Here is a 72,089-nt window from a genome sequence, read left to right as displayed (position 1 = left end):
AGTTCTTATATGTTAGATTAAAAGGTAAACTTGTCCTTTTATTAAACTTCCATCCATCTCTACTGTTAAAAATTGCTTTCTATACATCGATGTGAGGTTCATGTGGCACACAACGTGTAATTGCTTGATTATTTCATCTGCTATACCCACTTTTAACATTAGAAATAAATGAAAATTTTAACAAAAATGGCTAATTTACTTATTGATCTAACATATATGGACTAATTTATTCAATTTTTAAATAAAAAAAATCAAAATGTAATCAAACTCTTAATTTAAAACTCTCTATAGTTTTACCTCCAATAATATTCTTATTAAAGAGAATATCCTTAAAGCACAAATTTCGATGCCCAAAAATACCTTCAAGTTCTTTTCAATAATCATACAATAATTCATCTCCTTGGAGAGGAAAAAGTACCCAAATTGATATGAAAGGTGAACTACTACAACAACAACAATAATACTCCCAAGGTGGAGGAGTTAATAATTGCTGTAAATGACACATTTCATGAGACCATAAAGTCTTACAACCTTAAGGAGGATTTCATACAAAAGTAGAGGGGAAGGAGATGGCTAGTCAATTACAACTTCTCAAACTAGTTTTAAAGCAGAACCTACACAGCTACTTCATCCACAATTTTCAGACCATTACTTAGAATGTTTGTTTTTAACACAATATTCTTTTCACCTTTCTGCCAGAAAAAAATCATCTTTCTCCTTATCTGCCAAAAATAATGCTTTAAATTTTTTTTTAAAATCTTTGAGACCTATAAATTAAGTAAAAATATCAAGGAGGTCTTTGTATTAAGTAAGAGTTAGATTGCATTTTGCCCTTTTTACTAGAAAAAGGGGGGGCAAATTAGCCCTTATATGTTAGATCAAAAAGCAAATTGGTCATTTTGTTAAAAATTTCACCCATTGTTACTATTAAAAAATGGTCTTGTACGTCAGCATGAGGTACACGTGACATGTCATGTGTCACCGTTTAGTTATTCTGTCAGTCATATCAGTTTTTAACAATAAAATAGTAAAATTTTAACATAAATAATCAATTTACTCTTTGATTTAATATACATGGACTAATTTACTCATTTTTTAAATAGAAACTCTACTTTTATCTTGAATTATGCAGAGATAACCCAATTTGTAGTGATTTATGAATGTAGAGTGCGAAATTATGGTTCTTAGGAACCTAGGAATAATGGTAGTTTTTGTAGATGAAGTATAGTTGGACATTGTTACAAAATTTGTCTCTTGTCTTCATCTGGCAACCTGTGCTGTTCAGAAGCCATTGTCTTGTAAGAAAAACATTCAGAACTGCCAAAACCATTTGTGTACAACATTTCATTTATTTTAGGGTAAGGTATGAAAGAATCTGAAAGTTATCACAAACTTCAAGTAACCATCCATATTTGTTTAATGATAGTGATATTGGACCATTTTGTTCAAAGCTTATCTTATGAAATTCCATCTCAATAAAATGATGGGGTCATCCCCCCTACCAACCAAGCCAGACACTATTTATCCTTCTAAGAAAGTTAAATCGGAATATGGATTACATTGGTTGGGTTAAAAAATTTCGAAAATTAATTTAAATGGTCTTGCAAAAATAAAAGTTGATAATTGAATCCATTTTTTAAAAACTAAAATAACCAAACCGGCTTAAGTTCATTAATTCCATTAATCGATTGACTTAACTGAAAACGAAAACTTGAAATTTTGGTTAAAATATTGGTGATAAGTAATTGAATTTGTGTTTGGGATGTTATAATTTGGAATAGAGATTTTGGTTGGAGTTATAAGAGGGTAACAAATATATGTCCGAGTAAGTATAAAGTAGAATCAAATTAACAAAATATTAATAGATGAATTGAGATGTAGTTAGACAAATTTTACCTACATGGAAAATCGCACATGAGAAGATTAAAATCCCACATATGGAAATTTGGGAATTAGGCCTAAGTACTCCAAGACTTAAGGTTTTAGCCTTTGTCAACAATGTCAATGTCTTGTTAGCTAATTGGATTTGAGATTTGAGTAATGAGTGTATTTATTTGGGTTTGGAGAATATTATAATGGATTTGAGTTTAGGAATTATATTTTAAAAATATATAAATTGTTGAATCATTTTTAACTGAAAAGTAGCTTTGACGACATTTGAAAAGACATGCAAAAATTCATTACAATGATGGATGCTATTAAGGGAATAAGAGTTGCCACTAATCTTTTTGATGAGAAATGATCGGTCACCTAATAATTACATTTTAAAAAAGAAAAAAAAATGAAATTCTTTAAAAAAATAATTTTTGGATCTATGTTAAAAAACTAGAGTAAAATGAGTTTGAGTTTAGGAGTCGATTACATGTAAGGAATGTATTAACACCCTCACAACACCAAAAAATTGGTACCTTGACTAATACGTGTTGTTTTCAGATTGGAAAAAAGTTCAATATTTAAACATGATCTTGTAAAATTTTGATATGGACATAAAATTATATAATTGAGTGGATTTGATTTTAGAACTTGATAATTTGTGACGCGTGACATTTTTATTATAAAACAATTTTTATTATTATTTGTGATTGAAAAGAGTATTTTAATATTTAGAAAAGTAAACATCTCATTAATTTTTCTAATGAAAAAAAAAACAATGAAATCATGGTTAAATACATACATGCTTCACTACGTTTAAATATAGCTATGTAGGCATGAATTATACAAACATAAAGTACCCACAAAATCTATAAAAAAAAAGATGATGAAATGAAAAGGTGTAGGAACCAAGTATTTTCTCACATATTACATAAATAACTAATTATTACATGACAGCACTATGAGCAAATTATGAGACATGGAGCAACCAAGCATCGAAATTTCTCAAAGATATCGAACAACTAAGCTATGACCATGCTAGAAGTATAAAGGTAAATGATTAACTCGAGGCATTTGTTTTCCAACAAACTCATCACTTTGAGTTGCTCCCGCTTCTCTACACAGTCATCAACGCTCGAAAGTCTAAGGCCATCTTGCTTTGCCATTCAAAGTCCACATAGCCAGCGAATGAGTATATCTTCTTGTTCTTCTGTATCTTAATGGTTCGGTTAAAGGGAATGACTTGAGTCGAGTGCGGCAGCAAGTCTTCGATTGGGAGGATGAGTCTCAAAAATTGGGCTGCTGAATATCCCTATTGGACAAAGGTTTATTATCAGACCTAGGGCTCATAGTTCAATCCAGTCCAAAATGTGACCCAAGTCTTTGTCTGAAATTAATTTTCTAAATAAATATAGTTAATTGCACCACATCTACAAACTACAAACTATGACCCTCATTTTAAATTGATCTCTGAACTTCAAAATATTTTAATTATATCATAAGCTATCTATGTTATATCAATCATATTCTTTCATTAAAATTATTATTTAATTATTAAATGACATATCAAATCTTATATGTAATTCTTTAAACTGAAAATTTTAAAGAAAATTAAAATGTTGCATAACTTTAAAAAGTCAATTATAAAAATAAGGTAAAATAGAAAAAAAGAAAGATTCAGTATTCGATAAAGCTGTAAATGCTTCAAAAACCTCAAAACCAAAACTTTTACATCTATTTTTATTATATTCAAATTTTAAAAATTTTCATTTTAAATTATAGCACATAAGATTTGACGTCCCATTTAACAGTTAAATTAACGATTTTAGTAATGTAAAAGTCTTATTGATATAACCTCGATAGTTTGAGGATGAAATTAGAATGTTTTAAAGTTTGGAGACCAAATTAAAATGAGTGTAATTATTTAGGGATGTATGGTGCAATTAACTCATAAATATATGCAAATGTTGTGAATCTCAAAAGACTAGACATGTACAAACATAAAAAAGATATCTAGTATGTTACACTCCACACCCGACTCGATTGTTGAATCCAAATGTGTGACATTGCATTACGTTATTGAAGCAACTCATATCAAATCAGTTCATAATATTCATACATTCTTATAATACTCATAAATTAATTAGAGGTTGTACTAGGTCATTATGAGATTAGGATTTCCATCCACTCTTTTTTGTCAAACTTCAGCATTGTGTCTCGAAACAGGGTTTTTCATGTCTTGAGACAGGCCTCATTTTATTGTTTGTATTTTTGTTTCAATAATATCATGTCTCGAGACATTAAAGTTCATGTCTCGACACAATACTTTTCAGGTCTCGAAACTGGAGATAAACTTTTTTCTATTTTTTTATTTTAGCTTCGATGTTTAGATATCTCGAAATTTGAAGTTGTTATTTCAAAACCTCTAACAGAGCAAAACTATTTTAGCCAATTGATTATGAAATTTCATAACTGATATGTCAAATGCTGATCATCAACAAGAAAAGACAACACTCACGTTTGGGTTTTCCTTAGAGCCTGTTATGCCCATATTCATTGTTCCTACTTTTATCCATTTCATATAAAGAATCCCCTAACTAAATTCAATAAAGTGGGGTTCCAAGTTGACGTTTGCAAGCTATTCATGATATTGGCCTCATCAATATCTACACCTATGAATTGGGTAATTCGAATTAATTTAGAGGGATAAGTAAACAATCATATCAGTTTGAATAAATTTTAAATTCGAGTTTAAAGTTTTAATTTTTCAAGTTTATTTATTATAAGTTAGGATAATTTCAGATTTTGATAGCTAATCTGAATTGTATTGGGTTTACTTTTTTAGATTTGAGTTATTTATTTTTATGGTCAAATTAGGTTGGAATGGATTTAAAATCAGACGGATCAAATAAAAAGATTTTGAGAGTTTTACAAGTATACATACAATGAACAATCACAAGTACATATTTGAATAATTATAATTTAAAATCAAAGTAAACAAAGAACAAATAAACGAAAAATGAAAATGTGATCGGACAAAGCTCGCGATAAATTTTGAATTTGAATAGTAAAAAACTTGCATTCTCTACCTTTATTAACAATTACAAACAGTAAGTTTCACATTATAATTATCATAAAAGAAATTGTTGGTGACGTGAAAGGAGAAGCTACTTTTAGCCATTTTGAATTTGGTTTCTATGGCTGCATACGCCAAGTAGGCTTCTGTTTGAATATTGAAACAAATCAGATCCCTGTTATAACGTTGATAGTTTAGGCATGAAATTAACCCTAATTGTATTGTCGGTGAATAAAAAAAAAATCTTTAAATAGTTGAAAACATGAATATACGTCAAAGATTGTATCTTTCAAATGTCAAACACCTTGTCTTGACGATTCCCTAATCAAGTCTTGATTGGTAACTTTCTAAATAATTGGTCTCTTTCCTTTCCCATCCCACCGCCATTCTCATATTTGCAATATTTATGGACCAATATAAATATAATAACTATACCAACGATTGTCTGTTGAAATGGGGGATTACTTGCTTAGCAAATTGAAATTGTAGTTAAAATGGTGTTTGAAATTGTGGCAGCAATTTCAATCATGAAATAAAAAGTGCTGAAAAAGTAAAAATGTAAAAATAAAAATCGAAATTGGTTATGCAGTTCATCCTCGGTCTACATTTGCGAGCATTGCCTAGAATAATGATTCACTATTTTTCTCACAATACAACCAATGATTTAAGTCTTAAGACTGGTCTAACACTCACCAATTTAGCAACCTCATCGTTGTACATAGACTAGATCACTCTCCTTCTAAGCTCCCCTCAAAAGCTTAGTTCTGAAACTCAAGAGACCCCTTGATTGCTTACAAAAATAATGCACACATACCTGTTCCTAACTTGAACAAATTTGTGCTCTCTCAAAGTCTTTTTTCACTCTTAGTTACTCTTTTAACTTAGACAAAACTTAAGTTTATATACTACTTAAGTTTTGTTTACATAAGAGTTGTAATCTAATAACTTTTTTATAAAGTAAAGCTAAAACTCAGCATAAGATAATACTTCCACAAGAGTCTCAGTGCAATCCAAAGTTTTTAACTATAAAAAGTGATTTTACTTATTCTGCAAACAACCTGATTTAATCTGCAAGAAACCAATCTTCAAGTCTTCAATTTCCACTCAATTGATCATCGTGTGTTGGGTTTTATTCGTCTAAATATGTCCAAAATAATTAGTCCAATACTTTTATTCTAAAATTTGTTATCTCTGAAAATAGATAAATAAGACAATAAAATAGTGCTAGTCACCATTTCATCAGAGTATTTTTTATCATAAAATATGTCAACGATATAAAAAAGGATTAATTTAGCAATCAATAAATATGCTTCAAGCAGTCCGAACACTTAATATAAACACTCATCTATGACCCTTTCTCTCATTGTCTTATGTGCCTAAACTATTTTCTTTACTTCAACAACACTTTCTACTGACTTAATTAAGTACGAGAGATTGTCACGTTTTGTTTTTGCCAATACATTGAATTTCCACCACCGTCTACGACCACCACCATGAAATTGGGTTAGGCCTATAAAAACTTTTGCTTTCTTGCTAGACCCACAAGGACAATAATAGTGTAGCAATATTTTTTAGGTAGGGATGGGACCAAATTTCTTAGAAACCCTCCAAATTTAACTGTAACATGAAATTGATATACCATTGGCTTACCTATTGTGCCTGATAGAAGTCAACACAAATGATGTTTTAGCATCTATGGTTTTCAAATTTTCAACCCTAACCCTTTTGATTGCCTTTTTGGGTAATAAGCTATTCACCTCTTCTTTAATTTTAAATGAAAAAACATACAACTTTTTTGGCTAAACCTTGCCTTGTGTTGTCTATTGAATGACTCTAAAGTGCCTTTGTCTGTAGTTTGCTCTACAAGTATCAAAATTACTCGTCATGTCTCAATCTTTGAAACATTTACCTTCATTTTTTTTCTTAACCTCTTTTTAATTTACTTTATTATATGAGTATTATTAATTTTATCCATTATTATCTCAATTAAGTCAATTAGTTATTGAAATTTATAACTGAATCAATCAACTTAATTGATTAAGTATATATGTATGTTATATATAATTGAAATAAATTTTTTATAATATATAAAAAGTAAGTGAATTAATCGATTTAATTGACCGAACTAACCACACTAAATAATAAAAGAATTGATTAAACGAATCGGAAAAAAAGTAAATGCTAACCTCTATTCATATAGGAAGTGTTGTATTTTCTTTTAAATAATTAAAATTTCAATAGTAATGTTTTCTCTTGAGGATGATTAAAACAAAATAACCTCAATATGTAACAACGAACTTATTATTTTTCTTTAAAATAACTTATAACGTTTAAGTTATTTGAGTTTGATTTAATTATTTTTGAAGCGAGTATAATTTGAATAATTTGAGCTATTGAATGAATAAATATATTTTTAGTATTTTGATATTAATTTATTAATTTATCGAAATATATATATATATATGAAATGAGCTCAAGTTCGAGTTTGGATATATAAATCATGTAAACAAACTTATAATCGAGCTCAACTTGAATAGTTCGATTTTGTTTTGAATCAAACTCAACCTTAGATAATAATAACATATTGAGTTCAACCCGAAGTTCAAATAGCAAATTTTGAAACATGCTTAATTTGGATCATGAACTTTTTACTATTAGAGTTGGATTTGACTCGATTATTATTAGTTTTTTTATAAGAATGGGTCCGAAGGCCACTACCTCAATTAGAGAGAATAAAAAATTATACAACTATGGATATCGCTTAGATACTCAATGTCAAAAGATGATTCGACTCGATTATTATTGTAATCACAAAGGGAAGAAATTTAGAAGGGAACAAAAAATCTATTTTATTTTTGACAATTAAGACATCACAAAAAAATAACAAAATAATTCACAAAAATAGAAAAAAAAAAGTAGAAAATACTAAAATAAATAAATAAAGGGAGTTTTATATAATCCTCTAATAATTTGTTTTACTACTAAACTTGGTTAATTAAGCAGCCTAAAATCACAATGATACGAATCCAACGGCTCTTGTTCATCACCCTTACTCTCATCACAATCATCTAACAGCTTTGTATCTACACACGTCAGCATCTGGGCCCTCTTCGCTTGTAGGTCCCAATCAGTAGACCCCACAACATACAACATAAGCCCGGCACAACAAACTTGGGCCGAAAGTAAGCCCAACCAAAGCCCCGAGAACCCGAATCCGAGATAAAATCCGAGTCCAACCGCAACGGGCATGCCCACTAGATAAAATGCACCAAGGTTCACGTTTGCTGCGGTGGAAGGACGTGCGCTTCCTCTAAGGACCCCACATCCAACGGTCTGCGGGCAGTTCCCGAGCTCGCAGAGCCCTAGGATGGGAAGGGCGATGGATGTCAAACGTATGATCTCAGAATCTGATGTGAACATCATGGCCCACTTATCTTTCATGGATGATGCGAAGGTGGATGCTGATAGGCCCGTCATGGTAGATACAAACACCGCCACCACAGCGGATAACCGCGCTTTGTAAGGACGGTTAGCCCCTAACTCGTTACCAACGCGCGTTGAGACCGCGAAACTGAGTGAAGAAGGGAAAACGTAAATAAGCGACGTGGTTTGAATCAAAATCCCCATTGAAGCAACCGTCGCTTTTGGATTTACCAAAAGCCCACACAGAACAATCATAATCTCATACCACCACCATTCTAAACAAACCGAAACACAGCTCGGCGCAGCTAGCTTAAGCAGCGGCCTCCAGCCGGTCAAACATTCGAAACTCGGTTTTTCCCACGTGGGTTCATGTAAACCGGCGGTCCAAACGTAAACAACAAGTGAAACAAGGACGAAGAAGTTTGATATAGAAGCGGAAGCCGCTACGCCGGCGACACCGAACCCGAACTGGGAAACGAGTAATAAATTGATGGGCAAATGAAGGACGGTGGAGATGAGTGTTGATAAAGTTACCGGATGGGTAATACCTTGTGCACGAAGGTAAATGCGGATGGGATGAAACAATGATTGTGTAAATAAATCCGGTAAGGCAAAAAACAAATATTTTTGACCAATACGAGTAATATTAGGATCTTGATGAAGATAAACAAAGATATTAAACATGTTCACCCAAAGAAATGATATTAAAATCGATATAAATAATAAAAAAACAATGTAACGATGAAGGGTTAATGATAAAAGTTTGGGTTTTTGAGCACCGAAAGCTTGTGAACAAAGTGGTTCCATCCCTAACGCGAGACCTGATAGAACTGAATAACCAGTAATGTTGGCAAATGCTATGGCTAATGAACCGGCGGCGAGTTCTATGTCGCCCAGATGACCGAGGAAAAGCATGGAAATGATTGAACGTGAATAGAGAATGAGACCTGTTAAGATTATAGGAAAAGCTAACCGCAACACTGATTTAGTTTCATTAATGATCTCTGATACTGAAAGATAGTGTTTTTCTGGGTCTAGAAGATGGAAATAAAGATGGGTTTGTTGAGTTTGGTTACACATGGTGATGATCAAAGGGTTTTTTTTGAGGGTTTGTTTTTGAGCTGAGATTATACATACATATATATATATAAACGTATGGAGTTGAATTTTAATGGGGGGTAATCAAATAGGTAAAGGACCGATTTTGTGTAAAAATATAAAATTGTTTACTTTTTTATTAGTGGTTTTGTCGGATTGGTTCAATTTCCGATAAGTGAAATGCTGTAATTTTACGAGATATTGCTCTGTTTTTTTTTTTTTGGGGGGGGGGGTGATTTTATGTTTACTTCTTTGTTTTTACTACGTAACATTATTACTACAACAACCAGTATTTTACTCTCTTTTTTAACTACTGGATGGTAATTTTGATTAACTGGAGCTCTATTGTAGTGAAAATGACATGTTAAAAGCTTAAGAGGGGCGTGGACTAGGGTTACGAGAGAGGATGAAGAACTGAAAACAGAGTAGGGATGGAAATGGATAATGTGAATTAAGATAGTTTTGGATATTTATATATATGTTTTTATAAATTTGGATGATATTTTAATTTGGTTAAAATATGCTATAGGTTTCTATACCTTTCACAAATTTAGAATTTTATTTTTGTATTTTTATTTTTAAGAATTTAGTCATTTTATTTTTTAAGTTTCAAAATAAAAATTCAATTGTTAAATTTGGTTAGTTGGTTTCTCTATGCATTTAGGGTTAGCCTCAATGTTTCGTATTGAAGCATGAGCTTTGTATGAGGAGTTCAAGATTGCTTGGGATAGGGATTTTGAGAGGTAGAGATTGAGATTGATAATTGTTTGCTTGTTGAATCAGTTCATATCAATGGTGCGACTCGGTTGAGATTGGTTCGAGAAGATGTTAATAAAGCAGTTGACCACATGGCAAGGGTCCAAGGGTTTACTCTGGACCGGTTAGTTCCTTTTGAAACGCCACCGGTCGATCAACGGTATTTTAGAGGAGGATCGAGCTTTAGTGTCAGGATGTATCAATTGATGGTTGTTCAATAAAATATGATGGTAGTAAATTAACTTAAAAAGTCACATAATTTCAACAGTGTTAATAGTTAGACTTAAATTTTAAAATATAAAAAGTAGAGGAACTAAATTCTAAATTTATAAACAATATAACAACTATAACATATTTTACTCAAGTGGAAAAATTATTGTTTAGTCCCCTTGTAAATGATGTAATTATAAATTAATAACATTTTGACTCTCAAAAATGAAAAAAATTGTTTAACCCCTTAAAACACAATAAAATAATAAATAAATATATGATAAAATAATACTTTAATCTCCTAAAAAAATAGTATTCAATTGGGTCCAAAAGTTTTTAACTTTCATTTTTTGGGGGGTTATTAACGCTGTCTAGTATTAATTACCCACAAATTAAGGAGAAAGGTATCCCAAAAATTACATACTTTATATTAACTGTTGAAATGAAATGTTGGTATTTAGGTTATCAATTGATTCATTTAATTCTTTTTGAACTAAATGTCCATTAAATTAAGGTTTGAACTTTAACCTACGTTTTAAATTAGGAATCGCCATGAATGATGGTTAACGACAAGCTTTGGGATAATTCTCTGTTCAGTCCCTATACTTTTTATATACATTTGAAATTTAATCTATCTATTTTCAATTTCACTAATATAATCTCCCAACTATTTAATTTGATAATTGAATTTCAGTTGACAATATCATCAAAAGCTTACATTACGTGTCATTTTTAAAATAAAAAAAGTACCAACTTTCACTTCGCTTCTCTGAAATGGCATTGAAGAACCTTGCAACTTTATATTCAAAATAGAGAACCTTACAACTCGATTCAATATTTTTATTTGCTTATTTGACCTTTCACACTTGAATTATTGACCACTTGAGCAAATTATTTTATTTAAAAAATACCACATAATTGAATTCAATTGAAATCCTTTGACGGTATTCTTAGTTGGACTTCAAATTATTAAATCCCTGAGAACTAGAAGTAGAGGGACTAAATTTCAAAAGTATGAAGAGTATGGTATTGAAAGCATAATTAGACCACTAGATTTTTACATGCACTCAAAGAGAGCTGAATATGTGTAATAACTACGTGATCAACGGAGGACAAAGAGGCAGCGTAAAGATTAAAAAATAAGTTGACATTCATCCCCCTTTTACTTTTACAAATTTTTACTTCACCCCCATAATATGCACAAATTCTTATATATATATATATATGATAGAGATACCGGATCGATTCAAAAAGTTATATGCATGACAAATACAAATATTTTGATAAAGTCAACGGTTAAATTGTTAGAAGTATATGGAAGGGTGTGAAACTACTTTAGTTTCATACTGATATAAATGGGTCCATATATATATATATTGTACTTGTCATGCATGTAATATTCAGAACCTATCCAATATCCTTATCATATCAATTTAAAATATTGTTTATATTAATATATATTTAATGGTTGAAAACTTTTTACATAAAACAGATAGTTAAAAATTTTTAATTTATTTCAACTTTGACAGACATTATCTACATGAATGGAGTATAAAATATAACGGTTCAATTATTTAAATATTAATCGTATAAAAAATTACAAAAAAATTACATTTGTGTAAGCGAATCTCTCCTATCTATATATATATATGGTGCAATATATATGCAGCAAATCATTGATGTTTGAAGGAGAGACTAGTGATAAAATTGGAAGATGGGGTATAGAAGGCCAATATTCTCATGTTATTTTCCTTTTGGAGTTTACAATTATAGTACAAATTTAATATATGTCCAATCAATTAAAATTTAATTTAATTCAAGATAAATAATAACAGAGTAAAAATTAAAATATATACAAATCATAATAGAATAAATTTAAATAAGGCTCGTACATGATGAGATTTAGATTATAAATAATCATAATGTTGTTATACTATTGATATGGTCATTTGATGCACGATGACAAGTGATCGATGATCATTTCATGAGTTTTACAAAGTCAAACAACCTAAATTCATTCAACCTAAATTTGAAAATGACTTGAACCCAATTTTGAAATGACTGGATCATAAAATAATTTGAACAAGTAGCATGAAATGATATGAACCAACTGTCAAACTTGAATAATAAAACTTGAAATGACCTAAGCTAAAAATGATCGGACCCTACCAACAAGTGATTGGAAGAAGTGGAAGTAGACTTTTTTCCAAGGTATTTGAATCAACTCAAACTCGATATTGCTAGGAGGACATTGCTTGAATATTATCCCCGGTCCGAGCATGACTAGGCTCAAATCGTACGACATGTGATGACAATTGTGGTTATACCAAAAAAATGATCCAGCCTTAGAAACCCGATTGACAAACTTGGCCGAACCCAAAACGACCTAAATCCAAGTTATCTCAATCTCGAAACAATCTAAATTTAAAAATAATTCAAACCTAAAATAATTTTAAAATTTTAAAATCGAAATTGACATAATATAAATGAATTTGACTCCGAATCAATCCAACTCCTTCAACTCACATCTCCAATTTTGAGCAATGTGCAAGAAAATTGGAGTTCAGAAAATAGGTTTTAATGCCTATCAAGCATGAATTCTTCTTGTAGTGGTATGAATTTGGTCCCACTATATATGATTGTTTTTATTCCAAAATTTTGTGTCATTGAGCATGTATGGTTATGAGGGTTTCTCTCATTACCAAACTTAGAGAAAATCATGAGTTTATTTCTCTTCTTTTTGCTGTCCTAAAAGTGCAAAACACTGTTTTCAATTGCTTCTTGAATGGTTGGAACATTGAAATTTAAGTGGGGGGATGCCCCATTTGATAGTAATAGCTTTCTAACTGATCCAACTTACTAAAACTACTACATTTTCCAAACCTTGTGCTTGAAAACAGTTTCCAAATAATGCTCCAATTTTATAGTTAATTTAGATATGTTTTTTTTATATATATATAAGTGAAGGAACAAATTTGCTTAAGGTTTAAATATGAAATTATAAGGTTTTCAAAACTAGATTTGTAGTTGAATTGGTTTCATCGATTCAATTGGTTTGTCCGATTCAATTAAATAAATCATTATAAATTTGTAAAAAAAAATGTATTAATTCGGTTCAACCACATTGATCCATATCAGTTCTTGAGTCAACCAATTTAAAATCCCTCTCCAAATTAGTGTTCCGGCCAATTTCTGGTCCAATCGATCAGTTCAGTTCAGTCCAAACAACCTTGACCGAAAATGATGATATAATCGTTATCTAAAGGGGAAAAAAACATTTTATATATCCTAAATTATGTCATATCACGTGGGTAAAAAATATGTAAAAACAATATTTATTATAAGATTGAAAATTTAAATTAAGCTTTAATTCAAATTATATTTTAATTTATAATGTTTTAGGTTCTAGATTTTTATTTTATTCATATAAAAGATAAAAACACACTCATAATAATATAAATTAATAAAAATATTAAATTTTGATAATTTTTCAATTGAATTAGTACTTGATTAACTCGTAGCACCAAAATAAGGAATTGAATAATAATATTGACGTTAAAAAGAAAAGTTTAAAATATACTAAAATATTTTTCTATTTGTCTTGACTTGCATGGAGTGATGATTAAAATTCTTATTAGACATCCATTCGATGCGAGTTCGAACTATGTTACCTTTTACCATCCGTATTGTATATAAAAAAGAAAAGGCTTTTCTATAATATATACCCATATAATTTTTTATGTAATTGAATTAAAACGTTAAAAAAATAAAATAATAATTGAAGACCACCAAATTGTTTCCCTTTCCCCATCTGCTATGTGCATGGGTCCCTTGTGCATTATTTCCAACATAATTTAGCAGATAACTTAAAAAACATCTTCAAAATTAAATATCTTAAATTGACTTTCTTTAGGATCACTATGTGATGCCAATAATCACTTCAAACTTCACTTTGAATATGAAAGAAAAATTAAAATATATACTTTGTCTCCAACATTCCCTCTCCCCCCATCACCAATCACCATTATTTTCTTGGAAATAAATTTCTACAACCTTATTATTTTACTACTTTAATTATGAAAAACTATAAATTAATCATTAATTTTATCGAAATCGATCAAATTGTTTTTTTTTTACTACTCATTCGTTAATTTTTTAACAGAAGGTAGGCATAGGTCATTTATTTTAAGTCAAATTGTACAACAGGTTCCTATGCTAAGCATTTGATTTCCAATCAACCATTTTTTCCAAATGTTTTATTTTCTTTCATTTTATTTTTCGACTGTACTAAGCAAACTTTTTCTTCAAAATTATCATATTTCTTACCAAGCACATTTATAGAAAGAAATTTTTTTATTTTTCTACCCTTTTAGTTTTCCATCTTTTCAATTTTCTTCCACTTTATCAAGCAAAGGCTAAATCCCAAAAATGCAAGTATTGGGACCTTTTGTACAATTTGTCCTTAAGGGTTTGCTTGGTTGGGTGGAAAAGTGGAAAGACCGATAGAATGAGAGAACGAAAAAGTAGAAAAGAAATAATTTTTGAGTATTTTTGGTAGGAAAGAAAAGCGAAAGGAAAAAAGAGAGGAGACAGAACAATTTTCTATCCTAATGCATAAATTGGAATGATAAGAGGAGAGAAAATGAGCGAGAAGCGTTTATTAGATCAAAATTATGCATTTTTCAAATGTTTTATTTTCTTTCCTTTCGTTTTTATACTTTACTAAACAATAAATAGAAAAGAAATTACTTTTTCTTTTAACTTTTTCATCTTTCCTTCCAAACACACTGATGGAAAAAAATATGCTTTTCACATTTTTATTTTTCTATCCCTTTAATTGTTCATATTTTCAATTTTTTTCACTCTATATAAAAAAAAAGTCTAAATCCCAAAAGTGCATAGTACAAGACCTTGTGTACAATTTGACTTTAAATGAACAATCCAAGTCAGTTTTTATGAGTGACTAAAGAATCAACATCGATAACATTAATGATCAATTTATAACTTTTTATAATTAATTAACTAAAATAAAAATTTACCAATAATTTTACATACCCTTCGATTATTGTTTTATAATTACAATGGTAAAAAGATAGATATCACTACAACTTACGAAGATTTGCTTCTAGATTTCCATTTCTTCATACATACATACATGCTTGCATGCATGCATGCTAATGAGAGAAAAATATATATAAGGTAAAGTACATCTAAAGTGATTAAACTATTAGTAAGTTATAAAATGATCATTAAATTAATTGAAAATTTTCATTTAAATAATTGAGTTGTTAAAATCATTAATGTATGGTCTTCTCTATTTGCACTGCCTGTACCAATCAATAGCTCTCCTTCCCTTTCTCTTCTATTGTTTAGTTTTTTTTTCAATGAAACAATTTTGAACATTACGAATCTACAAATTGAAATCCAAACAACTTTCTTCTCCAATCTCTGACACTAATTATTAGATCAATTTGGACCTAAGGTATGTTCTTCCATTAATTCATTAATAGGGTACTGATCCATTATACTAATCGTGAAATTGTCGCTTGCAGACTTTTTTTTAAATAAAAACCCTTAACAACCTAATGACTTGATTAAAAAAATTTTCAAATAGCTAAAGACTTTCGAGTAGTTCAGTAACAATTTTATAACTTTTTAAAATTGAGTGACCAAAACACAAATTTACTAATAGTTTAGTGACCTTAGATGTATTTTACCCAAAAATTTATATACATATAGGATAGAAGGGCAGTCACGAGCATAAAGGCAACGGCAGCATATCAGTTGAACATAAATAAACCCAACCTTAATCTCTGATCTGATTTTTCCTTTTACTTTTCTTTAAGTAATGATAACAACTCAACAACTTGATCAACACAATGCAGCCTTTGGTTAATCTTCTGCAGTACCACTACTTACACCCTATACATACATTGCACGTTGTAACTTGCTGGATTAACATTACCTTTTAGGGTTGCCTAGGGTTACTTCTGCACATACATATATATTTTTAAGATTGTCTAAAGCTGACCTTGATAATTAAAATTTAAATTAATCTAACACTTTAAGTTAATTTATATAAACTTTAACTATGAATCTCAACCTGATTCAATACAATTTGAATTTATTTAATTTAAATTTGAAAGTATCAAAATTTAAAATGAGTTAATCTTATAATGAATTGAATATAAGTGTTACTCGTCAAATCCTAATGATGAAATCTGAAATGATCGATAAAAGTATCATTGAGGCTCTTATACTATAATTAAATTATATTTTGTCATCTCTACTCAAAAAATAAGTATATTAGTCTCTGTACATTAGACCAAAGAGTAAACTAGTCATTCTATTAAAAATTAGCCCATGTACGAAAATATGAGTCACGCGTGACACATCACATGTAACATTTCTGGTTATTTCATCATCTACAACAGTTTTTAACAATAGAAATAGATGAAATTTTTAATAGAAATGACCAACTTGTTCTTTGATCTAATGTACAGGAACTAATTTATTTTATTTTTCAGTAAAAAGGGTAAAATATAATTTAACTCCTAGTACAAAAACATCCATAATACTTTTACCGAAATAACCCGAACTTAAAATAACTCACACTCGAATTAATTCAATCTAGACTGATAAAAAAAACCCAACCCGACTTTGTGTTTAAAAGTGTAAGTAATGGTCTACAAATAAGAATCTGATTAAGATACTGGCATCACAAATGGAAAAGCTAAATGTCGTAGATGGTGGGGGTAGGTCCCATGGACGAAGTTGCGGCTGCAGATGGAATGCTTGAAGGAGAGAGTTTAAGGAAATTAAGCAAAATACTTTAAATGGAAAAATATACTTTTATATATATAGGAGAGGGATCTATTTACACATATATAAAATTAAATATATATTTATACGATTAAAATTTTAACGATCAATTATTAAATTTATTAATATAATTGTACTTGTCATATATATAAATTTTTATAACGATCTGATATATCTAATAAAGTTAAAAAAATTAATTTACATTAAATTTAATATGCATGATATATATATAAATGAAATATAAGATATAATAATTAAATCGTTGAAATATTAATTATATAAAAATCACTTCAATTTTAGGTCAATTGTAACTATATATCTCCTTTTACATATATATGCGCTTGCTTTAACAGCGCAATTTGCATTAACGAAAAGTGCAGTTTAATATTGGATGTTGACGCCAAACCAAATACAATTGTTTCCTGGCTCTTCTAACTTGTCTTGACTCGAGAAAGCTGACCCAAAATACATGATAAATTAAATTATTTCCTTTTAAGAAAAAATGGGTTAAGTTACGGATTTGAACTCTTTACTATGCTTAAATTTGATATTTAGATTTTATGTTTTTTTTATTGTTATCATCTACTTTTATTATATCATTAGTTAATTCAAATAGTTATCATGTTAACTATATTAGTCAAAACGTTAACATAAATTTAAAAATATACACAAAAAGAATTCATGTCAATGTGATGTGTTGGACTTGGAAGGGTGTTTTTATTAAAACTAAAAATAATTAACAATATTGACTATTTGCAATGATGTCAAAACTAAATCAGAACAATTGTTCGAATCAGAAATTGATAGTTCAACAGATTCAATTGGATATAAATCAAATCACTGTGAACAAGTAAAAAACTAGAAATTTGTATAAAAAAACCAATGGTGCTATTAGTTGAACCGGTTTATGAATTTTTTTTTATTCAATCATTGTTGAATCGGTCGAACCGAAAATTGTAATTTGATCGCTTTAGCTACCGGTCCAGTTTCGACAGGGCTAGAATGGTTGTTAAAATCTCTAGTGCTTCTACAATCCCCCTTTTGTCTTTGTTTTTTACGATTTTGACTGTTAGGACTAGCTAATAATGGCATCATAAAAAGTAGTTAAATCAATTTGTGACAATTATAGAGACTAGACTCACTTTTGAGCAGAATAAAAGGACTAAAATCATAATTTGACAAAAAAAAGTATTATAATACATATGAAGATTGAATCATGCTCAAAAGCCAAACTATTTTGAAACAGCTATATCAGGCGTTATCCTTTTGAGGGGAGAGGATTCCTGGTTCATAATATATATCAAAAACTCAAAAGTTAAAATTTGCAGCCCTTGCTGGTTCAACTATCAAAAGCTATATACATACATATATAAACACAATAGGCACGTGGATATGTATGAAAGGTTTTATATAGGTGCTTGCCTAATACGCACTGGCAAAGCTCATATATATATATATATATATTCCACCATTTTGCAAATTATTTTAATGATGCAGTGAACCTGTAATATTCGTATTGTTATTTGCATGCAGACATTGATACGAAACGCAACATGGAAAAGAAAAAAAAACCAAAGGCCCCTATGAATATGAACAATAAGCTTTGCTTTGCTTTATAAGGCAATATGTATTTATATTAGATATATGATTTTCCTAGTATTTTGTATTCAAATATCCTTTGTGTATGAGACTTGAAATCCTATCCTTATTGGTGTTTTCTTCATTGAACTGGAACCTTCTAAAAACAGGTCCCCCTATAAAGAATATTAAAACCAAACAGGACCAATTTGTAAGAGACCCACACGCATGCCCATAGCCCACGTGGGGCGCATTTTCTGCACATGGTTTGTGAAACATTCTTGTCTTTCTTAAATCCCCCACCTTTATATTTTTCTCTCTTATTCTAATATAATTGGTAAAAATATTATGGAAGCCTATATGAGGAGTAGTATTACATTTTATTTTTTTATTTAAAAAATAAGTGAATTAGTCTTTGTATGTTAAATCAAATATTAACTGGTCATCTTGTTAAAAATTGATCCTTAATTGTATGTCAACATGATATACTCATGGCATGCTAAGTATCAATTATTTGTTATGTGGTGTTTTATCGGTAGCTTTTGTATGGTATTCTCTTTTTGTGTTAGAGGGTCTTTAATCAATAAAATTGATTGGCTTAGTAAAAAAAAACAATTTGATAAAATTTTTAATAAAAGGATCGGTTTGCTGATCTTTAATCTAACAGACAAAAATTAATTAACTCATTTTTTGAGTAGAGGGGGTAAAATACAATTTGACTCCTAGTACAAGGGCCTCTATGGTACTTTTATCACATACTATTATTTCCATCCCACACCGACAAAATTACCATGAAGGTCTTTGTACTAGAAGTCAGATTGCATTTTGCCCCACCTACCAAAAAAATTGGTAATTTAGTCCCTGTACATTAAATCAAAGAGTAAATTGATCATTTTATTAAAAATTTTATCCATTTTTACTGTTAAAAATGGGTCATTGTATGTCAATATGATATGCACATGGCATGCCACGTATTATATCTAATTATTCTGTTAGCCATGCTAGTTTTTAACACTACAAGTGGATAAAATTTTTAACAGAAATGATCAATATACTCTTTGAACTAACGTACATAAACTAATTTTTCTATTTTTAAAATAAAAAAGATAAAAAATAAACTAATTTCTAATATAAAAATTTATATAATATTTTTATCATCGGATGGCATCCACATTATAATAATTAATAAAAAAAAACAGCTTTGATTTGATTTTTAGTAAGTTGTTTTAATAACTAGTTGATCATCACACCACCTTGGACTAGGAGCCTAGGACCTTCACTTCACAATCACCCACAATGTTTGACCCACTTCGTCTTGTTTCTTCAATGACTTTCTCTCAATAAGACGAGAAAGCAAACAAGAGAGCAAATTGGCAAATGGGGTTTGCTTTATAATATTGAATTTAGAATTTTAGACCCTCTTTGGAGAGAGGAATTACAGTCATACATTGTTTTTGGTGTTCCACAAAGTGAGCACATTCTCCTCTACTGTGCTTTGAATTTCCTTTTAACTTGTAATTATGTTTTGAGATTGTATTTAGTAATTTTGAAATTCATACGCTTAAATCTCAAATTGTAATTTATTAATCAAGTGTTTATTTTTTAAAAATAATTTAAGTTTAAATCATAGTTCTACCCTAACATTTATGTTTCAAGTGTATAATTGATTTATGCCTAGTTATTGAACAAACCGAATTTTCATATTTAATAACGGGTGAACCCAAGAGGAAGGTATTGGCCTTGGTCCTTAGAATGGTATAATTATTTTCTAAGTCCCTTAAAATTAATAAAATTATCTAAATTTTCATCTCCTAAAAGTAATTTTTTGCCTACACCCCTATATTTAACCCATATTAAATTTCGATTGATTATTTCGGTCAAAACAAAATAATGAATACTACCATGTGATTATAGAGAATTGCAAATCCCTCTCATCATGTCATTAGTGGCCCTAGCTCACACTACAATTAATTACCAGCTGAAATACTCCATTAAAGAAAGAATATATATATATAAACATATCTTCATCGTACAATTGAGATTCTTGCCTTTATGTTCATGTCAAACATAGAGGAAAAAGGAAAAAGTATACAAGTCAACAAAAATATATTAGTTTACGACTATTTTGAATGAAACAAAAGAGAGATTAGATCCCCCTCCCATTTGACAAAGATGATAGAAGGCATGTTTGCCATTAATATACCAAAAAGAAAGAAAAAACCTATGGGAATGATGAGAATTAGATCTGATAGGATTTGGGGGGTCTCACCAAATATGTTGGAAAAATGCCATAGATAACGTTTTGTTCTTTGGGAGTTACAAGCATCATTTTTTTTAGTTAAACCTATAGATCCCTTCCCACCATTTGGTCACTAACTTTCCCCACCAAAATCAAACGACACACAATCTATATATCTATCTATTTGTCTATATATATAATATTTGTCAAGTCAAGGTCATGGTGCGTCACCTTTGTGATTTGGTTCCGTTCTTTCCGTCAAAAAGTTGTTTTTTACAATTTGGGAGATTATATTTGCCCTTGGTTTGGGAAGAGATGATAACAACAGGGTTTAAACCTATAATCTTTAGGGTGTCAACAAAGGGCTCACTTGCTGCTCCTTCTATTAGCCAAAATACGATTAAAACTTAATGCAATGCTTTATTTCTTTCTTTCGAATAAGTAGGGTTGAAGCTAGAAATGTTGTGGTCTAGAGGTTGAGGTAATGTTATAAAATTTTGGCAGAGGTTAAAGCTAAGGCTTTTGTGTAAAAAGGTCTTAGGTTGAATTATGAATTTTTTTAGGACCAAAAATGGAATTTCTCATTTAATGAAAAAGATAAAATGGACTTAAAATTGAATTATTTTTGTTAGAGTGGTTAAAATTGTAATTTTCCATTTGCCAAGGAGGCCAAGGCTACATCTCTCCTAGTTACAAGTGCAAATGCAATCACAATTATACTTACAAATAACAAGTATCCAAATAACTATATCCATAATCAACCATTATAAAGCATAATCGAATTGAAACTAGAATAATATTATGATCTAGAATAGAATAAATCTAGATAAAACCTACACATAGTAAGATTTAAACTAAACTAAAATATGGATAAAACTTCCAAATTATTTACATGGGTGGAACTCAAACTTGAATTTTTAAAGTTCCGAAAGCCTAAATCTTGCCATTAAACTAAATTCTCGTAGGCCTATATTTTTAAACAATGATGTTTTTCATTTGAATTTTAAGTGGATAATTTGTCAAAGTTTTCGGTCTTGAAATTTAATTCATGTGATTAAAAACTTACTATAGTTGATATTTCTTGTCAAAATTTACTTACTATAAGATATACTTATTGAGTTCATAATGGTTTATTGAAGTTCGTACAATTGCAGTATAGGTGTAAACTTATACTAATATTTTTAAATCAGAATAAAAGAAATTTAAAACATTTTTAATTACTTTTTAAATATAAGAATTAAATCTCAAACTTCATTTTAGTATAAGGAGTGAGGATATATTTTGACCAATATTTAAAAAAAAATTATGAAAGCCCGTTTGATAACATTGTTAATGATCTTTCATTAAATTTGAATATTTGGTATTCTGATATTTAAATTTCCGGTTTAAAAATTAAAATTCAATCGATAACAAATTTAAATTTAATAGAAATCAATTAACAGTGTTATCAGTTGGACTTAATTTTCAAATGGATAAATCCCCAACCTACACATAAACTTTAGTTTAATGTGCAATGTTACGCATAAACTTTGATTTTCTACAATTATATATATGACATTTTAATTTGATTCAGTTTTCATAAACTACTAACACCATTATCAATAAAACATCATTTTATGTTTACATATTACATACACAGATATTTATATTTATCCAATATAAAAATAAATTGATGTATTTATTTCATTCATTGTGTACGCATTGAATCAAAGTCTATATATAATTTTGATATTTAAATCAGACTTGATTATTAAAATTAAAAGTAGATGTATGAATTATACTAGAAAATCTAGGGAAATCTAAATATCAAGTATATATAAGCTTAAAGTTATAGTGTTGATAGTTTAGATTATCTTTGAAGGGTAGGTTGATTTAAGAGTAATTAAAATTATAAATAGTGAGAAAATCTAAGGTGGGGTTGAAATGAAAGATCTAAAGGTTAATTGATTAGGAATCTAATGATGGTTTAAATCCATAAGAGAAACGCAATTATTTCTTGAAGGACATGCTTAATTTAAGGGAACCAACCCTGTTGGGTTGCCACATGGACCGACCAATCCCCTTGAGTAAAGATTTCTTTTTTAACATTTAGGGGTGACATTCAACCATTACAACCAACAAATAGATACATCTTTTGAAATTTTTGACACAATATTTACAAGTAACTTTTTTTTTACCAACCAAAATATTTAAAATGTTGATTGAGTTTTAACTCGATTTGTGTGAGTATTGTTGTCAATATAAGAAGACATGAGTTTCAGTGTACTAAAGCGCATTATTCTCCTATTTATTGGTTGGGGAGGCGTTATAAGTAGTTCTAGGTATTGTGTCAAAAAGAGCAGCTATGATTGGAATTTATAATGAGATTTTTCAAAAACAAAAATTTAAAGGGATAAATCTCAAAATTATTCATGAACTTAGATTTAATGTGCAATTATATACATGAAACTTTTATTGAGATTCAACTATTCACATTTAAAGAAAGACATATATCAATTTATTTTTATATGTGTATGTAATATATAAACATAGAATTATGCTATATCAATAATTGTTTTAATAATTTGTGAGAATTTGGTCAAATCATAATTTCATTTATAAAATTACACAAAATCAAAATTCATATATAATTTTGAGATTTATCCCTATTAGAAAATAGCTTCTATAGGATCAATTCTTACAAGCATTGAATTGAGTGATTCAATGACTAACTCGTCCAAAGTAACTAACCATAATAAGTTTGGGAGAGAATCTATACATTTAAATTAGGTGAGACTCGAACCTGAGATCTTAAAATTAATAAGAATTATTATTTGATAAACTGGTCAATGACGACATCAATGGAGTAGGTAGCCCCAAAATGGTAAAAAAAAAGCCCTTCTTAAAAATTTTGAATTTTAGAGTTAATATAATGGTTAAATTGCACTTTAACTCCTCAAAATGGTAAAATTCTAGTTTAACTCCTTTAAAATTATGAAATAATATGTTAATACAATGATAAAATTATACTTTAACTTCTTAAAAATATAATTTCATCTAGGCCCCTTAAAATAAATTTATGATTTTGTCCCTGAAATTGGTGGTGAATTTTCTAATTCCATTATTTTTTTTAATTTTTAAAATATTAATTAAAGGCATGTAGTGATTTCTTAATCTTGTTTATAAAATTCAAAAATTCATCCTCATTCTATCAAATAATTATCATAAACAAATATAAAAGGTTGGAAAAAAATTAAGTACTAAAAAATAAATTAAATGTATTGTAACTTTTAAGTTTTCTTAATAAGATTACAAGGACACAATAGAAGAGACATGGGCTTTAAGTTTAAACACCAAATTAAAGCCTAAGTATGACAAACTTTGTAGCTTTGGGCCTCTCTATAGCTTTCCTTGGGTTGTCAGCTTGCAAAGTAAACTATGGTTTTTAATGGAGGATGGAATTGCAATTTAATTTAGAATTAAGTTCTCTCAACAATTGTTTTTATAGGATCCTTTGCAAAAATAAAATCTTAAATCGAGCCAAGTTGAATTTATGTATGGTATTTATATTATATATAATTATTTAAATTTAGTTTGACCAAAAATATAAATATTAACTTTATTCACATTTGTCTATATTTATAAATAGTTAATTTAAACGTGTTTAAGTTTGTTCATATTACTTTAAACTTTTTTATAAGAAAAATGTTACATTTTCATTTAACATAAAAATTATATATATTTGTTTTTATTAAACTTTAAACATAAACAAATTAAAAATATTGTTAAAACTATATTACATCAATTCACTAATTGAATTAAGAATCGATCGGCTTATAGATTCAATTATGACATAAAACTATCATGTTTTTGTTGTTGTTGGCACCAAATTTATTGGAACCCAGTCCAATTTTGAGCCCAAATTATTATTATTTGGTTTGATTGACTTTTTCTCCTGGGTTTATTGACTTTGCATTTTATATTGGATAATTTATAAACTTAATTCGTTTTTATAAAAAAATGTTTATGTTTTTTTTTCTAATTTTAATGATATTTTAATTCTCTCGCTATTGAAATCAATGATTGAAAAAAAAAATTGATAACTTGATTAATTCAATAACGTATTTTATTGTTGTATTTAAATGAAATGTATTTTTTTCATTTTGTCCTTTAATTTTATGATTAGGAGTTCGATCATCGCTCATAAGCATGTAGCACGTTTCATGACAATCATTTATCTTTTTGAAGAAAATTTGCAACAAGGGAATTAATCACTACTATCGATAGTGAATAATTAAAATTCTTACGTTTACGTATAAATAAATCAAACGTAATAATTAATAAATATATTATAAATAAATAAAATAAAATAAAAACACAAACAATAATAATGTTATTATTAAATGATTTATTAAACAAAATTTTCATTAACATAAATGAATACAAAAAGTCTTAGTTGTGTTCGCTGAATTTCAAAATTTTGTTTCCAAACGTACTTATTTATTTTTTAATTTGATAAAAAAATATAAATGATTTTTTTTCATTTGTAGTTAAGAGCACGCAAAACTTGATTTAAATTGTAAAAAAAAAAAAAATTTCTTCTTCAAATTTTGAGTTGATCTAGTCGTGTTATTCAGTTTTTCAAATCAACTTGAAGAATTAGTTTGATTTTTTAAGTTCGAGTCGAGTTGAAATCGAACAATCTAAATAATAAATCGGTAAATATCCATTGAATCCTTATTAATTTTGAAAATGAGCACATTTGTCTCTCTTAAAAAATTACAAAATAATATTTAAAAATTCAATATATTTATAAAAATTCCAATACTTTTACAAAAATTTATTAAAATTTTATTTCAAATGTATAAGGTCTCAAATTTATATGCTCTAACTTAAAATTTAATCATATTGTCAATCAAATTTCAATTTGATTTAACTTGTACAAATTTATTCGACTAACTTAAATTTTATTTCATTTGACTCGACTAAAAAATATTTAAATCAAATTAAGATGATAAAATAAAATCCATCAACTTCGATTAACTCAAGAAAATTTTACTCATCCTTATCATTTATACTTAAATTACACTAAAATAGTTGCAGTTTAACAAGTAAATACCTCTAAAATATTAATAAAATTAAACAAAAGTTATACAATATCTAAAAAAATAACAACAAAATAGTAACAAAGCAACATCAAAATAGCTGCAAACATTAAAAAAATAACAATAAAACAACAAATTTGAGTCAAACCAAACACCAGTCAAAAATTCTTGCTTGAGACCGACCTGATTATGACCTATCCTACATAATTCGTTGCTTTCAGACAACTGTAGTCACCAGAAATTTGGAGTGTCAAATACTCCACTTTAAGAATCAAAAGACTGGGCCAGATGGTTTTTTATGGTCTTACTTGGTAACGATTATTATTTTTTTTTTGAACGGAAATTTTTTTCTTATCAAATATAAAAGAAAAATCATATTTATAAATAAAATTTATCATGCTCATAATAAGAATTTTTATTCTATTAGAAGACTATTATTAAATAAAAATTTACATTATATTTAAATGATTATATTTACATTAATAAAAGAAGAATAAAGAAAAAAACATATTACAAATTTTAATTATTTATATACTAAGCAACTTTATATTTCATATATAAAATTTTACATAAAAATATATTTATATAATATAATATAATATAATACATTACATCGTATTAATTATATATTATCGATGAACCATTATGATCAATTTATTAATTATTAAAAAAGGGAAAAATTAAAAATTTAATAGTGAATAGTTTAATTTACATTTTTTTATATTTTGTAAAAAATTTTAATGATGGCTAGAAATATTTATTACTATTATATTTGAATTATCAAAATAATTGATAGATTAAAATTATGTTTGTTAAATATTATTTTTGATAATGTTACTTTGCATTAATTATATGGAGCAAAATTATATTATATATTAAATATAATATAAATGCACTAATTATGATTTGAATTGTTTGTATTATTAAAAAAATTATTGATCTACAATATATTATTTTTTTAACATCGTACATGTACTTTAATTATGATTTGAAAATATAATATTATAATATTTAAATTATTAAATAAGTTAATATATTTCAATTATATTCAATAATTCAAATAAAGAATATTATTTTATAGTTTGCACTAATTACAATAATTAAAAATACATTATTTAAATAATTAATTAAAAATTAAATGCATAAAATTATGTCCGATGCACGTGACTAATCAATAAAATTTTGAAAAGCAAACTAAAACGTATAAAATTATGAACACAAATCAAAGTGAACAACCAATGAATAAATCTATTGAATTCAAGTTAATTTTGAAATCTAATTTTTAAATATCAAAATAATATACATTAACTATATATAAAAATGGGTTAATATATATTTGGTACCTATGTTTGGTTTTAATGTCAATTTGGTATTTGAGTTTTTTTTTTTAATTTGGTACCCAAACTAATCATCATGTGGTCAAATAAATATGTGACCCGTGTATTTTAGTAAAAAAACATAAGTACTTAATCGTGACAAAGGAAAAACTCAAGTCCGAAATTGTAAATTGAAATCAAACTTAGGAGAAATCTTAAAAATCAAGTATCAATTTGAAACTAACTCGTATATCAAATTTAACATTGAAATCAAATACAGGTATAAATTTAAAAAAAAACTTAAATATCAAATTAAAAATTTAAACTAAATATAAATACCAAACAATATATTAATCCAATAAAATAAAAACAAATCGTTTTATGATCATTTCTTCTAATATCAGGAATAAAATCATATTAGAAAAAGTGAATCATAATGAATGAAAGAAAGGTAGGTCATTAAAGTTAAGGAAACACATGTAATGTGGACAGTGGGACTATGAAATTAAGAAAGTTGACACTGTCAACAAAATTACGTGGTGCAGGACGAAATAGAAATTAAATTATATATTTTTATTATTTTAATAATCTATATTTTTAAATAAATTTTTTATTATTTTTAAGAAAGATCAAAATGTAAAATTTTTATTACTAATTTTAAAATTTTATAAAATTTAAATAATTTTTTTTTGTATTTTAGGCGAATAACGTGGTAGAGACTTTGCGACGACTTAGAAGGTCTTGGCCCGCGGGGGACACTCACAACTTGTTATGGTTTACAAACAAAATCTCACCATTGAATCGTTGAATTGACTGATTGGATATTTAGACTAACCTTTTTGAATGTTTGATTAAATGCACCATTTTTGATTCCACACCTGTGTCTTTTTAAGATAAGGCTAGAAAATTAAAAATAAAACATAGAAACGAGTACCCAGGTCAATATTCATGGAATTATATACGTGAATTTTCTAGTTTTATCACATGTATTTTATTAGTCAGTGTTAAAGAATTAGTAGTTTGGACTATAGTTTATTAGTCAGTGTTAAAGAATTAGTAGTTTGGACTATAGACTATCTTGTAAGAAAAGTCCAATTGGGTAGCAAAATACCGATTGAGAAAAATCAATTGGAAAAATTCTCTCAATTTTTCATCAGATCAAAATTCAAAGGTATCAAGCAATTGAATCCCTTGGTTTGTATGACATTGAAGACGTATCTCCAATAGTCCACTATACATTGGTCTTTGTTTTATAGGGATTCGAAAGTAATTTATCTTTATTTTTACAAGTCTTAAATTTCTATATATTAAAGGCTTTTGTAAGTTAGAAGGAGGTACTTTTTATAGCACTTATCTGGTTTTTGAGGAATTTATATTTGAGAGTGCATCGAAAGTGTAAAATAAGTTTATTATCATATCGAAATGTGATGGACTTAAGTCACTTGTTGTTTTGAGAATAAAGATGGTAAAATTTACTCAACAAACTAATATTCACAAATGTGGGGAGATCGAATTATATAAACAATTTTACATGCCCTATTTTTGTTGTGTTTATCACAATGCCATATTCAATGGTCATTGCAGCCATGATTTATGCACTCTATTTTTCTTAACCAATTGTGAATGTTCCAACAAAACTTTATATTCATTTTTACAAAATCTTGAAAACATTTTTATAATAAAGAAAATTTTTAAAAAATATAAAAAGAAAATTTTACAATATTGATGACATGATAAGTATGCGTATTATTTTAGTATAACTTTTCCTTAATTTTTTTATATCTTTTTAATATTTTTATTTTTTAAATTTATTAATTTTCATATTTTTAAAAAATTTAAATAGTTATATGAAATCTTATTCGACCTCTAATTCAATTTTTACAACATCGATGTCCACTGAATCACAAGTGATAAAGGTTAGTGTTCAAGTCTTGTGTTTATCTCATTCTTTGGTTCGGTCTTTGGACCACTCCTATTGATTATCCTTTATAAAAAGAATTCAATTATTCATTTATTTATATGGCGCTCATGTAGTTTTAACATATTCAAGAGGTTAAATTTTGCTATTAGTTTTTGTATTTGGGAAAGTTATATGGATTTAGTTTTTGTATTATAATTTGATAAATTTTAGTCCTTATACTTTTAAAATTAGTCAATTTTAATTCCTGTACTTTTCAAATTTTGAAATTTTAGTCTAGACCTAAATAGTAGTTGTTAAATTCATTTAGTTAAATTCAATTACTAGTTTTGCACTATGCGTACAATTGTATAATTGGTCCATATTCTCCAATTGGATCATTCCTAGTCCATATACTTTTCACAATTTGAAATTTTAGTCTTGATATAAATGACAATCGTTAATCTAATAATTAAATTAATTTTAGTGAGTAACATGTGAAAATGTCAAGCTAAAGTGACATATACATTTGTTAATATGCTTGCCACATAAGATTTTGGAAATAGTATAGCTTAACTTAATGAATTTAACAGTTATCGTTTCACAAAGGCTGAAATTTTAAAATTTAAAAAGTACAAATACTAAAAATGATCAAATTAAAATATGAGAATTAAATCCATAATTTTCATAAAATAAAGTGACTAATAGTAGAATTTAACCTACTCAAAATATCAATTATAGCTAACGTAATGGTCATGATGGATTATACTGCAACTTTTCCCTGTTAAGGTAAAGCAACGTGTGAACAAAACAATTTTTTTAATGAAAAGGAATTGCCTTTATTGATATCAATTTTAAATATTCACACGTATAAAATATATACCCACATCACATTTGCACTATATTTAAAAAAATCACTTGCTGTTGTGGATAGATTCGGAGTGAACCACTAAACTAATAATCTAAAATATATGTTCAAATTAATTAACATAAATCTAGAAATAACCCGAAACATAAACATCTCTATACCTCAGCCTTCGCCAACACTATGAACAGCCAATTTCATGGCAGTATAAATAGTTCTGCATTCCCTGCCTTGTTTGATCATCAATATTTCTCTATCCCCCCCCCCTCTCTCTCTCTTTTTGTTTTCACTTTTGCAGAAATGGAAACAACTGCAACAGCTCCATATCATAGCAATCAAAAACTTGTTATTCATCTGGTTCCTGCCTGTTTTTTACTTCAATATTTATCAAACAAGAACATGCATGTTGTAGTAATTTCTTCGTTTTATTTATCAAGCAAGCATGCATGTTTGTAGTAAAAACAATGTACATTAATTATATTAACAAATGTTGTTTTTACCAGATAAGGCATGCACATGGGCTTCACAATTTAGAATCAGAGAGGCATCGTGATCCATTAAAAAGAATTCAATATGCTGATCCTGAACTCTCTCCTCTTGGCTGGCAACAGGTCTTGAACTAAGCTTTGCCAACGGAATATTAATTTTCCATTAACTTTTTTGACATTTTAGCTGGTTTTAACAGGTTCGTGAGCAACGGAAAGATCTTTCTGCAAGTGGACTGCTGGAAAGAATTGAACTAGTCGTAACTTCCCCTCTGACAAGGTATCAATCTCTCAAAACAACAATGTTCTGGGTTTTGGTTGATTGTTATTAAAATGATTCAAATTTTACGTGTCTAGCGTCACAAAGTTTCTAATGATTTGAAATATTACAGGACATTACAAACATCAGTTGGAATTTTCGGTAGTCCACTAAAGGACGAAAATACAGTAGGGAATGGCTATCAGAATGGGATTAAGACACCCATTTTCAATCACCCACCGATCATAGCATCCGAACTTTGTCGTGAACGTTTGGTATGTCGGGTCAAGCTTGGCTTTGTTACTTTTCAATACATTTATAATTCAATTCAAAATCGTATGGTTGAATTCAACGTAGAGCAAGGGTCGCAGTAGAGGAACCATCAGCCAGTGCCGGTCTCGATTCCCTCAAGTTGATTTTTCATTGGCAAGTACAACTTGCTTTTCCCCTGCACTCTACTCATACTTTAATGTTACTTATATTTTAAATTTATATATAATTATTTGATGTGATTTGAATAAAAATAAGATATAAGGTAATTGTTTTATATAATCAATTTTCTGAATTTCATTAACAGTAAACATGGAAGCTTAAACCTGTTCAAAAATAATTTTGTTTCAGATTGAACGTGAAGATGACATTTTATGGGAAGCTGATGAACGTGAAAGCAATGAATCAGTTGCTGCTAAGGGAATCAAGTTTATCAAATGGTGTGCACTAAAAACACAAAACATATGTATCTTTAAAGGGTTGGATTATTCGTCCAAACTGAATATTTTACCTGATATCTGAAATGGTTTGGACAAAACTATTATGCTCGAAAATAGATTTGTGAAGAAATTTAAGTTTACTTAAAATATGGATTAGGCTTGAACTCAAATATTTTTTACTATATTATTTTTTTAAAATTTTTTGTATGGATAATTATTTAGTAATCTGGTAATGAAAATTTTTAACATTATAAGCACATTGAGATTTTGTCATGTGTCTTTAAAATTTATTTAAAAATTAAAAGATAAATAAATAAACATGTGATAAAATCTCAACCCACATGTTAAATATACCACATAATTAATCTTTTTTCACTCTAATGGTGAAATATTTTAATTTTACAAGCCATGACTTATTTATATAATAAAAAATAATGTATTTTAAAATATAAAAAAATAATATGGGTAAGTTGAAAAAAGGCTTAGTAACTATTTACAAATAAGTGCTAAATTTAGCAAAATTTGATACATACTTTCTAGCCGAATTAAGTTTTAGCAATATGGGAAAGTAGGGACCTTGGCCCACTTTGGTTGAATAATACAATTGCAGCTTTAGTTTCTCCCAAAAGGTAATTTAATCCCTTCTATCTTCTTTGTTAAATGAAAAAATTCCATTTTTCACCCCAAATTTTTAGCTTTGGCCTCCAAATTTGGTTAATTCACCTAGACCCGCATCACACAATTACTAACTTTTCCCTGTTAACACCCATGTAAAATATTAATGTCATACATGATCAGGTTTAAATTAGCTGGACTTAGCCTATAAACAATTTGGTTTAGCTTAGATGATTTGTAAACACTATAATCTAATCTTTCAGGTTATTGGCACGTAAAGAAAAGGAGATAGCAGTGGTCAGCCATGGAGTTTTTTTGCAGCAAACATTGATCGCACTTAAAAATGAGTTTGACTCCTCGATAGAAAAGGAGTTTCTTACCCCGTTAGTGTATTTCTATCTCCGACACATATTTAGAAATGAAAAATAAAACGATAAACACAGAGGTATCTAAAAATAATGTTTCTGCAGGTTCGGAAATTGTGAAATTCGTTCCCTGAAGTTTTTTAGAGAAAGGTGAGAGGTTTCAACAAATATAAATTGGCGAAATTTTATTGTGTTTATGCTTGATCTATTTATAACCATAAGTTGTCATTTTTTTGTAGTGTTGTGAGATTGGGACAAGATTACAAGAAAAATTAATCCCTTACTGTAGACTTAAAATCCATAAAAATTCTGCCAAGGACAATGTCTCAATGGATGAAGTGACCAATTAATAGTTAAATCTCTGCCGTTGGTTTATTCCTGATCCAACACTGTTCCTTAGATCTTAGGGATGAGCTAGCTGCTTTGTAATAAAATTAATGTTTGATGATATATGTATATTAGTGAATACACTAATAAGTTTTTATATTTAGTTTGAAGTAGATTGAGTCTTAATTCAGTTGGTTTTGGTATTATTGTCAGTATAAAAAAATGTAGGTTTGAGCACACTATAGTGCATTTATATTTGTCCTCCTATTTAAAAATTTAAGGAAGAATTATAAATAGTTATAGATATTATATAAAAGAAAAGTAGTTTCACCCATTAAGAAATACACCAATAAATTTATCTTTACGTTTTGGTTGTTGTAATTCAATCTATAAATGCACACAATGTACTCTAACTTGACAAATTGTTATTAGAATTTCTTCGAGAGCTTGAAAAATCCAATTTTTTTTTGCCAATTAGGTATTGTCCAAAACCCTCCCTAAACCCTGCATTGATGAATAGCATCCAATTTTTTTTGGATTCATCAAATGGTTACAAATATTTGAATCTTTATTATCCATTATCATCTCTATGTATAGACCTTAAACACCGTTTTTGCTTCTTTTGCTTTACTACCTTGTTGATATGAGTAACCAACAAGGATGAGAGGACAGTAGATAAGAGTACTAGTTTACATGTGACAGGTGGAGAGCCGAATTAAGGAGAAGGAGAAGAAGATTGCCAAGGTTGTTGTGTAAGGTTTTTCAAAGTAAGAGGAAGTCTATCCTTGGTTCCTCGTACACTCAAGCTTATATAAGAGTACCCCTTTCCTGTAGTGCCACGTAGCCAACAATGTAGTATCCTGCAAAGTTGTGCGTGTTGGCCAGATGTCAGGGCCGTTACAAGTCAATTGTCGTCATAGAGTGTATTGTTGGTTTTGCTCTAACATTCTTGTTCGCAGGGTTGTACGAGATGGTTACACTTTGGTGGTCCTTATAAGGGTGCATAGCAGGCCGTTACAGGTTAGTTGTCGCCATAGAATGTAATGTTGGTTCTATTCTGACATTCTTGTCCTCAGGGTCATATAAGGTGGTTTAACTTTAGTACTCTCCAAGTTGGTTTAGATAGAACATACGAGGGGTCATTTGAAAACTGTCCTACACGAAAGGTTGCTACAGACAGTTTCTTGCTAAGGGTTGTACGCGGATCTCTCCCAACTAAGAGTCGTATGCTGATTACCGCATATCTTTCCATGTGCTATGTTGAGGTGGAGTATAACATATCTCTTGCATGATTAAGTTAATTTGCTTTCGAGTTTCAGGAAATCTAAAAGCTTCTATTAGCAATTGAAATTTTGTTCATAAAAAATATATATAAAAAAAGCATCTCGGATAATGAAGTTATGGAGGCAGCTAGTTGATGTTCAATCTAAACAAGTTGTTCAAGAAGCATTGGATCGAATCATGGTCGGAAGGATGACGATGATGATATCATTCTTTAGTCTAAAGTGTCGCATGGTTAATTCTTTTTAAGAATATTATATTTTGAGTTAAAAAAAACCTGACTGATCAAATAAATAAGGGTGAACCCAAAAAATTTCTAGGCTCGAAATTGAGTTGTAAATGAATTTAGTTTTTTTATCATGTATTAATTTATGATTTCATCATTTTTAAAGGGATTAAACATAATTTTTTTCTCTTTTAGGAGGGCCAAATTGTAATTTTACTATATATTAACATAAATTTATCATTTTTGAAGGGGCTAGCTAGTTTATAATTTTCCAACTGCTTTAGGGACTACTTAAGACAAAAAAATCGTTAAGGGCCAATTTAAAATCGAAATATAGTTCCATACTATTTTACCATTAAAACCTTTTTTTAAAAATATATTGGCATTAATTTCCTTTTAGGATAAACTATCCAATTGGTCACCTAACTTTTAGGGTTTTCATTTTGATCACCCAAAAAAAATCCTTGCAATTTTGTCATTGTTGTTAAAGAACACTTTCATTTTAATTGCCCAAGCGCTAAATCTCTAACAACAGTTGATTGTAAATGTAACAGCCTAAATTTTTCAGTGGTGTCAGAAATAGTGATTCGAGGCCACTAAATCCGGCAAGTAAGCTCGTAAATTTTTTTATTTAATATTAACGACTCAAATATAGTTTTAAAAAGGTTATTGAATTAGTAATTTATGTTTTATAATGATTTATTAGGCCAAGTGGTTTTAGAAAGTGAGGTATCGGGACCTCGTTTCTATAAACCGAGCCATAAATATTTTTATAAATATTTACAGAGTGTTATTAAGGTGGTATTAAAGTTTCGTTGAAAAATTTAACGTTTCGATAGTTAATTAATTAAAAAGGACTAAATTGAAAAAGTGCAAAACTTGTTAATTATAATATTTAAGTGATTAAATGGTTTGATTAATAAATAAGGGAGGACTTAAGAAAAAATTATACCAAAATTAAAAAGATGAGGCGGAGGAAAAATAATAAAATAAAATGATTCAACGGCAAAATTGTAATTTATTTGAAATAAAAAAACAAACAAATTGAATTTAAAGGTTTTCTAGACATTTCTTCTTCAAATTCCGCCTAAGCAGCCATAAGAGAGAGTTTAAGCTGGTTCTTCATATTTTTTGCTTCATGTGAGTTTAATTCTTATCCGTTTCTTATAATTTTTATATTTTTGAGGTTGTTACAATTACGTCCAACTAAACCATACCTTTGTTTTTTATTCTATTATAAATTTTGGAAGTTTCTATTGATAAATATTAGATTTTTTTTATGAATAACATGGATTTAGAGCTTTGATTATGTTGTATGATGATTTTATAAAGTAATTTTGTTAAATATTTATTTTAGGATTAAATTGTGAAAAGGATAAAATATTAGGGTTTGATAGTAAATTTTGGGTTTATTAAGGGCTATATGAAGGCCTAGAATATTTGGATAGATCATTTATTGAGAAAATTAGTTAATTTGATAGATTAACTAATTAAGGGATTAAATTACAAAAATTGTAAAAGTTTGGGGTAATTATGTAAATTTAAAAAATAAAAAGGGTATTAATTGTAAAATGAATTGGAAATGGAATATATATGCTAATAAGTGAATAATTTTATATTTTAGATCAAGATCCTGTAGATACTCGTGAAAAGGGAAAAATAGCGGAATAGTCCCTAAATTTCTACAATTATTACAATTTAGTCCGGGTAAGTTCGTACAGTTAAAATTTAATATTTTTATTAATTTGATGAATGGTATTATGCATTTATTCTATTGTTGGAAATGAATTATTGTTGGAATTATACTATTGAATTGGATATTCAATTTGAATGAAACGCGAGATTTGAGTATATTCGTGATTTGGTGTATGATGGTATTGGAGGAAGATATCAGCATTTTACCCAAGTAAACCGGGGTTCAACATTTGTTGCAAACTCTCGTGTTTTACTTTTTGTTTGGCGTAATTGGGTGAAGTAACTTTTACAAGCTTCTGTTCAGCTCTTACGAGCTTTTGTTGGTGTATTCGGGAGGCCCAGCTCTTATGAGCTTCCATTGACGATGTACTCTTATCCGTAATTCGTTCTTCGAATGGAAAGATTTTGGTAAAGTGATTTATTTAATGAATTTGAAAGACATGTTGTTTATTTTTGTATCGATTTGAATACGAATGTATTTATCAATTGAAGTTGTGAATGACAGGGAATTGACATGAATGATTTTATTTATTTGACTTGTTATAATAGGTTCGGTAAGATTTTTGTTTAACCCGTCGAACTTACTAAGCTTCATTAAGCTTATTTGTATTGTTTAATGTCTTTGTAGATTTTCAGAAGGTTGGACGAACGGATTAGCACTCAAGTCACACTATCCAGTTTATCTCGGTAGTTTTTGAAACATTAAATACGATTTATATGGCATGTATAGGCTTTCGTACGGTCTTAGTCAAAGTTTAGCTTATGTAAATATTAAGAATAATATTTTGTTTATATAACCAACATATACATATCAGTATGAAATTAAGGTATGATTGTGATGTTAGTATAAGTGATATATATATGTATATAATTGAGTTAAAGTGAACTTTGGTAACTTGTTTAGGTAGATTAATTAGGTAAGTTTGGATATTTGGCGGATAGATTTTTAAGTTATCATTTGAGGTACCTAAGGGTATATTGGTTGTATGTAGTCAAAATATATGTTTAAGACTTGATTTTAGCTTGTGTTGAATGCCTTGTTATGGCTTGTTGATGTGAAAATTGTTGAGGCTAGGTTGGTGTCGATTTGGGTGAGAAACGTGGCTTAGAAAATGGTTTATTTTCGTCCACAAGGGTAGAGACACGGGCGTGTGTCTCAGCCGTGTGTCCCCTGTATCTTCTTAAGAAATGCAAGTCAGTATTCTCACATGGCCTAGCACACAGCCGTATGACTTGGCCGTGTGACCCAAGTCAGAGAGTTACACGGGTATGGACATGGGCTAGACACGGGCATGTGTACCTATTTCGAATACCCACATGGCTTGAGACACAGGCGTGTCTTCTGACCGTGTGAGTCACACGATCGTGTGACCTCTGCAGTTTTGAAATTTTTATACTTTTTCAGAAAAATTCTTTGAGTACTCGATTTAGTCCCGACTTGTTCCTAACGCGTATTTTAGGCCCTAAGGGCTCGTATAAGGGACAAAATGTTTGATTTCGATTGGTTTCTGACATGAAAGTTATATTATATGAAATATCTATTTATTTGATATGTAAACTTTGGTAATGTTTCGTAACCCTATTCAAACGAAGGATACGGGTTAGAGGTGTTACAGTAAATTCCACATCATATTTACACTTTTATTTTGGTCAGACAAAAAATTATTTTTTATCCACTTGATGTTTGTAAACATGATCTGATTTGTACAATCAACTATTGTTAGAGATTTAACCCTTAGGTAACTACAATGAAAGTCTAACAACAATGACAAAAATATAAAGATTTTTTTTAGGTTAAAGATTTCTTTTGCTTAAAATGCTGAAGAAATTTAGTTTCTATACATTAAATTAGCAAACAAGTCAAGACGTGTAAAGTGAAACTTGAAGTTTTAATTTAGGGATAATATACATTTTTTACTCCTATTCTTAGTAGTTAGGTTGATTTTGTTACCTATATTTTTTTTATCAACTTTAGTACCTAAATTTAGTAACAAAAAGATCAATATCATCAAGAGTTACATGCATGAGGTTCAAATGTAATGGAAAAAACAAGAACTTATTTCTGGTTTTGAAACCAAGAACAAAAAAGCTGTTAACGAAAAAACACCCTGTAATGTTTATAAATTCAATTCCAATCCTTTTGCCAATCCCATTATCAAAATATCTTTGTAGCTTTGTACCAATTTGCAGGACTATCCACCATGACTTATAATGCAAGCTCCTACACTACTGGCATGGATAGAACAGCAAGATCAGAAGAGGTTTGCCTTAAATTCCCACCCAAAGTCATCTCACCAGGCTTGGCTGCATTGCTTGTTCAAAAGGACAAACTTGGTAAACTCATGGACTATTCTGGGCCAAGACTTCATTTCCAAATGGTGGTCATTTTTGTTCTCACTCAAATCATCCATAGTTTACTCAAGCTCTTGGGTTTGCCATTGTTCATCTCCCAGCTCCTTGTAAGTGCATGTTCACATGTTTTGTGTATGTGTATTGGCAATATAATATAAACTAAGATAATTATATATAATTTTTTTAAAAACATAATATGGGCGAGTCTAAAATGAGTTTGAGTTAGCTACTTATAAATACAGACGGGATTAAGCAAAACTTTAATCTCATATTTCAGTCGAGCCAAGCTTGAGCAAGCACAAAGTATGTTAATATCATACCTAAACTCAACTCATCCCATAAACACCTCTAACGTACATACATATACTAATTTGCTCTTTTTTTTTCAGTAAAAAGGATAAAATGTAATCTGATTCTTAAGACAATAGCCTGATACTTTTACCCTTTTATGCTGTTTAACAACCCACGTATATATGTTTTGCAGGCAGGGATACTAATGAGTCCTCTGATATTCAGTGATGAGCATTCATTGGTTACCATATCAGAGGATAGTGTAGCAGTTTTAGGGTCAGTGGGAGCATTAGGGTTTATGTTCTTCATGTTCTTAAGTGGGGTAAAAATGGATCTTAGGTTAACATGGAAATCTGGAAAATTGGCCATAGCTATTGGTTTGTTCCCCGTGTTGGTATCATTGATATTTTGGTTGATGACAGTCAAGACACTTCACCCAGGAGGCAATGTGTTTTCCAACAAAATCTTTCACCTTGCGGTAACGTATTCTGGGACGTCATTCCCGGTCATACATAGCCTCCTCAGCGAGCTGAAGATACTTAATTCGGAACTCGGCAGGCTCGGATTATCCGCGGCACTCATAGGCGACATGTTGACATTAGTGCTTACCATGTTTAGCATATGGGTCAATACCGGGATCCAAAAAGGCAGCAAAGATGTTCTATTTGATGTTGGAATGGCTATGCTCTATGTTTGTATCCACGTATTCGTTTTACGGCCTGGGATGAAATGGATGGTGAAACGTACACCTGAAGCTGGCCAAATCAAAGACACTTGCTTTTATATCATCATTTTGGCCTTCATGATATCACCTAGGTTTACTGCACTATTTCGTGTATATTTTTTATATGGTCCATTTATTTTCGGATTGGCTGTACCGGAAGGTCCACCATTAGGGTCAGCATTGGTTGAAAAGCTAGACCCTGTTGTTTCAGGCTTGTTTATGCCTATATTTGCTACAACATGTGGTATGAGGTTTGATTTATCTTACTTTAAATACTCTACCAAATATGCATATCATCAAGCCGTTGGAGCTGTGGTAACATTGATTATCAAATTTGGGGTCTCTTTATTGTTGCCTTTGTTATGCAAGATGCCCACTAGGGACTCTTTTGCACTTGCTTTTATAATGATATCGAAAGGGATTGTCGAGATCGGTTCTTACAGCATCATGAATGATTCTAGAGTACGTGTTTCTCGTAATGTTTTTACGGTTTGGAATGGATTTCGTAATGTCTAATGCTTTGTTAATTGTTTTGATTTGGTTAAACGAATGCAGATTATATCGGAGGATATATTCGCTCACTTGACTATTGTAATCATTATTGTGGCAAGCGTTGTGCCAATAGCCGTGAAAAAGCTTTACGACCCGTCTAAGAAGTATTTATGTTTTCAGAAACGGACCATAATGAATTCCAGGTTCAACCAAGAGCTGCGAATGATCGGTTGCGTTCACGTGCCGGGTAACGTTAATTCCATTATCAACCTATTGAACGCCTCTTGTCCGACTAGGGAATGTCCGATTGCTTTGGATGTACTTCACCTTGTGAAGCTCAGCGGACAAGCCACGCCGCTTTTCATCGCTCATCACAACCAACAGAAAGCGTCATCTAACAACTCGTACTCCGACAATGTCGTGGTCGCGTTCAAACAGTTCGAGCGGGACAACTTGGGAGCTGTATCTGTAAACTTTTTCACTGCGGTCTCTCCATCGAATTTGATGTACGAAGATACATGCAACCTCGCCATGGACCGCCTCACATCCTTTATAATACTTCCGTTTCACCGTAGGTGGTACAGTGATGGGAGCATCGAATCAGAAGATCAAACCCTAAGAAGCCTCAACTTCGACATCCTCGAACGAGCACCTTGCTCAGTAGGGATCCTCGTCGAAGGACGTCGCAATATAAAAGGCTCCAATTCCAAAGACACACTATCACCATCCAACTCCTCATCCTACGCCATTGCCGTAATCTTCTTAGGAGGCGAAGACGATAGGGAGGCTCTAGCATTAGCGAAACGCTTTTCGCAAGACGAAAGCGTTAGCCTCACCGTAATCCACCTCAAAGCTGTGGGCAGCTTAGAGTTCTTCCTAGCCGAAGATGAACGAATGCTCGACAAAGAGATGTTGAAAGACATCAAAGAAAGTGTACCCTTAACGTACATCAAGGAACATGTAAAAGACGGACCCGAAACATCGACTTTTCTTCGATCCATCGTCAAAGACTACCAACTTATCATTGTTGGGAGAAGATACAGGAGTGAAGATGCAATAACCTTAGGTCTAGAAGAATGGTGTGAATTTCGAGAGATTGGGATTATCGGAGATTTGCTTTCATCTTCAGATTTCTTTGGCAATTTTTCTTTGTTGATTGTGCAACAACAACGAAAAAGGAACCGTTAAGCAATAAGCACCAATGTAGAGGATCCATCCTCAATAATAATAAAAAATCTCAGTCGCTAATTAAATTTGGATGGGATTTGTGTATACCGGAAATAATCTTTTTACTCCGTAATGTACGATTTTAATTTTAGAATTAATATCATAAATAAACTTAAATAATTTATATTTTTTTATATATTTTATAATTTAGTATTTTATTTAAAATAACTAAAAATAACAGGAAAAAGAGACTTTAATATAGGAAAATTAAACTATGCCCCTTATTTTACTGTGTTACCATATAAGCTATCATGTTAAAATTTTAATATCAATAATTCGACTCTTTTAAAAAATTAATTGTCAAATTTAATTCTTTTTAAAAGATCGAGAGTCAAATGCAACTAAAAGAAATATCAAATTGATAAACAATATAAACTTTATAAAGCTAAATTTGACATTATACGAAACTTATATCTACATATTTCCTAATTTAATCACATATAATGTGACATCATCAAATTATAACATGGCATAAAATTTTACATGTAAAAAATTAAAATAATATTAATTATATTAAATTAAATTAATATAATTTAAATTTAAATTTTAAATATATGTATAACGAAAAAACTTAAAGCGGAATAGTAGTAGAAAATAAATAGATAAATTTAATTTTCTTATTATATTGGTTAAAATATATCATAAATCTTAGTATTCTTTGTAATTTTAAAATTTAATCCCTATACTTTCAAGGATTGAATCCCTCTACTTTTTATATTTTAAAATTCAAGTCCACTTGTGAACACTACTAAAATTATTTTATTAAATTCAAATTCATTACGTCATTTTTTATGATTTTTATTTCAAAATATTATACAAAACAATTTAAAAGTGTTAACAATTGCACCTGAATTTTGAAATCTTAAAAATAAAATAATTAAATTCCTAAAAATAAAAGTAAATTTGTGTAGATAGAAGTATTATTAATTAATTATAAAACATGAACATAGAAACACTCTCATAGTCTGCTTCAAAAACATAATAATACAACATTTTCAAACACTCGTGACAGTAAACATTCCACAACCGGAGTCATACTTTTTTGTCTATTAGAGACAACATATACAGCATCCCATGAGCTTCAAGATGAAGCTATTATATACGAAAATGGTGCACGAAAATCTACCTGTAACTACGGTAGACAGGCGAGTACATGCAACTCTCGGCATACTTCACAAGATTGGCAGGACGGGGGAGACGAGTTGCCACACCTAGAAAGCAAATTACAAACAGTTTCAGTCTTAAACGAACTGAAAACACCTATATATACAGGTCTGTAATTCGACTAGTAAGTGTCAACTGACCGAGTTCATAAGCTTTGGCAGCAACGTTAGCAGCTATATTAGCTGAAATTTTCCTAATGTTAGAGAACGGTGGATAAATAAGGCCCTTATTGTAGTTTTCGTCAGATACTTGTTTAGCCAAGGCTTCCGCTGTTAATACGAAGACAGGCAAGAACAGCATACAGTTAATCTAAATCCCAGTGAATTTCGGTATGTATATGTTGTTGTGTTGTTCGTAAGCTAATTATTGTTTACTTACAGGCAGCCAAAAGCATGTCGTCATGCACACGAATTGCTCCGGAGATGACCAAACCCAGACCAAATCCGGGGAAAATGTAAGCATTGTTGGCCTGAAATGACAGAAGAAAACATGGTGATCAGTTCCCGGTATTCATGAGATATTGCATATGGGGAGAATTTGCTATACTATACTAAACAATCAAATAATAGCCGGACCTGTCCAGGAACAAAAACTTTGCCATTGTATTCGAAAGGATCAAATGGACTTCCACTAGCAAAAATTGCACGGCCCTGTAAGATGCGGACAACGTTAATAAGAATGAGATTTTGAAGCAAATACACCACGCGAACTTTCTGGCAGCTTTTACACCTTAGTTCTGAGGTTTACAGAGTACGAACTAAGAAATGAAGAATGTTACCTGACTCCAAGTATAAGCTTCTTCAGCAGTGCACTCAGATTGTGAGGTCGGGTTGGAGAGAGCCATAATAAGAGGTTTCTGCATTGTTATCAATATACAAAAATGTAAATATTTTCCGGTTCCGGTTGGCAGAAAGTTATATTATACCAGAAAGCATATAGATACGAGAACTTTGTAAAGTACCTCATTGAAGGAGGTTACAGTCTCGATAATTTCCTTCGTAAAAGTTCTTCCGACTCCAGATGACCCAATCAAAACAGTTGGCTTGATAGCCTGAAGAAGTATGAGAAAAGTAAGCACCGGAAATTAGTTTAAAAAACACGAAAGTAAGTAATATTTTTCTTACCTTGACAGCACCTAATAGATCCTTAACAGGTTCATGGTCATGAGCCCATGGTTTCTTGAAGTGTTGAAGTGATTCTTTGCGAGAGTTAACAATCAGTCCCTGAAGTTTTTCTCATGCCAATTTAGGTGAAAATGGATGTTCATACGATATATTTATTTCTACAACAATCGAGGCCAAGCTTATAGATTCCTTTGAGTCCACAAGCCAGATTTTCTTACGGGTCTCTTCCACAGGAATTTTTGTCTGAAAGTTAACAAAAAAATAATCACTCCGAGCACTGCAATGGAATTTACGATCACTAAAAAGATCTGTAAAACTCTTATTAGTATGCTTTTACCTGCTTTGACATCTCGAGAGCTATAAGCTCTGCTATACCAGTCCCAGCCTGCAACAGTACGACAAAAGCAACCATCAGTGACTCGATCGAGAGGTATTTCCAATTGGTCCATTAAAAGTAAATTATTTCAGCATATTGCTCCCTTCCCTTCCCAGGAAAAAAAAATGACGAGGCAGAGATTGGTGTCTTACTTCCCCGGCACCAAGGAACAAGAATTTGTGGTCAGCTAGAGTACCACCAATCAACTTCAATGCAGCGACAACCCCAGCAAGAACAACGGATGCCGTCCCCTGCACCAAAAGTGATCATAAATTAAAGAAAAACCCGAACAATCGTAATGAGGGAGCTCCCTACAATGTTGCTAGAATCACCAACCTGTATATCATCATTGAAGACAAGGTGGGTTGTGCCGTATTTCGCAAGCAATGTAAAAGCATTATGATTTGCAAAATCTTCAAACTGCATAACATTTCAAGAACATGGTTAGGAAAATGCAAGAAGAAAATACATTCTAAAAGACAAAAGGAAGTGTCCTACCTGTATAAGAACTTTTTCCCCATAGTTCTGCTTGACAGCACTCATGAACTCGTGTAGCAAGTCAGCGTATTCCTAAAATGTAACCAAAACAACCTCAGAATAACATAAGTTATGTTCATGATAATTAAGATATTAAAATCTGCAAACCTGTGCGGTTGCCCTCCTTTGTCTAAGTCCAATGTAGAACTCATCTTTCAACAACTGCTCATTATTTGTGCCCACATCGATGGTCACTGGTAAACACTATAAGGCGGAATCAATCATTATGATAGCATCATTACAAGTGCCGTTTATATCCAAAGTTCACTTCTCCTTTAACTATGTAAAATTTCATCCTAAGAACATAACAATGCTTACCGCTGAAGGACGAACCCCTCCGAGTGCTGTGTACAAAGACAATTTCCCAACAGGAATTCCCATCCCCTGAATTTCCAACACACTCATATCCAAACTAGTTACTCATTTACAATACAGAATACAAAAACCGCATTAAAACGTTTCTAATTTAATCAATTTACCTGACAGCCAAGATCCCCAAGTCCCAAAATACGCTCACCATCAGTTACAACAATAACTTGAATATTCCTTTCAGGCCAATTCTTCAAAACATCAAGAACTTTTCCCCTGCACGTTATTGTCGAATTAAATTGAGCCAATCCACTAGGATATTCAAATTATACAAAAGCAGAGAAACATTCATACTTCTCTTTCAAACTTATATAAAGACCCTGCGGTCGCCTAAAGATGCTTCCATACTTCTGGCAAGCTTCACCTACAGTTGGGGTATAAACAATTGGGAGCAACTCCTCAACATTATCAATCAAAAGCTTGTAAAACAGTCTTTCATTCCTTTCCTGTTAAAGGTGAAAAACCAATGAGCAAAAATGAAAAAAAAAAAAACCTGTAGAGGGGAGGTCAGACTCTCTCTTTGGAGAAGTCTTAGAAGTGTCATCCATCAAGAGCCGACAGACCCCTCAACAGTGTAAGTATTGTGCCTGGGGTGTCTATGCTCGGTTTTATCCCTTGTTTAGTCTCCCTACTCAGCGAAGAGTCTCAACAGGTTCACAGTGTGAAAGCACCTCGTCGACCAAAGAAATGTGAGCATGGAGGCCAAATGCTCACATTTCTTTGGTGGGCGAGACGCTCCTTCCCGTGAATCTGTGGAGTATGAAGACAAAACCCGGGATAAAACCAAATTACACACACCGGGCACAATTCCTCCAATGTTGAGGGGTCCATCGACTCTCGATGGACTCCAAAGAGAGAGTCCGACCTCCCATGACCCTCAACAAACCCTTTTTCCCAACAATTCCAAAGCTTAAAGTGAGACCTGAAGTTCCATCATGGCCATATATTTTTGCAGTAGAACTTCATATTTCCGGAGGTTATCCATCAATTTTTTCTCCTAGGAATTAAAACAAACAAAAAACATGCATTAATACCACTCCTCAAAATCTGATCATAAAAAGGGGTTTCAATATAAACCTGAAGCTGTTGAGTGACAACAGCAGGCGGCAGTAACCCAAGCAAGTAATGAGAATCCCTTTCTTTCTCGGTGAATGCAAGCCCTTTGTTATGATGGGGATCCCTCAACAATGAATATCCACTGTAACCATGGAAGAAATAGTTTAAAAAACCTTTTAAAAAAAACCCATAACCAAAAACAAAAGCTTTTACATAAAAAAGGTGACCTTGCAACAGAGTGAGTCCAAGGGGTGACAAGTTGTTCTTCGGTGGCACAATCCTCACCGTAAACATCCTCAACACCGCCACCGACGGTGGCTTTGGGGGACAAGTCAAGTACTGATTCACCACCTCTCATCTCCTTCAAGGTGCTCTCCATTTCTCTCTGCTTCAGCTGATACTATGATTACTGGGTTTTCTTTAATTTAGTTCAAGTGGATATTATACAAATAAATAATCAATCCCCAGAACATCAAAAAGAAAAACAAAGAACACTTTGATCAGCTGCTTTCAGTGTAGTTAAAAAGTCAAATTGATGACTTAATTAGACTAATAAATATGAATAAATCAAAAAATTAATAATTGGATGAACAAAATAAAATTAAAATCATAGTTGAGTGATTAGATATATATTAAACAAAATTAGCATAAAAAATTAACAAAATTACATGTTTCGGAAATTGAAAAAATGAATAAGAATAATATAATAATAATAATAATAAATTAAATTTATGAAAAATTACGTGAGGTGTTTTTATTTATTTATTATTTTGATAATTAAAAGTAAAAAATAAAATTAATTGAGATCCATTCCAAATTCTCGTGCCACAATTTCATACTTTTATCATTGTGCCGACTGCCTTTTATAAACTTTCACTGTCATGCACTAGTGGAACAGACCTCAAAAGTCTTTCTAATAATAAAAAGGAAGTTATTTTGTTTAATCAAATCATTAGGGTTTGAGTTTTTTTCTCAAGTTAGGACTAAAAATAATTGTTTTGATTTAAATTTTAAGATTTTTAAGGATTAATTTAGAAAAAAAAACTTTAGAACTTAAATTAGATAAAACAAAATTCAGACTTCAACGTGAGAAAAATTATCAAATTTAAGTTCAAAATGTGATTTAACCCTTTTTCTTTGATCTTTTATATTGATATTACATATATTTTTAAATTTTGTGGTTACCTCTTATAATAATGTTATTTTTAATATTGGAACATGCAATTTTTTTATTGAAATTACAATCTTTATTAGTTTTTAAAAATCGGTGCTTTAAAATTTAATACAACAATGCTTTTAAAAAAAATTAAAAGAACAAACCAGATTTATTGATTTATTTGTTTTAAGAAAAATTATACGAATAACAATAAATTGTTACAAAATAAAGAGAGATTGAGAGAATAAAGAACAAAGAAAATATGAAAGTAATAGAGAATGTACTTTATTAATCAAAGGGATGATTATAGTATTTCATCAGAGTCTCTATTTATAGGCATGAGAAGTATAAAAGAAGTAGAGATCGAATTTTAATAACTATTAGAATTTAAAGTATATTAAAACTTTATCTTGATCATGATGGACTTCCACTTAATAAGATATTCATAACATAGATTTTTTTTTAACTTTATATTTTTAAAAGAAATGGGTATTAAGAAAAAATAATAATATTTAGTCCCTAAATTTGGTGTTTTTCAACTCCATCCTTGGATGGGTATTAAGGAAAAAAAATTCAAGTGATCATATGACATAATATCACAGTATCATATCATGATACTTTAAAGAACTTAAGTTCAAGGATCAATTTTCAAGATTAATGTAAATAAAAAATATTTAAAAACCAAAGTGAAAGAAACTACTAAGTTTAGGGGTTAAATGTATATTTCTAAAAAAAGTCGTCTGAGCTGCGAACTCTATTAATACTTTTAACAAATAACCTTTGTGTTGTCCTATTTTGGAAGGTTTCGATTATTAAAAATTATATAAAATATATGAAAACAATGGGGAGGGGTGGCTAGGTGGCAGATTTAGGCCAAACGTGGTGACCAAGTGGTGGTGGTGGGTGGCGGAGTTTTGTCATTTGTCAATAAAAGAAAGGCTTAGCTTTCTTATGTTTCTCTATCATTAACAGCACTTTGGTCATTGAGGTCCCATGAATGTTAATGGCATCATTCATTAGAATATACTCCTTTATTCAATAATAATACAATTTCGACATTTTTCAGTATCTCATTGATATATTAAGTTTTAAATAAATTCAGAGTTGAGATATTTTTCAGTATCTCATAGATATGAATGTTTTTGTAAGTATATATCTTGTCTTTTATCATCGGTTTTTTTTTTCATTTTAAAAATATAATATAAATATAAAATAAATTATTAAATATTTAATATTTTACACAATATGAATAAATGCATATTGATAATTTTATTTTATTTTAATATAGACATATTCATAGGTCAAGTTAAATTTAAAGGTTTGGACAAAAAATATAAAACTTAAAAAATAGATTTTGACAAAAAAAAATTAGATCTATTTAAAATATGGGTCAAGATTAGGCTCGAGCTTAGACATTAAAGATGCAGACCCTTTTTTAAGTTTATTTATATTATGTTATTTTTATATATTATGTAAATTATAAAACATAAAAATTAAATCTATAATAATATCTAATACTACAATAACGTAAATATTTAAAATTTATTGACTATATTTAAAATTTTAAAAGATTGAATATTAAATAATATAAATATCATTTTTTAAGCGAATTTAAATAGACTTGAGTTAATTATTTACAAAGATGAGTGAGTTTAAACAAAATTTTAAGCTCAAATTTCAGACCGAATTAAGTTTAGACAAACATAAAATATGTTAATAGCATGCTTAAGATCGACGCAAACTCAACCTGATCCGGGCCCATGAACACCTCTATTTTAATATATATCCTATTTTATTTGTTATATTTACTAAACGTATTAAGCTTGTCCTTTTATATGATATTTAAAATTGTTACACTACGCTTGCAACCTTCGCAATACTTCTATTTGTCACTCATGAATATCATGTTTTGGGGCACACCTTCACCACAAGCTACCTCCGTTAGAGATACCTCGAGCGTTTTAAAATTACCATCCTACCATGTCACGCCCCTAATCTACAGAGTCACATCACCACCCTTATAAGGGGATAAAATGTGACTTTGCAGCTACCACAATGCTTACACGTGATGTATCTAGTATTCCATATACTTGTCTTCACACCTGAACAGTAGGGCAAGAAACAATCTTTACTCTCTCACTAAACTGAGCAACTCCCTCTTCTCTCATCTCCCGAAGTCTTCTTCTCTTCCACCATTTTGTCCCAACGGCTCCTCTCCCTCTAAGAGTGAACTGCCACCTTTCTCTGCCTATCTTCTTCCGTATTGATTCTTACAATTAAAAAAGAAAAAAAAGAAAAAGACATTCCGTATTTTAGGGAAAAAACACCACGATATATTGATTTTTTAAGGATTGAAAACCCATAAGGGAGACTTCAAACTACATAGTAGATATAAATACATAGTATATATAAATACACACAAACAACTAAATTTCAAATTAAGCACATAATTGCAAAACACTTAAAGCTATTATTATTACATACAACATTATTAGTTCACGAGAAAAGTTCTTTCAACACTGATGGAGCACATGAGAGTGTCTTTTCATCCAGCCCCAAGACATGCAGATTCAAAAGGGCTGAGCCAGCAACTTTCCAAGCGAACCCACATTTGCCAACATCGTTTATTTTGATGGCATAGTCATAGCAAATGTTGTAAATGGCAAAAGCTTCCTCACTGATTTGGTTCATTGGTCTTTGTCTCACTACCAACTCTGCACCTCCATACAATTCCTAATCCCGCAAAAATATATGTATTCAATTAGATTTGTGAAGCTAAGAATCGACTAGAGCTATTAATCATGACCTGAACTTGAAAACTTAATCTGAATAACTCAAATATAAGCTCAGATTTATCTTGATTTGATCAAAAAAGGTTAACATCAAGAAAAGTCAGTACCCCAAACCTGAAATGACCTTGAATCAAGTGGCAAATCAAATGATAAAACCAATGTTCGTTTGAACCAGACCGGACAGACCGATCAAACCAAGAACCAAGCCAAGGTATCAATTCAGTGAGAAGTAAAAAATCAGTTGACTTGTAAACCGGCACAAACCAATTAAATTGAACTAAAAACCGGTAGCTGAACTGGTTTTTATAATTTTTATATTCTTTTCTTTGAACTGACCAGACCAATCAGACTGAGAACCGGTGGTATGATCAGTTCGACCACTGGTCCAACTCCATAAACTTTGGATAAAACCCGAAATGACCTAATCAACCAATCCAAAAACTACCAATATAACTGAATGACCCGAACTGAAATGAGCTGGACCAAAATTGACTCAAACCTAAAATTACTTGATTTTGAAATGATTTGGAAAAGAATCGACTTTATAAAAAAACCCAAATTGATCTACCAAGATCGACTTGAACCGGAAAACCTAGTTTGATTAACCCCAAATCTAAGCTACACTCAACTCAATTTGACTGTAAAAGGTCAACAACCTGAACCGTGAAATCGAATCCAAAATGACTTGAGAACTAATTGTCGAGCCAAAGGATAATCAGCCCAACCCAGAAACCAACTAGCAAAACCAAATGTTCCGAACTTGAATTGACCCAAACATGAAACAACACAAATCAGAAACTGACCCAAACTTGAAATGATTAGAAAAGAAAATGACCCAAAAATTTAAAAACTCAAATTGATCTACTAAGATTAATCCAACTCAAAATTAATCCAACTCTTCTAACTAATTGAGAGGTCTACTAATCACCTTTTTGTACTTGTCATAAAGTGCATCAGCAGCTGCATCATTTTTTTCTTTGTTACCGCTGCTCAGGACATTAGTCATGTCTTTCCTGTATTGCTCGTAAAGTGCTGTCCATTTAGAACGGCATTCTTCAGAGACCTCAACGTTGAAAAAAGGGAGCTTTCGAACTTCTGAATAGGATTAAGGTTTAAAAATGTTACCCCACTTTCACTTATTCCATAATAAGCACATAACATAAAAACTCTAAGAACATGCTTTACCTTTCCTTGACATTTCTTCTTGATATGCTTTGACATGATCATAAATCTTCCCCAGTATGGAAGTCGACTTAAATGAATTTTCCCGTTCCATATAATGAGGAAATAGAGCTACTCTCAACTCTTCGGGAACTTTGACCTATTCGGTAGCAGGGAAAGGTTATACAGATTTCTAAGATAAGCATCAATCTCTCAAAAAGGCTCACTTTTTATTTCGAGTCATTTCAGAGCCATTTAGGGTTTGAACTATTCAGATTTGAGGCTCCGGCTTTCAGTCCGATCATTATGGTTTCAAACATTTCATGTTCAAGTTATTTCAAGTTCGAGTCTGTCAAGGGTTAGAGATCATTGCTCAAATCAATTGCTCACTATTGATTGGCTTCACTTAAAGAATCACATTTAAATGTACTACAAATATCAGTTATATCGATTTCTTTGTCAAAAGTAACTTACTAACCTTCTTTCCCGTCTTTGATGCATCCAAAGCTTCATAGTATAAATCAATCAGTTTTTTCAGGTTTTCTTTCATAAGAGTTTTCTCAGATGAGTTACTATCTTCAACAGTAAGAAAGCGGTCCATTATAGCAGACCAATTTTCTGCTGCCACACTCATAGCATAACTGAAAAAAAGCCAAAAAGCACCATAATATCAGAAATTAATCTGAAACTAAATTATATTAAGGTATAAAGTCAAGTGATTACCTTGGCTGGAACCTAGTTTTCAAGAATGATTCAAAGAGCTCACTCTCCAACTCCTCATCTGAAAATTCACTGGGCCGCCGACTGGGACCTTCAGGAGTAGTACAATTTTCTGTCCAGGGCTCACTGACTTTGAAGTAATCCAATAACTGAAGAAAGTATAAAAACCGGTATCCCTCGTCTCAGAAAACATTAAAGTAAAGCAAAATACATTTAAAACCGAAAATTTACTCTATGTAGTTCACAGTTGTATTTGTATCTATAAAACCATAGTCCTTTTTGAAGGGTAAGTCGAACTTCATGTTTTAGAATTCAGTGGCCAAAACAATAGGGTGAAAAAATTACCCAACAGACACGGAAAATGCAGAGGTTGAAGCACCAGAAGTATCCCAACACAACAGTTAAATTTCTTTTGATTTGTGTTTTGTAAATGCTTAAAATTGAATAAGTAGGACAAGAAATAATCCCATCGTTTTCATGCGTGATATCTAAGAATGTCATTGAAATCTAGACCAAAGGAAATGCAATTGACGAGTTACCACCAACCATGTAGGAATGTAAAGGCATTCTCATATGTAAGAACTAAAGAGAAAATTAAATGTCACCTTTTATCGGATACTGAAATTAATAAGTTCATCCAATTGAAATGAAGACGGAAAAATCACATAATAACAATGACTGAAAAAAATTGTAAGAAAGAGGTAAATAAACTCTTTGACCAGAAACTATTTCAAAATGAAACCAACCTGTGGATTTTTTGATACGAAGAACATATCACCATCAAAATCACCTCCAGCCATCTCATCAGCCAAAGAGCGTGGGCCATTGGAAGGAAAGAATATGGCATACTTGGCATGACCTACATATTCATCCAATTCTTTAACATATCTAGCAGTGAGGATATGTACATCTCCAAAATGTATACCAGGATGGCGGTACACAAGCACTTTTCCGGAAATCTGCCCATTATCCCTACACATATCATCAAAGACCCATAAGTTCTATTGATTACAGAGATTCTTGTTGTTGCAAGTATAAACAGAGTTGTCAGCGGAAGGTGTCTTAACACATGATCATAGTACCCATTAAATGAAAAGCCCTTTAAAAATTGAGATGCTCCAAGATTAATCTTTTTGTTTTCTACTGAAGAGAATATACTCAATGATTGTACCTTTAAGCAACACGTTGGAGATTGTTAATTATTTTTTTATGTGGCCATCACAAACAAAAATGAGAAGAACGACAGAAAAACCCTACTTACAAGATGATGCTGACTTCATCACTTTCCAAGACTCCAGATGGATCTACAGTACCCATTAGATGATAAGAGTCGGTTATAGGGAGCTTTCCACTGAGGAGACCCTTCCTATCCTCATTCAACATTATAGACATCCGATATTGTAAATATGATTCATCAAGAGGAATGCCTGATAAAATCATTTTTGCAGCCAAAAGCTCATCCAAGCCACCACGGTTAAGAGCAACTGCATGTGATAATTAAGAATATTGATTAAAATTGATTACACCAGTGAGAAGCAGCAGCAGATAAGCAAAGAAGCATCAATTAGACAAGACTATTGGTGACATGTAGATAAATACCAGGATATTGTGCAAAGCCAACAAAAGCAAAGAACAACTAAAACATTCGAGTAGAATTTTTTTTTCTACAACAGTATAGTATATTCACATTAAGTTAGTATGATCTTCAAAACAAAAATTGGAGAGAGGACAAATTTGTAAATGCTACAAGTTATGGTGACAACGAAGTTAAGAAAACTACCTCTGAGAGCTGTTCGCTTGTTGGAGAAAGCACCCTGTGACTCTTCTAAAGCATTCTTCAGTATGTCCATAAAAAAATTGTCTGGGACACCTCCATAGCTAAGGAGCATAACCAAATACTTGGAAAGACTAGCTCTCTTTGGTTGGTTACTGCAGGAGATGACAAAAATCATATCACCCAAAACTGCAGCAAGGAACATTAACAGCTCACAGGGCATAATCTCATCAAAGCCAAATTCATCAAAATCAAGCCAGAAATAAAAGAAATTTTGCATCTTCAGTTGCAGATTGTCTTATAACAGAGAATGAGCAATTTTTATTAGGCTGAAAGACTGACTTGAGCAACAAATTTTTCTGCATTCATGCTCTGAACTTCTAAAGCACAATCTCATGATCTTCTGGTAAGTTCTAGGGATGTTAAGAAACTTTAAAAAGGTCATGTGAAGTCATTGGCTTCAAAAGAGTGGCTTTATGCCCACAATTAGGTTGGACACAAGCACTGGAGTGATCCAACATCTGGGAATGGGAACACTCTCCTGATTTTGCACACATTGGGACATGTTCTTAATTGCGATTACTAAAGAACCAAGAGCTGCCGAGCTTCAACTTCTGCCAGCTACACTTCATACTTCCGTGAAGCATTCACCTCAAGAATAAAGAATAAAAATGACAATTCCAGTAAATGCTTAGGACCGGCCTCAACATGTTGTGACAGAGAGTAAAAGAAGAAACCGGAATTGGATAGATATCCTATCAGGATAACAATGCTACATTTAAACAGACATGCATAAAGATTAACATAAATGACAGATTCAATCCTTTTCCTTATTTATCTTTTATTTTCCCCTTGAAGATTCATTCAAGTACTGAGAATGTTTAAGCAAAACCCAACTCAGCTCACATATTTTGAACTCGGAACATATTCAATTGGGTACTTATTATTCAAGGATTTGGAGGGAAAAACTAAACGGATGATATACAAATATATTAAACAGATATTTGAAGAATTAAACAATGGCAAGTACCTTGTAGTAACTACTTCCAAGGAATTCCTAGTGCAGATATTTGCTAGATTCAAATCTGGCTCAACTTTAACCATGGAATGCGGTACTTGAATGGTTCTGGGTAGAAGCTTCAAAATTTTGGAATAAAAGTTAGTACAAGCATGCAGCTTTTGAAAAGCAGAGAAATTGTTAGCCAACAAAAATATGTTACAGTAGTTAGGATCCTAGACAACAACAAATGGATTATATTGACCATTTGCTTTTTAAGGGAAATATGCATTTGAGGTGGTCTCACTTTTTTTTAAAGGTTATTCTATTGGAAGCACAAATCTAGATTATCTGATGTAATAATTGTTATAACTAATTGAACCAGGCTAATATCTCGCATGTTTGCTCGGCTGTTCCAACTTCTCCTAAAAATTTTACACATTTTGTTCAGCAATAAATTAATCAGTACTGTATACTTCAGGATATACTCTGAAAAAAACTAAACATTGCTCCTCATTTCAAGAATGGACTTTTCCATTGGAGTATGGTTCCAGTTATAAAGGGAAACTTGTTTTTATAATTCCTCAAACTGACAAAATTATACCTTTTTATTGACGAGCAAAGTTCCCTTAACAGCATAACCTTCGTAAAAGAAGCGGATCTGGATCAGCAAAGGCTGGAAAGAAAATAAAGAATGAAATGATAATCAGTTTATAAAATTAGAGAAGAGAGCATCAGCTAGTTGTTCAATGCACATACCGGTACCCTACGGTAAGAATCTGCCTGCATTGTGTCTGGAGACTCGCCCTAAAGTTCATTGAGAAGAAATTTACAATCATAGAAAATCATTGAACTGACAAACAGGTAACAATAAAAGGATCAATGGACAAAAAGCTTAACATCCCAACTATAAAAATTAAGAGATATAGATGGAAAGAAAAGTAAAACAAATTGCCAAACTAGTACCATAGAAACTAAATGGCAAATGAATAGTTGGAATCCATGTCTTTTAAAATGACCAAGATATTACAGGCATGCATATCCATTCCACCCCAAACATTGTGAAATTTTAACCAATTCCAGAAAGCAGATTTGATGGAATTTTAATGCAAAAATCGTCTATCAAACTGATTTTTGTCCTGCACAACACGTTGATGAATTATTGGGGCAACCACTATGCAATGCTTTCACAATTTAACATACCATCAATGCACCAATTGGTCCAATCTCAACATTGGCACCATTCATAATTCTTCCTTTGAAGACATCTTTTGGGCATTTCAAAGCCAAATCCTCTGAAATATAACCAGTCCCATCAGAGTGGATACAAAGTTTTCCATCTTTATAAACGGGCTTTTTATCTTTATCCTGCAAAATTTATAGCACTAAAATATCAAATTGAACTCGGGAACAAGATAAGATAAAAGAACTAATGAAGAATATGAAAACTTAAATCCATATACCATACCGTGCAAGGTATATCTTTTATCACGTTAAATTTTAAGTTGGAGAAGTCAACTTCCAACTTCATGGTCTTAGATAAGATTAGTGAAAATCTACAGACCAAGGAAAAGAAGCCACTTAAAAAACAAAACAAAAAACAAAATCTAAACATGGATATCTGTATCATCACTAACCTGTCCATGTACTTGGCCATACTTGGTAGGGTATGTACATGCATAAACACACTTCTGGCTTCTTGAACTGTTTTCCCGGATAAAACATATTCTTTACCATCATCAATGGCTGCATTAGACTCGAATCTAACAAAATAGCATTTGACAGGTGAGGTACTCCGGTCTTTCTTTTTTGCTTCTTTACCTCTGCCCTTGAATACTGAAATTTTACATGGTAAGTGTTCAATGCCATGCCCAAATCCTAATAACTAGGGTATTCCAAAAAATAAATTCCACATTAAATGTTTACTCAAGAAACGAGAGATGGAAGATCCTTAATAACTCATATGCTGCAGATAAAGGTAACAAACATATATGTGAATCCCAAAAGCTGCAAACTGGAAAAATAAAGTAATTGTAACACCCCAACCCGTAACCCTCGCCGGAACCGGGTTACAGAGCATTACCGGAGTTTACAGATCAAACAGACAGAAATTTCAAACATTTCATATCATCATAACAAGTCATCAAAGTATCATTTTAATCCAAATTATAAACATACCAAATCCAAATCAATTTGACTAGTTCATGAGCACTTAAACATAGAATTAAATATACATGCACCTATCTAGATTTAGTTCAATTTATCATACCATTATATGACTTCAAAAACAAACACATATTTATATGTATAAATCCAACCAAAATTAAACTTATAACCTCATTTACAATCAAACCACAAAATAACTATTATTTAGACACCCTAGGTACATGCCGACACAAAGGATAAACATCACCTCATCAGATAATTCGAAGTAATAAATTGACACCCAGTGTCTCATCGGTTAAACCGAAGTAAATTAGCAACCAGTGCCTCATCGAATTAATCCGAAATAGTAAATTGACACCCAGTGTCTCATCGAGTCGAAATCGAAGAAATCCCTGAACTCTTCCAATCTTATGGCATGTCATCTATATCCGACTCAACCCGATATAGTTAATAGGATTTCAATTCACTTTTCTAATGCCACAATTATCCAATACTCAATTATCACATAAGTCACAATTTCACATACATTCAATTCAATATCAAAAATACTAACACTTACCTTATTTACTTACCACAAACATTTAAATCAAAATACAACAATTAATAATTGAATTCGGATTATAGAAATACAAACTAGAATTTCCGAGCTACTCCTCGTCGACTTTATCTTTTTCTTTCTTAATTGAAGTTTCCGATACAGCGTTAGCTCCGGAAATTAAAACAATTAAAATTCATCAATACAATACAATCTCACATTGAATATTTCAATTTTTATTCAACTTTTGTCTAAATTCCAATTCAGTCCCTAAACCGAGACTAACTTTATTTCTTCAAAACTAATTTCATATTTTCATTCAATTTCCACTTTAGACTAAATTCAACTCTCTAATTTCACTCAAATCTCTAAATTTTTAAATTTTTACAATTTAGTCCCTAATACTCAAAACATATAATTTATTTTATAATTCAATCCTTTTTCATTTTTTCGTTTCTAACTTAAAAACCTATCAATTTAATCCCTAATACTCTAATTATTCAACATAAACAACATTTAAAAAACTTAATAATTTCTAAAATTTTGACATGTGTCGGGTAGTATTTAATACCGGGATTCCAAAAACATGAAAATTACAAGAAAAGTGACTAAATTGACTAACCAATTGAGCTTTGAACCCTTGAAACCCTAACTTTTCTCCTTTCTTTCTTTTCTTCTTTTCTTTCTTTCCTTCTTTGTTTCGTTTTTTTCTCTCCTTTTTCTATTTATTTTTCTTTTACTTCATAATATATATTAACTTTAAATATTTATAATATATATACACTTATGCCGCCTCATTTAATGCCAATGGCGTAATTGCTTCTTTAGTCCCTTTAATTTTTCTTTAATCTATAATTCAACTTTTATCCTATATACAATTTAGTTCTTTTACCTAATTACTGTTAATTCATGCAAATTTACCTAACTAAAACCTAATTAATCACACAACTAACTTCGTAAATATTTATTAGTAAATATTTACAAGCCTAATTTACAGTAACGGAATTTCGGAAATATATTTTCCGACACCCGTGACTATCGGGTCGTTACAGTAATTCTTTCTTACATGCACAGATAAACACTTAACACCATAGTGGAACGGAAGCTGGGGACTGAAACTAATAGCTGTCGCACTAGATCATCCTAATTAATATAAAGACAGAACATAGGAGTGGCATAGGAAAAGTAACACATACATTCCACCAACATTTTCTTTTTGCAACTTACATTTTACCAATATTAAAATGGTGAAACCATCAGGTAATATTATAGCACAGCAAACAACCAATTCCTTCATTTAAAAGCAGCTCTAACATCGTTCCTTGGTGCTGATTCTCTTAGACAAGTTGAACAAAACACCCAAACCAATGTTGAATAAAGCAACTAAAATGAACTGGATGATGTCAGCATTCCTCATTAAGACATGAACAAGAGATGCAATTCAGCTGGCAGATGATTATTCCCCTACTCCTGCAACATGGCATATCATGGACATGCATGCCTAGAATACATTCCGAGATGCATACTGCTAGCAGAAAATATAAAAGCCATCAAGACATGCCAGCTTGAACACTTTATGTATGCTGGAATAACAATTCAGAATTAAATGGAAGGGAAAATAAGAACAATAAATAGTATATTTATTATTCCAAGAATGCAGTGCAGAAGACGCACCAAAAAATCGGTATCGGCGCAAACCAACAAGAATTCCTTCTTTTGCAACTTTTTTGAACCCCACACAACCACCGTCAAGTGGACTTTTACCTTCTGTTTCAAACTTAACAGAAAGAACGTTATCATCTCCTAAAACCCTTTGCAAATGACTTCTAGTCCTTTCAAAATAAGGGCCCTGATAAACCATATGAAAACAATAACACATTCAATACAATAAGGAGATATTAAAATACAATAAATTTGGGGGGAAAAGGTTTGCCAAGGAAAATTAATGCAGAAATAATAATTATTAAGCAAAGCACATTATAATACTCTGTGAATCCATCTACCCCATAAAAAGACGGATCAGGGGATTTAAGTCCCTTCGATAGAAACAACCACAACCATTTTATGAGATCAATTGCAGCCAGAACTACAAATCATGACCCAAATCCAGTAAGGCAAGCAACAAACAAATACGCACTTCCAGTAGATGTTTGGGGTATGCTAGTTCCAACGTCATAATAATTCCATATAACCACTTATTACCATAAAAGCTTTACAAAATCGTAATTTGATCTGTACCACCATGCATGGCTACCATATGAAATAGAATAAGTTTTCGTAAGCATGAGATAAAAAGGTAAATCTCATTAAACTGCCTTCAGCAACCTCATAAATCTGTCCATATCCAGTACATGTTTCTATAAGTGTCTATAAACTTAACCCAATCCTTTTGTCCTATGAATGTAAGTTAACATATATACATGCAGAAAACAAAGAATCAAGACAATGCAAAAGCCTAGAAACTGAAACTTCCAATTTACCTTGAACCTATATGTCCCGTTTTCTTGCACATGACAATGATACTCATTCGTTTTTCCTTCCCCCTCAAGCAGCTGCAAGAAAAGGTATGCAACGGTAAGTGAGAAAAGCAAAAAAAGAGAGAAAAAAAAACAATTTCACAAAGCATCAAAAGCAGGGAAGGTAATATGCCCACATGAAAAAGGGTCGAATACAAGTTACAATTTTCAGAAACATCTATGTTCATTCCCTTCATAATTAGCACGCCATGTAATTCAAAATATGGCTAGAATCTAACACAGCTAACACCGTTATGTTTACCTTAACCCGGTCAGCTCGAGCATAACATTGACCCAGGGAATCCCAGATCTCTTGTTCAAACTCATCCATCCCCAAATTCTTTAAACTTCGAATGTGATCAGCAGTGATTACTTGTTCCAACTTATTCCTATGGCAAAAATATATATGGAAAAGGGTCTTAAAAACACATTGTTAAAAGTAGTGAAAGATAGACATAGCCATAAATTGGGAACTTACTGTCCAATGTAACTTAAAATAAGAAAAGCTTTACGAAATTCAAGCTCCCCTAAAGCTGCCAACTGTGGACTAAACACTTCTTCTCTACCAACATTTGTTAAAGAACTCAGAAGAGGAGTAGCTACCGACTGTGGACTAAACCCTTCTCTATTAGCATTTACTGAAGAACTCTGAATAGGGGTAACTGAAGCTGTAGTAACATTAACATTATCTCCCCCTTTTAAAACCAATAAACACAAAACACAAAACGTCAAAAACAACTACTAAAATGAAAACAAATCCATGGTTTCAAAGAAAACAAATTCATGGTTTCAAAGAAGTGTAAAACCTTGAGAGTTCATCATAAGCCGGCAAGTTCTATTTAGTTGAGCAGAATTAGCTCGTTTTTGAGGAGAGCCATTGCCGTTTGAATCGTTTCTTATCATATACATCACGAATCGATCAAACGTAGTACGAATCTCCGTCCGTTGGATTTTCTCTAGAATCCTTAGGGATGCTTCTTCACCTACCTCAGCCAATGCCTGCCTCGTTAAGTAACCAAGTCGCGGCCGTTCCTGCTCGTTGCAAATTCTGGATATCAATGCTTCAACCGCTTGAGGTAATAAAAACAACGTCTTCATGGGAATTGTTAGCCATTGTTAATCCAAAGTAAACATATGATGAAATGCAGAAAGGAAAAAAAATATTCAGTGGGGGGCTTTTAACAGTTCGTGTCGCTTCAAAAGTTTCAAACTTTCGAATTGGGTTCTCAATTTTTTTCAACAAAAACATTTGACTGTGAAAAGAATCAAAAAAGTAAATTTTCATAAAGATGAATGGTACAAAAATCACACCGTGTAATAGTACTAATTTGATGAAAAGACAAATGAGCAGAGAAAGCTTCACTATGAAGAAAATTAAAAAGGTAAAGATTCCAATTTTCCCTTTCTATCAGCAAACTCTGTTTAAGAATAGTAGAGTTAAAAAAGATTCAAAAGGTCTTCCTTTGAGCCGTTTTGTCCGTGAGCTGTTCCGCCAAGTAACAAAAATTAAGTCTGCATTCTAAGTTAAAAAATGGCTTAAAATTTTATTTTTAATTAAATTTAATTAGAATAAAAATGTTAAAATTCAACTTCAGCTCATCCGGGTTGTATTTAAAATTTTTTATATTATTTTTATATAAAATAATTTTAAAAAGTATAATACATCAAACATATTAAAATATAATATTGTTAAATTATACTAAAATATATACAACTTAACAAGCAAATACCTCTACAATAATAATAAATTTAATAATAAAATAAGAATTATACAATATCCAAATAATAACTACAAAATAGTAGCCATATAATAGAGAAATGATAGCAAAACAATGAAAAAATAGTGACAAAATAGCAGCAACCTTTTTTCAAATTCAGGCCGAGTTGGGTCGAGCTCGGGTAAAAAAAAGCTTACCCGAGGCTCGACCTGTTTAGAAAATGATTCTTTTTTTTTTTGTCTAAACTCATTTTTTAAACCTATATTTTTACCTAAATCCTCCAACTGTCTATTAAATTGATTTTCGGTTTTAGAATAATAGCATGTCGAATATTTTTCTTGATCTAAAAGTTTGAATTTGTTTATTATTTGTAAATTATCTAAACATTTTCAACTTTTTCCAATCATTTTATTGGTAAAAATTTGAATTTGAATTCGTTAAAATTCATTATGTATATAATCAAAATTCTATGCATTTTATAACAAGTGGATGTAGATATCCAAGTTTGTTATTTTATAACAGTCTATGCATTTTGTAATTAGTGGAGTAATGAAATTTTATGTATGACATTCCAGATTCAATTATAATTCATTTAAATTAAGAAGCAATTGTTTAAATGTGAATAAAAAGGGGTGGAAATTAAAGGACACGGATATGGGCAGCCACAGTATTCAAAGGACAGGCTGAAGCCCTTAAGCCCATTTATAAAAGTTCTTTAGTGTTCTTGGCCTTTTAGGCTTGTAATGCAAACATCCTTTATTTGGGTCTTTACCTCAAGCAATACCCAACCAAATCATATTGGATATTTAGAAGAATCCGATATTTTTTTTTATTATGCATGTCAGTTGTATTGTTTATGTTCCGGGTTCGAGATTGTCCCTTTTAATAATCTTGTCTCCAAGGTTTAAACTTACGTTCTTTCCTTAAGAGTGCAATGTGACTTACCATTACACCCAACTCTTTGTTGGTAAGAATCCGAAACATTAATTCTACACTATTGGTATATGAATTCACATAGTACACATTATAAATAAAATATTATAAATTAATACTTAAATGTTATGTCTATAAAATAATCTCAAAAAGTGAGAAAGATAAATTGATAATAATTACAATACTAGATAATTTTAGAAACAACTATGCATCACTTTGATCAAATCGTTAAAAATTCATCCTAATTTCTTCATCATCAAACCAACTTGACAATGAATTTCAAACATCATCATTGTGCTCTATCATGACAAAGCCTTCCAAGAACGATTTCAATAAATTTGACGACACTCTTACCTTAACAAATCTCATATATACACTAGAAAGATGACAAGAAACTAAAAACTAAAACTAGTATTGCTTTAAGAGTAAACAAAACAAAATTAGAAAAAATTATCATTTTATCATTGTATATATAAACTATTAAAACGGTAAAAATGTAGTAATGTAATATAGAAAAAATTATATATTTTATGTTTTTTTTTTTGAAGAATTATGTCTAGATATTTAATTGACTTTAAAAATATTGAAAATATTAAAGATAAGTAACAAAAATTAAATTAAAGTGGAGTGAGGATGGATGCATCCAACATCCATGGAACTGGTAGTGGTTTTTAATATTATACATCCATTGTGGAATAGGGCAAGTGGTGAAACAAAGCACGCCTATTGTGGAGCAGTAGTGGATTTTGCAATACCTACCCCACCCCGCTCCATTGTCATCCCTAAGTAGTATAGTTGTTTTCTTCTATTATGGATGCCTCATTTCCTTTTTCATTATTTGTTTTTTTTTCTCATTTAACTCAAATTATGACCCTCATTTTAAATTGCCTCTAAACTTCAAATCATTCAAATTACATCCCTAAATTATCGAGGTTATGTTAATTAGGTCATTCTATTACTAAAATCGTTAATTCAATTGTTAAATGACACATCAAATCTTATGTGACATAATTTAAATAAAATATTTAAGAGGAACTAAATATTGTAAAAATAGATGAAAATCTTAGTTTTGAGATTTTAAAAGCTTTTACAAGTTTTTTTTTTAATTTTTACTTTTAAAAATTGTTCGAGAACATTTTATTTTTCTTTAAAATTTTTATTTTAAATTTAGTTACATAAGATTCAATTTACCATTTAATGATTTTAATAATAAAAAAAGTTAATGTAATATCAATAATTTACTAACAATTTTAATATTACAAAAACTTATCACATATTTCAAGCTAAAAGAGAAATTACATTTTTAAAAAGTTTACCAGCAACTTTTAAGAAAGAAAAAGAGGGAACTCATCTCAAAAGAGTCCCCTTTGGCTGTTAGTCTTCTTTATTTTAGTTCTGATCCACATATTTTAATTTTATGATTAAAATATACTTCAACTGGTTATATTTTTTTTTACATTTAAAATTTAGTTTTTATTCTTTATTTTCAGAAATTTTTTTTTACTTTTCGAATAAAAAATGTAAGTTCAATTGTTAATACCGTTAAAATTCTTTTATTAAATTAAGGCCTATTACATTATTTTGTTTTTATTTTTTGCATATTTATCGAGTATATTTTTATTTTGAAATAAAACCAGGGTTGAAAATAAATTGTAATTTTTAATATAGCAAAAATTTAATTTCACCATTTTAATAGCATATATCTTTATAATTTTTAAAAGATTAAATCAATTTTTTTCATTTTTGGGAGGGGCAAAGTGAAATTTTACCTTTACTAATTTAAAATTTTTAAATTTTTAAAGGAACTAAATAAAAATTTTCATTTTAGGGAGGTTGGAGCCCCTACCAGTCCCCTAATTACACCCCTAAATAAAACACCAACATATTTAACAGATTAATTTTGATAATATTAAAAATTGAATCCGAGTTTTTACATTCGTAAAGTAAATAAACTAAAACTTTAAAAATAAAAATATATTTACAGAAACTTAAAGGGCATTTTAACCTAATTTTATATTACGAGATGAAAAGTTTGATTTGTAATAAAACTTCAACGTTTCATCAAAGGGACAATAATAGGAGATTAAAGCTAAAGCAAAAGAGCGTTATGTTCGTTAAAGTGTTTATGATTATCTAATTAATTAAATACGTGGCCATTAACAATATGGACATAAGAGATTATTATTGTAATAATAACAATAATTGAGTTTTGTAAATACATAAATGAAAGTAATTATAGGTAAAGCTAAAAAAGCATGAAAGCACGTAGTTCGATTTCTCTATGGAGCTTAGTTTAGTAGGTAAATTTGTTATATTTCAATACAATATAACAAATTATTTAAGTCTTATCACACTCTAATATAACGACCCAACTTTTGTACCTAATAATTTGGATCACTCGTCTCTAAGTTTTCTCCCTAAAAATTTAGACCGTAAACAAAACTTATTTACTCTCTCAATTGTACTCTAAAAATAGTTCCACAATGATTAGATTAGTGCTCTCAATACTTAGCATGAAACCTATACAAGTTTCTCAATATATAAAAATTTTCAAGATTTGTTAACATACTAGAGATTAATTATAACCAGTGCTCTTATTAAATAGTACTAAAATAGCAAGATACAACATACTAATAAATATCAATGTGAGGATTGTTAGATATATGTCTTCAATGCTATCCCGATCTAATCTCCACAACAAGGAATCTGATTGCTTGATCTAATCTTCAAGATAAGTTGCTTCAAATAAATTGATCTTCATAGTCGAGCTTGCATACTTCTACAATATCAACATCATTCACAATCCCAGAGATTTTATTTCAAAAATTGCCAACTTCAAATGTAGTAAATTACAACTCTGTCGCAATGCTAATCATAGTGGTCACTACTAGTAACACTTTGACAACCGCGTAATAAGTTTGTTAATGAAATTCGGATTCAACAATCTTATCTCTACGAACCCACACTTAGAAAATGATTTTACTCAATAATTATTAGGCATAACTCTTAATTTAAGCCCTATCTACCCTTATACTAATGGATAATTACAATTTCAAAATTGTCCCTAAATTATTACAACCACTCTCCCAAAAATCGCACTATAATAAATTAAACTCTCCAAAAGATACAAGAAATCTCACAATTCAACCTACTTAATTTCAAAGTAAAACTTGTACGTGTAATTTCTTCATAATTGCCTCCACATGAACAACAACTCAAATAATCAAAATATACAAAAAGCCACTTTAATTATCACAAACTCCTCGAACAAAGAACAGAGCAACTACATGAGTCAGACAATTAAATATTTTAACCTAATTTTATGGTGATCTTACAATATGATAACTTTTATCTTGTAAAGGAACTTCTATTTTGAGAATAATTGTAATAAAACTTCAAGGTCTTATAAGGGGACAAATAATAGGAGATTAAAGCTAAAGCAAAAGAGCGTTGTGTTAGTTTAAGTGTTGATGACTATCTGATAAATGAAATACGTGGCCATTATCAATATGGACAGCAGGGATTGTTGTATTATACATAAATGAAAGTAGTTTTAAGTAAAGCTAAAAAAAACATGAAAAGGTTTGATGTAGAACTCACATTTTGGTGTCTAAGTCAAAGAAACGGTCGAGCAGGGTACGTGTTTGCAATTTGGAGTGAATTCTTTTTATCCAAATAAAAGCAAAATAAAAAGGTGATTGTAAGGCCCAATTTTATGCCCAGGCCCGAATATTAAAACAATAAACAACAGTCCAATTACAAAATAACAAACCCAAAATTCAACCCACTACCTAGCCCAATAGCAGAAACCCTAGCCCAAATAAAAAAAAAACAAATGTTTGCAGCAGAAAACCCTAGGCGTAGCATGCCTAGGGCGCGCCGCTCAGCCTCGTCTGCCCCCCTCACGCATGCACGCCTCTGACCGGTCGCCACTCGCACGCCTCGGCCTTGGCCACCACGACGCCCACGCGTCTGACACTCCCACCTGCTCCACCGTGCCCACCACCTGCAACAAGAACAAACACAACAGCAAAAGGAAGCATGCAAGGAATGGGGAAAAGAATAAACAAAAGAACGAAAACAAAAAATAGGAAAGGAATGTCTTATAGATCGGCTTTAAAAAGCCAAAAATGGATCACAGCAGAGGGGGGGAGAGGATTTTTGATATTTCAAAGGGGGAATCGATTGTATTTTAGGGGGGGAACCGATGGTATTCTAAAAAAGGGAAAAAAGAAATAAAAAGAAAAAAGTTTTGTACCAGGATTCAAGCAATCAGAAAAAAAAGAGGTTGAAATTCATTCTTGCGTCCCTTCATTTCCGTTTCTTTATTTGTATATACATCTTCTGTTTTATTTTTTTTTTGATTTTCTTTACAAAAAATCTGTTTTAAAACGAAAAAGAGGAAAAGGAAGAGAGAAAGCTGTTACCTAAATCTTGAACCGTCGGCACTGTCGGAGTTCTTCTCCGTTTGAACCGAATCCAACGAAGATGGGGGGCTTCCATTTCGATTTCTCATGGAGGAAATACTAGATCCCCGAATATGGATCCAAAAGGGGTCGAACAAACCCTTCTCCTCGAGTCATCGACCACCGCCTGCGGTGGTACCATGGCAACGGCGGCCATGAGGGCTTTGAGACTCTAATCGCAAGAAAGAGGGGGAGAGGATGGAAGGGGCTGCGTTCTTTTAAAGTTTCCTAGGGCTAAATAAGATAAAACAAAAAAATGAGGCTATTTATGTGGCGAGTCCCTTTGATTTTGAACCGCATTACAATGTGGTCCTGATTCGTGTTTTTCTTTTTTTTATTTTTGCCCTATTATTGTATTTCATTTCTGATTTAGTCCCCGACCTGGACAAATGAAACGAAGCGCATAGGACTTGGGATATTGTCCCATTTCGTCCCCACAACTTCGAGCGCATAAGTGATTTGGTCCTCGGCAACTTTCTGTCATTTGTAATTTATACCTTTCCTTTTACTTTAATTTTTATTTAACTATTTCCTATTTTATTTCAAAAAAAAGGGGGGGTCTGCGAGTGGCCTGATCCACAGGCTAAATCCACGCATTCTCACTTTAAGTGGGTAATTTGCATGGTTGGTCCCCTCCATTTGTGCTGTCTTTTAATTAAACTCTATTTTGTTTCTTTCATTTTTACCCTAAAATTTGTGTGTAATCTCAATTCGGTCCGCGCTAGAGTACTGCGTTTTGGTATTTGGGATAATTTTGTTTTTTTAATCCCCATTAGTTGGCGCGCATCGTATTTTGGTCCTCAGTATTGTTTTAATCATTTTATTTGCTTGCGATTTTATTTTTATTTTAATGGAGTATTTTTTTATTTTTTCTCTTTTCTCTTGTAATTCTTTTATTTCCTTTAAAAATTTATTTTTGTTCAATGTTTTAAAAATAAAAAAAATAAAAAAGTAGGCTTTATTTGTTTTTTCCCCTCAAAAGTAGAGCCTTGGGAAGGGAAAAAGCTTACCGTGCATTAAGGGATGGAAATGTGCACATTTCTTTTAAATGGGAAATTTTCGCGATTAGTCCCTGTCCTGGGTGCCTACGTTCAATCAAGTCCTTTTTTTGTTTTCTTTAAATGCTTTCAAATTACCCCGGAAATTTGCGCCCAGACCCCTCCCTCATTACCCACGTGTCCATTTTGGTCCCCGTGTATCCTTTTATTCTGTTTTCACTCCAGAATTTTATTTTTTAATTCAATTAAGTCCTATTTTGTTTATTTTAGACACTTTTATCACAATTTTTTTTGGTATTATTATTAATCTAATGTTACTATTTTTTTATTATCATTTTTTTATTATTTTCCTATTATTTATTATACTATTTTTTTACACTATTATTTATTATACTTATTATATCATTTTCATTATTTCTTATTTCTTTTCATCTAATTTGATCAATTGGAGTTAAGTTTCACATTATTATATTATTTATTTATTTATATATTTGTTATATGCTTCATATATATATATATATATATATTTAAAATAAAACGAATTATTTTATGTATAAATAGTCATTATATGTATCACATTACTTGTTATATTTTTTTTACTAATAATCATTTTTTTTGTACTATTTCTTTTTATATACATATTTTATAATAATTTTAAATATAGTTTATTATACTTATTATATTTTATCATGAAGACGAGACTCAATATTTGGCAATTCGCGGAATAATGCCCTATCGTGCTGGGCTGCAATCTCCCGTTTGTCCAAAATAATCGAATATCTCTCCGGAATTTCACTTGTATTTTTCTAAATAAGGCAATATTTCGCGTTTGGAAAATCGAGAAAACGTGCCCTAACGTGCTGGGTTTCGATTTCTCGTTTGGCTAAATAGCCGAATATCCTCTTAAAACTTCAAAGTATGGTTTCATTAAACTATAAGGTGATCTTGGTTTCGATGGTTAGAGTATCGTGTCCTAACGTGCTGGATGTGATATTCCTTCGGAACAAGAGAATCTTATGTTTCAATTCACGATATCAGATTTTCTTTTAAGGATCGCATTTTTTAAAACTCTTCAAATTTTCAATTTTCGACACTAAGACACTAATTAATCAACTAGGTACCAATTTTGGGCGTATCGAGGGTGCTAATCCTTCCTCGTGCGTAACCGGCTCCCGAACTCATTTTTCTGAATTTCGTAGACCAAAATCGTTGTTTTAATAAAATTAAATCATTTATTAAAAACAACCACTTTTTGAGGTGACCCGATCACACCTCGTCAAAAAAGGATTGGTGGCGACTCCCGTTTTCATTCTTTTTTTTTTAAATCCAAGTCGACCCCGTTTTCATTCAAAAAAATGGTGTCAACAGCTTGGCGACTCCGCTGGGGAAAATAAGAGAGTCAAGCCACGTGTTGATTATTTCTTGTCTTTTTGTTGAAAGTGGAAAATTCGATTTAAATTTACGATCCTCTCATTGCATCTCTTTTGTTTTGAATTATATTTTTTATCGTGCTCTGTATTTTATTTTATACCTCGGCACATTGCATTGCATGACCGCTGGTCATACCCTTTTAAGTGGGAGTGAGAAACTACGCCTTCGTGAGGTTTTCACCTCCGCATGGGATAGTGAATCGCTTCTGGGATACATTCGTACCTATGTCTTCGTGAGATTTTCATCTCCGCATGGCCATAGAGAAATGTATCCCCCTGAACCGAACTCGGTCCGCATGAGCCTACAATGGGTGAGGATCGAGGAATCTGCTGGTTCAGGTACCCTTACTTTAGAACCAAACCTCATGTAGTGAACCTTAGGAGCTCACCCTAGGTAGAACCACTTCGAACCCCTAGTATTCACCCAAATAGGTGTTCTATTTATTCTTGCTTGCTTTTGCTTTGTACTGACATGTTTTCTTTTTGTCATGATTGCATTGCATTTTCATCATAATAAGAGGTGTTGATTCACGTTTAATTGCTAAATAGAGAGCTTGTCATAAGAAAATGGGTTTCTTGATAAAGTGGATGACGATACGGTTGTCCTAATACGGTCCGAGAAGATATAACAAAAGAAGGATGATAGTTCAGTAGAGGACTATACGACTTTGCCTCGTTGCCTGAAGACTCAAGATGACAAAGATTATTCGAGAACCGCTAAAATTTTTAAAGAGAAGCCAACGAGCATCACAAGGATGAGTGAGTAACGAGTCGCGGCCCAGATGAAGAAAAAAGAGATAGAAGGGATGTCCCTTTTGAAGAGTTCGGGAGATTTATCTTAACGCTCGAATGAAGAAGAGGATCGAATGTCCCCGCCTATGACGGCAAAGCCGTATATATATCTGCTTTATGTAAATGGATTTGTTTTCTATTCCAGTTGTTCTAATAGAATTGAACCAAGAATCAACGTTTCTTTTGGCATTCATTTCATGCATTTGCATTACATTGCATCATATGCATTAGACTTTCACGAAGTGACCCTAACTAGGTAAAATTATTTTAGTTACCCTGGAAACCACCAAAAATCTAATCAAATATCACTACGGTACTCGTCGCCAAACGAAAGTAATGGATCAAAGGTTGGAAAGATTGGAACAGTTGCAACGAGAGATGCAAGATCAGATGCACGAACGACTGGAAAAAATCCAGCAAGACATGTTAGAATCCCAGAACACTGTGATGAACCAAGTAAAGCAGTTATTGACTGGAAGGAATGACACAGGAAAAGGCCCTTTAGTTGATGCTGGGGATGATCACGATGACCTTGCCTATCCTCCAGGTTTCACCCCAACTAACATCCAAGCGCAACCAGAGGTGTACCCGCAGAGGGCACCTGTTACCATTAGATCCCAATACCAGGTCGGTGCCCCAGCATCGATGAACTTTCCAATAGGCTCGGGTTCTAATCCCGGTGATAATCCTACCAACCCCGTGTTTCCTGATCTCGATAACATGGCAGAGGTGGAGAAAGCGAAAACGGACTTGTCAAAACAACTTGAGGACCGATGTAGATGGCTAGAGGAGAAATTTAGAGCCATGGAGAACACCGACTACCATTGTGGAGTCGACGCCAAGGACTTGAGTTTGGTACCTGATCTAGTACTCCCTCCCAAATTCAAAATGCCGGAGTTTGAAAAGTACAACGGGACTAGTTGTCCTGAAGCTCATATAACTATGTTCTGTCGAAGAATGACGGGATACATCAATAATGATCAACTGTTGATCCACTGCTTCCAGGACAGTCTGATCGGGTCTGCAGCTAAGTGGTACAACCAGTTAAGCCGCGTCAACATCCATTCATGGAAGGACTTAGCACAGGCTTTTATGAAGCAATACAGTCATGTGACAGATATGACACCCGATAGAATCGCATTGCAGAACATGGAAAAGAAGCAAAGTGAGAGCTTTAGGCAATATGCCCAAAGATGGAGAGAGGTCGCGACACAGGTCCAGCCGCCTCTTTTAGAGAAAGAAACCACGATGCTTTTCATCAACACTCTGAAAGCACCGTTCATTAACCACATGTTAGGAAGTGCTACCATGAGCTTCTCAGATGTAGTGATGTCTGGTGAAATGATTGAAAATGCAATAAGAAGTGGGAAGATAGGTACGGAAGAAGGCATCAAGAGATCAACCCCAAAGCACAAAGACAATGAGGTGAACAACACGAGTACATATAGCAAGGGTTATTCAAAACCAATTACGGTGAATCAGCCAAGAAAAATGGTCGCTAACCAACAAGGCTCATTGAGACAAGAACCTGGAGTGAAACCAGGTACTGAGAACCTTCAGTTCACACCAATTCCAATGTCGTATGAAGAGTTGTATCAAAATTTATTCGATTCGCATGTTGTTTCCCCTTCCTACTCAAAACCCCCACAACCTCCATATCCAAAGTGGTATAATGCGAACACACACTGTGACTACTACGCAGGAATTACGGGGCACTCAATAGAGAATTGCATCACCTTCAAGAAACTAGTTGAAAAACTCATCAACATGGGTATTGTCAAGTTGGGTGACTCATCTACTGCAGAAAATCTGCTACCCAATCATGATTGACAATAAGGTGAATACGATGTATGAAGAGATATTGGGAAGTGTTCACATCAATGACATGCATGAAGACACAACTGAAGAGGGAACTTTGTTAGATGTCTGCCCTCATAAACTTGGAAGTGTTCTAAATAAATCAGACTGTAAAAGAAGTTTCTGTAGTATTTAGAGCCTACTTAGAGTAATATTCAGAACAAACT

General features: G+C 31.2%; 6 protein-coding genes across 12 annotated transcripts; 2 read left to right on the top strand and 4 right to left on the bottom strand.

The window, feature by feature from the left end:
- Positions 1-7,829: 7,829 nt before the first annotated feature.
- Positions 7,830-9,491, bottom strand: LOC107932203 (protein DETOXIFICATION 51). The gene has a single exon (XM_016864154.2). The coding sequence runs from the start codon at positions 9,449-9,451 to the stop codon at positions 7,940-7,942; it is 1,512 nt and encodes a 503-aa protein (XP_016719643.1). The 5' UTR covers positions 9,452-9,491; the 3' UTR covers positions 7,830-7,939.
- A 20,833-nt stretch (positions 9,492-30,324) lies between these two features.
- LOC107932207 (phosphoglycerate mutase-like protein 1) lies at positions 30,325-34,298 on the top strand. Of its 7 annotated transcripts, none has more exons than XM_016864162.2 (10): positions 30,326-30,641; positions 30,740-30,847; positions 30,922-31,001; positions 31,114-31,255; positions 31,338-31,406; positions 31,602-31,690; positions 32,569-32,688; positions 32,776-32,820; positions 33,700-33,764; positions 33,957-34,298. In XM_016864162.2, exons 1-10 carry the CDS (start codon positions 30,420-30,422, stop codon positions 33,992-33,994), a joined length of 978 nt encoding a protein of 325 aa, XP_016719651.2. In that variant the 5' UTR covers positions 30,326-30,419; the 3' UTR covers positions 33,995-34,298. The 7 variants fall into 7 exon arrangements, with proteins under 7 accessions (XP_016719650.2, XP_016719651.2, XP_016719653.2 ...); XM_041096967.1 differs by having other exon boundaries at positions 30,328-30,593; XM_016864161.2 differs by having other exon boundaries at positions 30,325-30,641; positions 33,700-34,298.
- Positions 34,299-38,984: 4,686 nt separating this feature from the next.
- Positions 38,985-41,344, top strand: LOC107932219 (cation/H(+) antiporter 4). The gene is made up of 2 exons (XM_041097716.1): positions 38,985-40,046; positions 40,083-41,344. Exons 1-2 carry the CDS (start codon positions 39,000-39,002, stop codon positions 41,244-41,246), a joined length of 2,211 nt encoding a protein of 736 aa, XP_040953650.1. The 5' UTR covers positions 38,985-38,999; the 3' UTR covers positions 41,247-41,344.
- Positions 41,345-42,177: 833 nt separating this feature from the next.
- Positions 42,178-46,744, bottom strand: LOC107932189 (NADP-dependent malic enzyme). Its single transcript, XM_016864141.2, has 19 exons — positions 46,139-46,744; positions 45,933-46,053; positions 45,778-45,852; positions 45,150-45,301; positions 44,966-45,071; positions 44,805-44,870; positions 44,595-44,690; positions 44,448-44,519; positions 44,286-44,369; positions 44,102-44,200; positions 43,911-43,958; positions 43,763-43,816; positions 43,574-43,672; positions 43,411-43,500; positions 43,228-43,305; positions 43,025-43,099; positions 42,828-42,918; positions 42,590-42,718; positions 42,178-42,496 (listed from the first exon to the last, which is right to left on the bottom strand). The coding sequence occupies exons 1-19, from the start codon at positions 46,288-46,290 to the stop codon at positions 42,408-42,410; spliced, it is 1,776 nt and encodes a 591-aa protein (XP_016719630.1). The 5' UTR covers positions 46,291-46,744; the 3' UTR covers positions 42,178-42,407.
- A 2,633-nt stretch (positions 46,745-49,377) lies between these two features.
- On the bottom strand, positions 49,378-61,096 carry LOC107932268 (probable RNA-dependent RNA polymerase 5). Its single transcript, XM_016864236.2, has 19 exons — positions 60,535-61,096; positions 60,207-60,423; positions 59,991-60,117; positions 59,693-59,764; positions 58,887-59,061; positions 56,149-56,347; positions 55,980-56,067; positions 55,715-55,879; positions 55,271-55,318; positions 55,116-55,187; positions 54,545-54,651; positions 53,521-53,669; positions 53,002-53,224; positions 52,487-52,712; positions 51,744-51,889; positions 51,499-51,661; positions 51,045-51,180; positions 50,788-50,954; positions 49,378-49,800 (listed from the first exon to the last, which is right to left on the bottom strand). Exons 1-19 carry the CDS (start codon positions 60,824-60,826, stop codon positions 49,564-49,566), a joined length of 3,009 nt encoding a protein of 1,002 aa, XP_016719725.1. The 5' UTR covers positions 60,827-61,096; the 3' UTR covers positions 49,378-49,563.
- Positions 61,097-65,970: 4,874 nt separating this feature from the next.
- Positions 65,971-67,035, bottom strand: LOC121219213 (uncharacterized). Its single transcript, XM_041096966.1, has 2 exons — positions 66,807-67,035; positions 65,971-66,385 (listed from the first exon to the last, which is right to left on the bottom strand). Exons 1-2 carry the CDS (start codon positions 66,893-66,895, stop codon positions 66,136-66,138), a joined length of 339 nt encoding a protein of 112 aa, XP_040952900.1. The 5' UTR covers positions 66,896-67,035; the 3' UTR covers positions 65,971-66,135.
- Positions 67,036-72,089: the final 5,054 nt, after the last annotated feature.

Source organism: Gossypium hirsutum, chromosome D07 (assembly GCF_007990345.1).
Source record: "Gossypium hirsutum isolate 1008001.06 chromosome D07, Gossypium_hirsutum_v2.1, whole genome shotgun sequence".
NCBI classification, from domain to species: domain Eukaryota; kingdom Viridiplantae; phylum Streptophyta; class Magnoliopsida; order Malvales; family Malvaceae; genus Gossypium; species Gossypium hirsutum.
The sequence above is the reverse complement of the archived record's forward strand: the minus strand, read 5'-3'. Positions and strand labels throughout refer to the sequence as shown.

Excerpts from the sequence above, each read along its gene's own strand:
- LOC107932189 (XM_016864141.2), bottom strand. The coding sequence starts at position 46,290 with ATGGAGAGCACCTTGAAGGAGATGAGAGGTGGTGAATCAGTACTTGAC. Across the intron at positions 45,853-45,932 it reads TTGTCACTCAACAGCTTCAG|GAGAAAAAATTGATGGATAA; the intron begins GTTTATATTGAA and ends TTTAATTCCTAG. Across the intron at positions 45,302-45,777 it reads TGGCCATGATGGAACTTCAG|GAAAGGAATGAAAGACTGTT; the intron begins GTCTCACTTTAA and ends CACCTTTAACAG.
- LOC107932219 (XM_041097716.1), top strand. The coding sequence starts at position 39,000 with ATGCTGTTTAACAACCCACGTATATATGTTTTGCAGGCAGGGATACTA. Across the intron at positions 40,047-40,082 it reads GAGTACGTGTTTCTCGTAAT|TGCTTTGTTAATTGTTTTGA; the intron begins GTTTTTACGGTT and ends CGTAATGTCTAA.
- LOC121219213 (XM_041096966.1), bottom strand. The coding sequence starts at position 66,895 with ATGAGAAATCGAAATGGAAGCCCCCCATCTTCGTTGGATTCGGTTCAA. Across the intron at positions 66,386-66,806 it reads GCCGACGGTTCAAGATTTAG|GTGGTGGGCACGGTGGAGCA; the intron begins GTAACAGCTTTC and ends TTCTTGTTGCAG.
- LOC107932268 (XM_016864236.2), bottom strand. The coding sequence starts at position 60,826 with ATGAAGACGTTGTTTTTATTACCTCAAGCGGTTGAAGCATTGATATCC. Across the intron at positions 54,652-55,115 it reads CTTTGCTCGTCAATAAAAAG|CTTCTACCCAGAACCATTCA; the intron begins GTATAATTTTGT and ends AAAATTTTGAAG. Across the intron at positions 51,181-51,498 it reads CATCAAAGACGGGAAAGAAG|GTCAAAGTTCCCGAAGAGTT; the intron begins GTTAGTAAGTTA and ends GCTACCGAATAG.
- LOC107932203 (XM_016864154.2), bottom strand. The coding sequence starts at position 9,451 with ATGTGTAACCAAACTCAACAAACCCATCTTTATTTCCATCTTCTAGAC.
- LOC107932207 (XM_016864161.2), top strand. The coding sequence starts at position 30,420 with ATGAACAGCCAATTTCATGGCAGTATAAATAGTTCTGCATTCCCTGCC. Across the intron at positions 31,256-31,337 it reads AACTTTGTCGTGAACGTTTG|AGCAAGGGTCGCAGTAGAGG; the intron begins GTATGTCGGGTC and ends AATTCAACGTAG. Across the intron at positions 31,691-32,568 it reads GGAATCAAGTTTATCAAATG|GTTATTGGCACGTAAAGAAA; the intron begins GTGTGCACTAAA and ends CTAATCTTTCAG.